This window comes from Diplotaxodon limnothrissa, linkage group LG23 (genome assembly GCF_057381915.1).
Source record: "Diplotaxodon limnothrissa isolate DT_005_m linkage group LG23, D_limnothrissa_male_GT1.1, whole genome shotgun sequence".
NCBI lineage: Eukaryota > Metazoa > Chordata > Actinopteri > Cichliformes > Cichlidae > Diplotaxodon > Diplotaxodon limnothrissa.
This window is the reverse complement of record NC_140617.1, coordinates 12,908,417-12,980,505: the sequence shown is the minus strand read 5'-3', so window position 1 is coordinate 12,980,505 and position 72,089 is coordinate 12,908,417. Positions and strand designations below refer to the sequence as shown.

The 72,089-nt window shown below is 41.2% G+C and overlaps 2 protein-coding genes across 5 annotated transcripts; one reads left to right on the top strand and one right to left on the bottom strand.

Moving 5' to 3' along the window:
- Positions 1–16,915: 16,915 nt before the first annotated feature.
- On the bottom strand, positions 16,916–66,202 carry gabrb3 (gamma-aminobutyric acid type A receptor subunit beta3). Of its 4 annotated transcripts, none has more exons than XM_085347890.1 (11): positions 66,102–66,202; positions 44,135–44,182; positions 41,142–41,233; positions 40,993–41,060; positions 26,962–27,182; positions 25,813–25,895; positions 25,074–25,211; positions 23,134–23,286; positions 19,438–19,682; positions 17,992–18,078; positions 16,916–17,263 (listed from the first exon to the last, which is right to left on the bottom strand). In XM_085347890.1, exons 1-11 carry the CDS (start codon positions 66,194–66,196, stop codon positions 16,916–16,918), a joined length of 1,578 nt encoding a protein of 525 aa, XP_085204016.1. In that variant the 5' UTR covers positions 66,197–66,202. The 4 variants fall into 4 exon arrangements, with proteins under 4 accessions (XP_085204016.1, XP_085204013.1, XP_085204017.1 ...); XM_085347887.1 differs by having other exon boundaries at positions 17,998–18,078; positions 66,102–66,196; XM_085347891.1 differs by lacking the exon at positions 17,992–18,078 and having other exon boundaries at positions 66,102–66,154.
- gabra5 (gamma-aminobutyric acid type A receptor subunit alpha5) lies at positions 47,609–69,886 on the top strand. The gene is made up of 9 exons (XM_085347892.1): positions 47,609–47,691; positions 47,884–48,002; positions 48,736–48,803; positions 49,521–49,741; positions 53,558–53,640; positions 64,895–65,038; positions 67,434–67,586; positions 67,843–68,054; positions 69,584–69,886. Exons 1-9 carry the CDS (start codon positions 47,609–47,611, stop codon positions 69,884–69,886), a joined length of 1,386 nt encoding a protein of 461 aa, XP_085204018.1.
- The last annotated feature ends 2,203 nt before the right edge of the window (positions 69,887–72,089 follow it).

Sequence of the window (72,089 nt, the reverse complement as noted above, 5' to 3'; positions counted from 1 at the left end):
AGAAGCAAAATTAAAAAAATTGTGTCATTGTCAAAAAATGTTTAAAAAAGGTAAAAAACACAAATAACTACACAAATCTTAAATAACCTACTGAAATTCATGTATCTGTACTTATTGTGAATTTAAATACAGAATTCACTCATTCTATCATGTTCATTTTGATAGATTTGTACTAATCAGATTAGTTTGTTAGACAGGATTAGCTGTATTGACAAGGTTCAGAGTGGCTTTTAGTTGTCACAAATATGTTTCAAAAGATTTAAAAGCTAGGATGCCTTAATTAAAAAAAAAAAAAAAAGTACTTATATATTGCAGACTGTAGACTTCAGGGCCCAGGTGTACTCTATTGATGAGCTGCCACTGTTAAGGACCCAAACTCAACACTCAACCATGCTGATAATGAACAAAAAACTATCCTTCTATCATGTGAAATTTCAAGTCCAAGAAAACAAGACTCCATGAAGGGTAAACAAGTGGAATAACCCCAAACTCTAAGAAGCTCACAGGGAAGGAGAGGAACTGAAGGAACAAAGGAAGACAGGACTATAAATGTGAATGGGACATAAGGGACATCGAAACAGGAGAGTGATGAGACACAGCTAAATGAATGAGGACAATGATTGAAGAAACAAGAAACAAGAGACAAGAACTAAGAAAATAAAAGAGAAAATTGATAACAACCTCAACTAAACTTGGCAGAAGGGAAAAACACAGAGGGCAGAGGGGAGTACATAAAGCTCCATAACCGCAAACTAGAACTAACATATAACCAGAACTCGAGACTCAAAAACTAAACAAGAAACAAAACTAAAAAAAACAAGAACTCAACCTCCAAAAGTCAAAATCCCGCGACCACGACATGCTTACAGGCACCATCTCTGGAAAGGTGTTAGCAAAGGTATGAATCACTATGAAGTCTACATAATGTCATAAGATGATAATAAAAGTTATTTTACAGGACATTTATTGGCAAAAAAAAGTTCATGTCTGATTTATGAACTAAAAGTCACATCCTGCATTCATCATCCTGCATTCATCAACTCCTCAGCTCACTTCTCAAGATAATTTCCGTAGGTGTGATGAGGGCGAACAGGAAAAGATGATATTTTATTGTTTGACATGCTTACAGAAAGTCTAACCCCAGGTTACTGATCGTTGTGATGTGTCAGCATGTAAACGTTGCTCGGCAAACCCTTCGTGTAAAGAGCCACAGAGCAAGTGATTCGGCAGAGTGAAGAGGTGCAAAATACTAAGAGTATCTCTATTTCCCATTAGAGAGCCATCTCAGAGCTCCTCACAAAGACACTCTCGCCCTGCTGTTTGTGCTGCGTCAGAGGAAGCGCTGTGCTACTGATGCAGTAACCTCTATATAAGGCTGGGATACACACTCAGCTTTACAGTAAGTAAGCACAGCAAGTTGGGATTTCATTGAGTTTCATGTTGCTGGAAGAAAGGTCCTTTTAGAGCTCCGTGATGTTCATATCCTGACGAAAATACTAGAGACCTGTGCAGTTATGGTAGCATCTACTTGATGTGACTTTACAGCAGTCATTTCATAAACCACAACGTAATTCTTCAGAATGGCATGTGCTCACATGGCACCTCTTAACAATACTTGATACTTTAACAGTATGGTGCTCTACAATATAACAGTATTGTGCAAGATGCGGCCTGTCAGCCTGGAATTCAGTGTCCTACTGACACTTTAACATGTGGAGGGGCTGCAGGATTGCACACCATAAAATCCATAAGCAATGGTGCAGCTATGAACTGCTTAGGAGCATATATACAGCTTCTCTAGGCCCTCACATTAACCTGATGATCAGTAATTATCTAGAAAGAGTGCTTTCATATGATTTGTACAGAAATAGTTTTTTTTTTAACACTACCCAAATTATCACAAGATATCCGAGATCTGGCAGCTTATCTCTTTTAGCGCTTTATAGAAATGTTTTAGTAGAATTAAATAAAAAAAATAAAAATGCTCACATTTATTTTGCAGATAGCCCATTTGTCGGGAAAGCCTTGGTGCTTTCCAGCTAAGAGCCTCCTTTAGGAAGACAGAGCAGAAGTGAAAGAGAAAAAGAAGAGATAAAATGATTATTTTGCTGGAAACATAAAAGTGTTGTTTTATGAGAACACAAATAATAGAATATAATAAAACTCACATTGGGGAACTCAAGTAGTTTGTTTTTTTTTCATATAAAGGTGTCTCTGTAGATCCAGGTAAATTATTCTGATTTATTTTAATGCCAATAATTAAAACATTTCTTCACGTTACATTATAAAGGGTATTTCTAAGTAACTCCAAACTTTAGAGTGGTACTGTGAGTCTTCATGGGGAGCTGAAAAGAAGTTCTGCTTGTTGCAGACCTGCTGGCTGTATAGTAAGTAAGAACAGCAATGTGGGATTTGCTCAAGAGCTTCTTTTGAGCTCTTTGATATTCACATCCTGACAAAACTCAGCTGGACCTGTGTTGTCATACGCCGACATCTTGATCTGAGGTTACTTACAGCAGCTGTTTTTAAGTAGCTGTGTTATTGTCAGTTTGCAGTTCTGGAGCCTTCAGCTGTGTTTTAACACAATGTCAAAAATCATCCCGGGATTGGACGTCCCACCAAATTCATCCCATCTCTCTCTCTCTGGCTGCATGATTGGTTCTTTTGGAACACTTGGCTGATCCCATTTATTTTACCATCTGCCAACAGCACACACGTCAGGGCACGCACACACGTGTCTGAGGAAAAGGTTTTGTTTAGGGACTTCCGATCAATTGTAAAGGAAACAATTGATCTGGTGCTGGATTGTTTTTGTAAGATTCTATCATTTTAATTTACAATCAAGCAGGAAAATGGTATTATATGTCAAAAATAATGTTATAGCTATATACGAAAACAGACATTTTCCTCTGATCTAAACTAAATGAATTTCTATAATGAATGAGCGTATTTCATGTTTCCTCTTCACTGAACTGTGTGTGAAATTCATTAAACATCTAGTATAGCTCCTGCGTTGGTTACTGACCTCGAACTAATAATGGTGAGATTTCTGGAGCGCACCAACTGCTTACCAAGCCCTTTCCTGCATGCCTGTAACTAATGGGAACTTGAAAGCCACTGATATTTTGTCTAAGTGCTCTGAGTGGTCTTAAACACCAACCCTGCAAAAACAAAAAAGAACAACAGAAACTTTGCTGCATTGCACATTTCCAGTTTAATTCCACACCATTTCATTTGAATTCTTCTGCTAACCTAAGGGTAAAAACACAAGTGCTCTAATGCTTCAAGTTAAACTTTGCTACAGTGTTTGAGTCAGTCTAATGCTGCAGTAGGCAAATACTGTAAGAGACTATAGAGAATGACCATGCAGAAGAATATCCCAGGTAAATGTAAAAGATATTATCGTTGATGAAAACCTAGTACAAGTACTGTGTAATATTTGAACCAGAGCTAATAACTGATGTGAGATGGTGCATTGGAATAAGGATAGCTACAGAGTTATTACAAAAACTCAGATTGTGCAAAGAAACGTAAAAGCGTCCACAGGCTGAGGTCTATAAGAGGTGGAGAGTGGGAAGGCAGCCAATCCAGAAGTGAATACTTGAAGTGGATGTGATGCTGGCTGACACATAAGGTGAAAGTCTAGGTCACAGAATATGCAATAAACAAAATGGAGAACTAAGAATACATTATAGAGCCGGAGTGATGCCACCAACAATAGTAAGGGAACAATGTGGCAAAGCATATATGGAAGAGCTAAGAGAAATAAGCAGACTGGACACAGGTGTGCCAGGAGCAGCAGGTAAATAGCCACGCCTCTGCAGAGACACAGAATCAGTCACACAGATATAAAAAAAGAAAAAGATGCTAAGATACTATGAAAAACCCAGTGACTCTCAGCATCGCAATGAAGTCACAGCTCTGACTCGCAGTAATTATTGCTTCAAAGGTTTTTAAACTTCTGGGTAATACATTTGAATGCAAATCAACTACAATCCAAATTCCAAATGTTAGGATGTTGTGTAAAATGTAAATGCAGATGTCATAACCTCATATTTTATTCACCACACAACATAGAAAACTAGGCAAATGTTCAAACTGAGTAATTTTTATTGGATTTACTAAAGAGTGACTGAAGAGCAGAGGCCCCATCCTGACAGCAGAGCTCAGTTCAGACTGCATCTCTGATGGTATGAAGGTGTGTTAGTGTCTTTGGAAAGGTGTATACAGAGCAACACATGCTCCCATCCTGCAATGTCTTTTTTAGGAAGGGACATTTCAGCAAAACAACAGCATCTATAACCACATTATGGCTCCATAGTTGAAAAGGCTGCACGCTGAACTGGCCTGCCTGCAGTCCAGACAACATTACTGTCCCACAAGTCCACCAGCCGATGTTTCCAGACAGTAGTTAAAAGTAGAGGGGAACTTAGAGCTTACTTTAAACATTTAATATGTTTTCTATTTTTTTTTATTGTGAATGAAATATAGGTTTATGAGATGTATAAGTCATTGTGTTGCTTTATTTTCATATACTTAAACCACAGTGGATGTATAAGCACATACGACTCAAGTATGTAAATGTGATTTGGAACATTTTCCATTATATGCATTAGAATAAAACATGTAATAGTTCAAAACTGAATTTAAAACATTTCAGCACTTATGTGAAACAACACTAAGACTACTTTATATGTATATGGGTGCAGCAGAACCATCTGGACACACTGCAGCCCAGCTGGTGAGCAGTACTTCACTAACAGCCAGCTGAGGTGTGCAAAGAAAAGTGATGATTCAGATGGACCAGCATGATGAAGCTGCTGTGCAGCTGCTGTAAATTCATCTGTGCAATTCTCTGTCTTGTCAGCTCCAGGATGTTCCTAGCGATAAAAGGGTAGAGTTACACATCTGTAAGGATGATTTGCATAGGGATGCAAGATTTCCGTTGCGATAATTTAAGTTTAGCCTCAAAGTAAAAGAAAAATTCAGTGAAGATCTTTGAAGAGTCTAGGACAATATGTGTCTGGGAAACGTGTGTCTGTCAACTGTAATAATTCAGGTAAAGTAGCTGAAGGCTAACGATGGATCCATTGCTAATAATAAAACATGTGAGGAAATTTACTGAAAAAAATATCCAAAGTAATCCTGCTGAAACCAAAATGATCTTGGCAATGACATTTTCTGCAGATGTGCAGTTTTTAGCCGTGTGTTTTTGCCTCTTGTTTGAGCACTTTTATCAAACATTTGCACACTTGCCCTCTGACGGATGCATTTTTTAAACAATCCACACTGGAGGAGCTAGAGATCAAACCACTTATCTTTGATTGGTCGATGTCTCAAAATACCTCCTGAGCCCTGGTGCAGCTTTAAACATGGATGAAAACAATGCGGGTGGGGCAGGCAGTCACAAGACAGGGAAGACACAAGCGGAGACAATCAGAGGAATGATGAAGACAGGAAGGGAAAGTACAGACGGACTTGTGAGCAACAGAGATTACCAGCATAAACCAGGAAGATGAAGGCAGAAATATTCACAAACACTGGACACACTACAAACACAAGAAGCAACAACAATTAAATCAAAACAAGAGCCAAAACTAAGAAAAACAGATCCCATATGAGGCTGCATACTTGTGTCACAGTTCCCTAGCAGCTCTAGCTGGTGTGATGAGCATTCTTTGGAGAGTTGGATGTCTGCAAAAAGTTCCCAAACACACACAGCCGTGCACAAAAAGAGCTGTCAAAGCTGCTCAGTTTGGCTGAACAGACTGTGCTTTTCAACCATTCTGAGATAACACAGAAAATCCCACACGCATTCAAATAAAAGTGTAAAGTACTTTTGCACTATTTAAAACTCATTACGGCTGTCTCCACAAACTCTTTTTTGCATAAATATTCTTTTTATATCAGTATCATCCACCTTCTTTGCCCAGAGTTTACTGGGCTCATCGCAAAGAAGCGACTGGAGGTGAAAAACCTTGGCTCCCAGCTCTCAGTCCGCCCGCTCTTACTGTGGAGGAGGTGGTGGTGGTGGGGGTTTACTCACACTGCAGCTGCTGTTGTTGCTCCCGCCTTCAGTTTTAATATCACTCCTTTAGATTCATTATCCCAGATGAATGTGCTGATATTCCAACTGTCTGTCTCATTACACACAGAAATACATTATTGCCTCAGTCTAATTATCTTCCTCACGGCCTTCCAAAGAAACCCAATCAAGTGATTGGTTTGTTTCCTTTATTGCTTCTACTGGAGACAGTTCCTGTGAGGTTCATTATCTGCAAATTTGAAGGCACTTTCTTTCGAACAATAATTTCCTTATTTCATAATCACTAGTATTAGATTCTGATCTCATGGTTAAAAATACCTTGTATACATTCATTTCAGTCATTACACCGCTCCGTATTCCTTTTAAGATTCCTAGCGGTGCACTTTTTCTCCTGCTAGCCTCCTACCAACTGATCCCTTATTTTCATGCCAAGTACTGAACAAATCTGTATATATATTTTTTTATAAGTGACACACTCTCACCCACCCATCTGACAGCTTCACTGTAAAAACCCTAATTATACAGTCAAATTCTCAAAGCAGCATTTTTCAGGGAGCGTTTACCGTCCAGGATCCTCAGGGATTTCATCACAAAGGAAGCCTTTTGTTTCTTGCTGTACGCCTGCTTTGAAGTGGCAACTTTATTGTAGTTTCATTGTCACTGTTCAGTAACGGGCTGATGTTTTTCAGTTTTGTGCTTTAAACAAAAAGCTTTAAAGGCTTTTTTTTTTTAAAGGGAGACACTAGTTGCGCCGCTCTCACGGCCAACAAACAGCACAGACATTATAGGGAACAGTGAATTTGTGCAGTCAGGATGCGTTTGTTAGTTTCTAAGAATAAACACATTTTCATACCTTTGCCTGTTTTGGCTTTGATGGCGAACAATTTGCATAAAATGTCCTGAAAAAAAACAAAACAAGTACATATACTTTAAAGAGGACATGGAATTAAAATAGATTACATGGCATTAGAGGTATGTGGACACCAGAATTTTAATACTCTAGATGAAATGTAATTCTCATGTGGATTAAACTGGGATTTGTTACATGCTTTGAGGTGGAGGTTGTGAAATGATGGATGCTGCTACTGCGCACTCTCACACTGGTTTGAGAAGTCCTGTTTTTTGTGCTGGGAAGTGAAAAATACTTAAACAGGAGCATGGAGGGATGCAGCTAAGGTTAGCAAGTTTGTTTAGTGAGGTGTGTGCATAAAAAATATTTCTACAATTTCTAAAACAAAAAAAACTATTTATAGATGTTAAATATTTGGACATGAACTAGAACCACACGTGCTCTCTACACTGACAACCCTGACAAAGCTGAAGAGAGTAAATCTTTTTTGTTTCCTTTGTTTTCATCCTGTGCTTCATTACATGTTGTGTTAGGAGAGTTCAGTGATTGGATGGCCTGTTCACGGGAACAGGAAAGGCACCTCAAGGACCAAACAAGTGACTTAGATGACTGATGAATTGTTTCTCTCACAGAAAACACTACATCCAAATGAACAGAAATGAATCAGCTTTCTGGGAAGGACCTCCACTAATAAAGAGGATTGGGCATAACATAATGGCCACTAACAGGTAAAATGAATAACACTGATTATGTCCTCATCATGGCACCTGTTAATGTGTGGGATATGTTAGGGAGCAAGTGAACATTTTGTCCTCAAAGTTGATGTGTTACAAGCAGGACACTTGGGTAAGTGCTAAGTATTTGTATATGTGTGCATGAGGGTGGGAATGCATGTTTGTGTCTGTGTGTACCTGTTTGTCTGTGTCTATATGTCAGGTTGGGTCTTACACTCCACCTCTCTGGGAACTCCTAGGCCCTCCAAAGGCCTATCTCCCCTCACCACATTCCCTGCCGGTAACTGATGCCCTCAGGGATTGGTGCACTGGTGTTTCTTGGTGTCCGGGGCTGGGCGCTCAGGTATGTACCAGCTCACTCCCGGTGACTACTTGGCGGGGCCTGGCACCTGTTGCTCGGTCAGGCCTCTTCCAGAGCAAAGGGGGCCCTTGGGCTTCCGGCCTATGGGCCTGCGGCTCGGTTCACTCTGGCACAGCTGGCTGTCGGCCCCTCTGGCTTCTGCTCCGTGGCTACTGGGTGACCCCTCATCTGGGGCTGTCCTCAGCTCTTCCCAGGAGGGTGGCACGGATGCCCCTCCGGTGGTCCTCCTTGGGCTCTCACACTCTGGGGCCTCTGGAGCCTGGATCTCCTCCATGCCTGCTTCATGCCCTGGGGGACGGGGCTATGGCTCTCTACACCCTCTAGCAGACCGTTACATGGGGAAACCTTTTGAATACAAGCGCGCTGATCCACACAGGTGTGCACACGGGTGTTCACTGTTCATAGACATAAACTACACCTTTATTGGCTGCTATTTCCAAGCACATTGTGTGCTGTCGGTCCTGCGTGCTGCACGACAACATTCAATATTTAGTATTTACTGCTGTTTACACTTAGCTAGATTAACGTGATGGTGTTGTGTTTAGTATGTTGCTCTGTTTTTTTTGCTTGTTTTCTCTTCTTTTTCTCTCAACAGGTGATCCAGGAGATTTTTTTTCTCTTCTTTCTCTTTTTAAGTGCCCTTTCTCACTGTCCCTCTTCCCTTCTGTTTTTCTTTTCCTCCATCTTTCTTTCTCCCTTTCCTATCCCTCAGTCATGTCTGTCCCATCTGTAACAACTGAAAATAAAATAAATAATAACAACAAAGGTCGATCAAATGGACCAATACGGCAAGGCCGTGATGATCCATTTGGAAAAGTAAAAAAAAAAAAAAAAAGAAAGAAAAAGGGAAAGACCATCTCTGAATCGAGGAGGGGGCCTAAGGGTACATCTTTCACCATCTTAAAATGCTGTGATTGCAGCCATTCCCCACCTCTCTGTGAATGGTACTCATGGCCACTGATCAATGGGCTGTGATCAGTGGTTGCTGATCAGTGGTCATGAGAATTTGCATAATTATGATGAAGTGGTGCTAGTTTCAGTCATTACGCAAGTGTACTGTTTATAAGATTGGGGAAACCTACAGTCAGCTGAGACTGAAGAAGTCACTTGGATGAGTGATGAACTGAAAACGCTACGTCCAGATGAACAGAATCAACTTTTATAACACATAAAAACAATAAAAAAAAAATATACATATAAATTAAATTTTATTTTAAAGTCACATTAAAATCAAGGCCAGCTCTGTTCTGGGATGCACCCTGGACCCAGTGCAGGTGGTGGGGGACAGAAGGACTCGGGCCAAAATAACATCTCTGATGGACAGTCTCCCACCCCATGCATGTAAATGTTGCTGAACTGCAGAGCTCCTTCAGTGACAGACTGCTGCATCCTAGATGCATGAAGGAGCGTTTCCACAGGTCCCTCCTCCCTGCAGCTGTCAGACTGTACAATAAAAACTGCTCCCAACAAACAGATGTTTACATCAGTGCTGTAACAACTTCTACTGTTATAACTGCACATTACTTTTCTCAGCTTATATATACACACACACTAACTTATTGGAAGTTACATGTCTTCTTTTTAATGCACAGGTACAATACACAATCTGCACTTTTCTAATTATTCAAAATTTTAACTATTTAAACATCTTTCAGTATCCTGCTCTGTTTGCACACTATCTGTACGCTAATTTTAACAACTGTACTGTACTCTGCTCTGGTAATGTCCATGATGTAAACATGTAAAAATTGTGTTTTTTGTTTTCTGTTCCATGTCCTGTTCTTTTTGTATATGTGTGTGTTTTGTTTTTTTGTTTTTTTTTTGCTGCTGATACAACCAAATTTCCCCTTGTGGGACAATTAAAGGATTATTCCATTCTATTTTATTCATTATATATGCTTGTGAAAACAACATGTTGTTGCTGACAAACAGGGCTTGACAAGCCAAATGGTGATTTAATGGTGACTATGTTCATCTTCTGAATAAATCTGTGGTCAGTGTTTGGCACAACCTAGTTTTAGACAGGCATCAATTATTCCCTTAAAAAGATTCTGAATAAAAATTACTTTGGAAAGGCTTAAACTGCTCCTCCACATTGAAATGGTTTGGGCACCTCTCACCCAGGGCGCCTCCTGGGTGAGAGGTGTTCTGGGCATGTCCCATCGGGAGGAGACCCCGGGACAGACCCGAGATTATCTCCTTTGGCTGGCCTGGGAACACCTTGGTGTTACCCCAGACAAGCTGGAGGAGGTGACCGGGGAGAGGTCTGGGATTCACTGCTTAAGCTGCTGCCCCGCGAACCGGCCCTAATGTGTCCATTTAATCAGAGAGCAGGGGACCTGAGATGGCATATTTCTGATTTCATGGCGATGTAAGAGGCAAATTTCAGCCCTCAAAACTCCTCATAATGTGCAGCTCACAGCCAAACGCACACCTGCTGTTCATTTATCTGAAATGCACCACTATCAATCAGCTGTAATTTGCAGATTGAATTATTGCATGTCTGGAATATCCCGCAGCTTAATTCTCCTATCCATTCATCCCACACAACACCAATCACAACACTGACACGAGCGGGGGAATGAGGAACAAACAGGCGCGGCGACAGAAACGAGATTAGAATGACGAACATTAGTGCAAACATAACGGAGCAGAGAAAGGACTAGGAGAGTAGATGATGAACGCCAATGACTAATGAATGATCGCGGGCATGCTTACTTTTGTTTTGCAGGTTATGATGATTATACGGCGCTGGCACTGATAATGCACACAGCAAACCAGGGATCTTATTTGTGTTATGGTCATTGCTATGGCTGTTTGTCTTATTTCTGCTGATGAGGTCCCACAGGAAAATGGCCTTTTCTAGCTTGGCTTATGAAATCCACAGCTGCTGAAGATCATTTATTGCACTGCAGCAGGAAATAAACAAACCACATGCTGCATATTGTTTGTGAATATGTTGTTATACATGAAAATATGTGCCCTTTATCTGATGGCAAATGCAGGATAGGAGCAATTCACAGGCAGACTCATAGGTGCATGTTTAAGTGCAAAACAGCTGCACCAATGTGTGATTCTGGTCAGTTTGGACAAGTTTACACTGACATATAAGGAAAGAAAGTAAACTTTATCATCATACTTGTTTTTTTGGACTGTGTGTGTGTGTGTGTTGGTTAGTACTGTCACAGAAAGAAGTCCGCCTGCTGGGGCTTTTCCGTGTGGTGTTTGTATTCCCCCCCCCCGGGGTTCTCTTCAGGTACTCCAACTTCCTCCCACAGTCCAGAGACATGCTTGCAAGTTTACATGACAAAATAAAAACTCTACGTACTTAATATTTAAAATATTGAGTAATTCTGAACGGTCTTTAATATTTTAAACAACTAATGGTAAATCGGTTGGTTCATATGCAGCGCTTTTCTACTCTGGGCACTCAAAGCACTCTACACAACTTGCCATTTTTTTGCTAACATCATTTTTAGATGATGTCCAAATGGAAGAAAAGGTTTGCCAGGTCATGTGATGGTTTAAAAACCATTTCAAGAGACTGTGCAGACTTAAATATAGTTACAGTCACATTTTAAGTCCAAGCATAAATTATTAATAGCCTAAACATGATGTAAAAAAAAACAAACAAAAAAAAAACCCATGACGTAGGTACTTGAGACCATCCATTAAAACAGTTGATGAAGCACAATACATTACCTGGTAAAATGCTCTCAATTTCAAACACTTTAAAAACACCAATTTCAGTTTTACAGTAGTTTGTAATATTTCACTTCTTTATACGCAGATGTTGTACTTCGGTCAATGCATCTACATCCAAATGTATACACAATAGTAAATACATAAGTAATATATAAGAGCAAATATGACGGTTAATTAGCCAGCCAACGTGGCTACAACGAGCTTCATTGTACGGTGGCCCAGAAAGAACATCAACCTATGAAAACACCAGCTAACAGAAAAATGCTGCTAGTTCACAAAACACAAAAGAAGTGGAAAAAAGAAACAAAAACAACATAAGCAGTTTGTCCATGTCCTCCTGGACAGACTCACCTTTCCCTTTTTCTCTTCCCTGTCTTTGTGAATGAGAGTGTGTGTGCACGCTTTTGTTGCAGTTTTTTCTAGGGATCTCCGCCCTGCTAATCACACACTTGGAAGACATTCCTTATTACGCAACTGCACACTGTTGAACTGATTGGGCCTCCACTATAAGACGCTGGTGTTTCCATCCAATCAATGCCAGAATGTTACGCCGCATGTGGTAAACATGTGTGGATCTCGCAGTAGGCACAGTCTGGTTTACTCACCATGGGCTCCTTTGTTCAGACACCTGCTGCCGTCAAGAGAAAACTCATTTAGGAGAATTTTGGAAGGGAAAAAGAAACCTGTGACAATCGCCTGTCTACAATCCCAAAAATTGACTCAAAGAAATACTTTAAATAAAACATCCTTTTTAACCCTTTTAACCCTACGTCTGTGTCCAGGCGTCGACACAGAGCTGAACAGGGAAACAATAATGTGACTGAACAGAAATGGAGGATTCATTGTTGCTGAGAGGGATTTAAAAAAAAAAAAAATCACTAGATTCATATAATTCTGTAGTTACATGTTTGCTTTAGTCACCTCTGGACTTTTCTACCACTGTGTTTGACCTCTCAGGCCACTGAGCGTTAACTTTGTATCAGAAATAATCAATTCTCTCATTATTTGCATGGACTTTACCTGCTGTAACACCTGCAGGACCAAACTGTAGTCACTACATCATCTTTAGCAAAACAGAAAACAGGTCTCAGATCTGTCCACCTTTCACTCTCAGATGGCACAAATATAAGGGTTACAGTGGTGAGGACAGCTAGGCTTTATGGCTAGAACGAGCCTCCACACATTCATCCAGAAAAGTTTTAACCATTAACAGTCTAATAACCGGCAGCTTTTACCCAAGTCATTAAATCATGTTGGCTGCACTGAGCAAGAAATGTAAACACACACATATTTGAAACTTACATTATACTTAGAGAAAATAATCTTGCCAAAAGGGGTTAAACTCCAAGCACACTGCTCTTTACTTGTACTGTTGCTAATGGTTCAAAATGCTGCTGCACGACAAAAGAGAGCACATAACTCCCATCCTGGCTTCACCACATTGGCTGCCTGTATATCTTAGAGGTCATTTTAAAATTCTTATGTTTGTTTTTTAAATGAATCCTTACTAACGCCCCCTGGTTTCTCAGGTCAGCTGACAAGCTGCTCCTGGAGGTACCGGGGTCCAAGAGGGAACTCAGAATAACCTGCCCCTGCACATTAGACAGCCCCCTCCCCGCCTTTTAAAATGTAATTTAATATGCTTATCATTTTTTATTTGTCAAGTGTACAGCACTTTGTTTCTGAAAGTGCTATATGAATAAATTGCTTGCTTGTTTGCTAATCTGAGAAAAGGGGACAGTTGATGCCGTGACTGAGTTAGTCTTCTTCTTCTCATATCTTGCTGATATGAATTCAAATTTTGTTCTAAAGCACAAGAATGCCTTCGTGTTCTCTTCTCCGTTCTTACGTATGTGTTCGATCTCCAGCGATACATAAAATGTGATCAAGTGGAACTGTGATGTCCACCTCGGCTACTGTATTCAAGATGGCAGGGCCATGTGACGACTTCCAGAAACCAGCTTCCGCTCGTATTTATGTTTAATGGATTAATTCTCAGTTTGTTAGAAGGCATCAATTTGTTGAAAGATGTAATTAAACACTAATCAGTGTATATTTATGAGCACAATATTCAATATAATATTTAAACTTAAATGTCTAAATGTGACCCAAAAACAATGAGTACATTGTTACTTTCATCACACATGTAACAGTAACTTATTAAAAAACAGTTAATGAAAACATATGTTCCTAATTTCCAAGAAAACGTCACTAATTTATTTAAGGTGGGAACGCTATTGCAATTCAGTTGTTAGCTAAGCTTGAGGAAAAACTATACGGCAGGCAAAGTCCACCACAGTGTACCATGATATTTGCATAAATATGCATGAATACAATTAAGTTTTCATTTTTTGGCACAGTGTCTTGTCAATAATGATCGCTGATGTGTATTTACTCTTACTTGGGCTCACATATTGGACACAAAGGTAAAATTTCAACAAGGTACCATATAGGGTACAATATAGAAGGATGGCTAAAAATACCTTCTGTTCATGGCACAGACAGACAGATATCCACACAGATGCTTTTATCCATCTCTCAAAGATGGAAAAAGACAAACACAAAAATCTACTTATATCTCTCCAAATGTGTATTGATCTTTCCATTCATAGTAGATGGATGGTTAAATAGGAATGGATATCCTTGAGAGAGATAAAAAGATATAAAATCTATATTATAATGTCTGTAATGTAATTGCACAGCAAGGGTTAATCCTGGCAGCGGATTGTGTTTGCGTAGCACGGATATTTATAGTGCTCGGACCAAAAATTATGAATTAAAATATTTTGATTTATTTAGCAAATGCCAAAAATATGTACCATTTCCTGCCCTGATCTTCCTGATCCATTAAGACTTTGAAGGTGGAGCACTTCATGGAAAAAGCTGCAGTGTCTGCAGAAACAGATCATCAAGCAAAGTGTTTAAAAAAAATGCGAAACCCATTGAGAAAGTGTTAGTTATGTGCGGTTCGTTCTTGATTTTGGGCTCCGTGAGGCCGGCGCGCATGGATGTCACCGAGCTGCGAGGATTACTGACAGGTGGTGTCACTCCTACGCGCTGCGAGTTGCTCAAGCAAGCAGTCAGATGGCATGTTGTAAGCTGTGTCTGGCAGGAATGGTTGTTTAGGAGACGCTACACACCTCCCATCAGTTCCTCCTTCACTTAACAGGACTTCACATGCTCTATCTTTAGGAAAAAATGGAAATGATAACGAACTGATATTGTGTTTTTATATTTACTGTCACAAAAAGGAAATGATAAGTTTGTGTAAAGACTAACAAAAACAGAACAGCGAGGCCAGAAATCACTGAGCAAAACACCGTTGACAACATAGCCATGTAATTACTGTGAGCTGAGAAAAAATGTGCACAGTTACAGTATGTACATCAAATCCCCAGAGGGTCGGGATCTGCAGCCACGACTCAGTCCTCAGTACAACATGCAGTCTGAAACAAACAAGGAAGTTATGGATTGTGCTGTATTATGTACGTGTTTCACAAAATCATCAGAAAGCAACGTGACAAAAATAGTGGGACGATGTAAACTGTTCTAATACATTCCTCGATAAAAAAAACCACTACAAAAGCCTGGAAACCTTTGTACTAAGGTCACACAATCTCTCCAGTTTTTGTCGGAAATATGGCATTTTGAAAATGTGTAAATGCACACGTTGATAAAATAGTTTGATATTTTGGGAAGTCCTTTTATTTTTGCATTTTCTTTAGAGGATTAGCCTAGCTTAGCGGTAAATTGCTAGCATTGCTTTGAACAAATATGAAAATAATCCATGTACTAGCCTCAAAAGCCCACAGAGTAACACAAAACATCACTCATGACCTAATTTGTTCACACAAAAATGTTAAAATGACAATTTTATTGCAGTGGTTGAAGTGGCGTGATGTGTTAGCATCAGAAATACGATTAGGGCTAGTTCTTCCAACCTTTTAAAAATCTTTCATTCATGGCACTAAATGAGAAAATAAAGTTATTTCTAAAATGCAGTACTGGTTCTATTCCTGTTATTTAAAATTGGGTTCTGAAAATTAAGCTAAGTTGATTGGATATTGGTATTTATACTCAACTTTCTGAGTCATCATCAATGACATGCGATAATTCTAACTCTACTTTTACAGAAATACTACATGTTGTGTCAGGAAGGTCATTATTGTTCCCGACTGCAAAGACATGGCTCTGTTTTGATATCATAGAGTAACGTGTTATAGTTACTTTCCATCATCAACAAGAACTTACAGGATAGAAATGAGCATAGCATTAAACTATTTGATTAGCAGAAATGCTAACAAAGATTTTGGTCAGTAGGATCAGCAAAAACTTACTGAACTTTTTAAGAAAGTAGTATTTCCATTAAATTTAAATACAATTTGAACTGAAACCAAATGATCTCAAGTCTAGGGAACATTTGAACAACGGCACAGGGACAACAACACACGGTCCAGCTCCTGTAACCTTGGTACAACTTCTAGATTGAGCTTGTTGACCACAGACTCTGTTTCTATCGTCTTGAAGCAACTGAAACTAAACACTTAACGAGCTTTGGCATTTTGGGAGAAACAAAAGTGCACAATTGTAAGGAAAAGGGGTATGGTGGATGTATATAATACGACAAACAAAGGGCATCATGAAAAATAACAAAACTGGATGCAGCCTTATTGTTTTAATGTCATTTTATCTCAACTAGGCTTTTGTAATATCACATTTCCCAAAATATCACAACTATTCCTTTATGGCTGATTTCATACCAAATAATTTCCCGCCTGGGCAAAGTCTGTTTAGTCTGGGTGCATGGGATCTTACAGGTCCGCCTTTGTCCATGTGCAGATATAAGGAAGGCTAGCGCTGTCATAATACTACAAACCTTTACGATTAAATTTAATAGTGTGGCCACATGTTATACTGAAATTATAGGGGAAGGTTTCAGCAGCTCATCGAATCCAACTTAAATCATCTTTTGGAGATGCAGTGCTGCAAAAGTGTGTTTCAGTTTGTGTGATAGAGTCGCAGGTGATCACAGGGCTGACTTCACATGCAAGTCTTTGTAAGATGCATGTTCTGCAGGTAAATCCTTGTGGCTGTGCATGATTCTTTCTGCATGTATCATGTTAAAAAAGCGTTCAGGACGTTACCGTGTCGGGTCGGCCACACAAGGCTTCTCTCAGTCATAAACCAGAATCACATGGGCTTAAAAAACCCACAATGCATTAATGAACATAATAAAGCCAGTAGATGAGGTTGAAGAGGGAGAAGGCAGAGGGGAATATAATCCGTGACCATCTGTCGATGGCATTCACATCAGTGAGGTCTGGGATTTTGATTTTGAGCTGCGAGGACCGTCTTCGTAGACGGGTTTTCTTAAGATGTGCGTTCCTGTCCAGGCTGTGGCGGCCCAACTCGCGTGACCCGCTTGGCTTTCTGCACTGGATAGCTGAGTTGTCGAAGACCATGGAGGACGAGTTGTGGGTCTCGCTCAGACTGGTTGTTATCTCGTTCCCTCCCACCTCGTTGTGGATCTCCAAGGTTGTCAGCAAAATGTTCCCCTGGGAGTCGACCTAGGACCGACAAACAGCAGCGATGTTTAAAACAGGCTACAGCGACTGACGACACATGTGCAGCATGCGTCGGTTCCCCGGGGTCGGTCTCCTCTCGCAGGCTGACAGCCTGGGAACCAGAGCGACCTTCAAAGGCAGGTTTTTCTGTCCCAAAATTAAACGTCTTCTCACAAATCAGCTCAAGGTTGGACTGGCCGGCTTTAATACTAATGTAGTGACAACTATTGCTTCCCACACAAAAACAGATATATCATTCAGACCAGTTTAGGCACAGGATGAACACAGATATAAAAAGGTGACCACAAGGCATGAGAGGAGGTGAAAAAGTGAATATTTGTCTTCTTATTTTTTTGGCTGTGGTTTCACAGATCAACCTCGAATCCTGTAAACTAATTTAAAATGTAACTCGTGATTCTTCATGTTTTCTATGCGCCGCCGAATTAGTGCAGTGTAAAGGTAATCGCCTAATGACATTAATGATGGTTGGAATGGTTTGATTGCACTTACTGGGTAGCATGTTAGCAACACAGACATATAAAGACATTAAAAAAGGGCAAAAATACGACAGTGGGAAAGGCGGGCTAAGCAGAATGTACTCGTACGGTGAGGTGTTTAGAGAAATGGCTGTGATGACGTGTTACTTTGTTAAATGAGGTCAAACTTTGCACTGCAGCAGCAAAGTTTCAGCCAGCGGTTTCACAGATGTAACACAACAGGCAGTGACAGACACTCACCCGTCGTGAGTGACGACGCCCTTGTACCTGATTGGACAGTTTAAGAGACGAAGACTTGCAATTGCCTCCTTCCAGAATGGACTAGCCAGGAAAAAGACAAACACAAACCCTTTTGTCTGAGATTCGGTCACCTAAGATGCTCACAGAACATCGGAGTCAGGAGTCAGAAAGTCACTCAGTGTGGACTGGTTAAAGCTGTGACTGATGATTAATTAAAAAAAACATCTGTAGGATGTATTGATCCAGTCACATTAAAAATCATTGTCTCCCACCTTATCCCTCAGAATCGGCTCATCTTTATCCTTGATTTGAAGATCATCCTGGCATCAAATGTAGGTAAAAAGGAGATCTTTCATAGTGTAAATTGTTCTGATCAGCCAGAAATTCCACAGGCTATTGAAAGCCATGGTGTTAAGCCAGAATGCAGTTTTTGAAGTTTTCTTCAGTGAGTTATCAACCCCAGTGCTTGTTTCTACTAAAGCTGAGGTCTTGGCTTTGTACTGTGACTCTTAGAGCTGATTTGGGTGAAAATGTCTGAATTAATGATATTATGAGGAAAATGGTGTAAAATCTCTGAGGAGATTAAAGTCTGAGTACATTGATAGTATGAGATATATGGCTTCATTAAATATGCTAAAGCTAAATGTGCACAAAAGACTCTCAGGGTTCAGGTGGGAATCTTTTCAGAGATGGGTTTTTATATAGAGTTACCCATATTTAAAGGGTATTCGAAGCACAATTTTTGCTGCCGTTAATAGACGGATAAACATGACGTCATCTACAGTACTGCTAGGGGTGGATCTGAACGCATGGCCACTGGTTTGTGACCAAGCAGTAACAAGGCAGACACATCCTAAAGCACACCCTGATTAATCCTCTACATGTTCCAGTTCAAATACGGAGTTTCAAGGAATACTTGACCTGAGAATTAAGACTGTAAAAATGTTTGCTGGAGTCAAAGATCAAGACAGAATTCGGATTCTTTTCACACAAACTGCTGTACGACTGGTCTTCTTATTGCAGTTAGCAGCTAGAGATACTCCCGCACAGTTAAATAGGTAACTTTCAGATAGTGATGATTTAAATACACCTATTTAAATAAATCCCTGCTTGAAATGGAATCCACAAAAAAAACAACCTGAATCACGATAGCGCTGCATCTCGGCACCGAAGAGCCAAAACACAGTGACTACAGATGAATTACTGCAATAATGTTCATTATCATTATTGTAACAATGCTGCATGGTGACATTTCCCAGCAGCAGTTTTAATGTAACGGCTAGTTCGTGTATATTTGTGTGATGTCCGAGGAGAATTGCTCCACATGGTTGATTTAACAGCTATAAGCACTAAAAGTTGTTAAATTCCAGCCTTGCTTGTTAAAAGAAACACCACAGTTGTTTTTTATGAACCTTCTTGGTGTTTGGAAATAATTCTCACCTTGGGCCTGTCAAATTTACTGCGGTCATTATTTGCCTTCTGCGCCCTTTCTGCCAGCTTTTTCTGCATCTGAGGACCTCGGCCAAAGAAGATGTAGTTGACAAAGGCATATTCCAGCAGAGCCAGGAAGACGAACACGAAGCAGCCCATCAGGTACATGTCTATGGCTTTGACGTAGGGGATTTTGGGCAACGTCTCCCTCAAATGGGTGTTGATGGTTGTCATGGTCAGCACAGTGGTGATCCCTGGAAGAAAAAAAAATCTGTTTCCACAGTACTAAAGGAGGGCTGAGAACCGATCTCTAAAATGACCATATCCAGATGAATACCATGAACCCGATTTTTTGTTTTCTGAGAAGCTAAAAGTCGTCTGTTTGGATGATGTTGAATATTCTGAACTTGGATGAATTACAACTCACATGACAAGCGAACAGACTCAACAAACACACTGTAAACTCTCTCAGTAGTTTGCGCCATCTACAGTAATGCTCTGTGTCTCCATGAAGGCTCACCGACCTGGACGGTGTGTCTATTTCTGTCGATTCAGGCTTACATAATTAAAACAAAAAATGTTGCACTGTATGGAGTGTGTGGGGGAGTCAAGAGCGCCAGTGGGTACATGGCATCGATTTCTGCATAACAAAGGGACGAGCAAGATTCTAAACACTCTGAGAGCTCAGAGGAGATGGTTACTCAACAAACCCCTTGAAATACTGCGCAGTGCTGTCCCTGAGAACACAGCAGGTAAAAGTAGATGGACAAAATAAGAAGTGATAATCATACAAGATGATAACACTTTCTGTACACTATTGTTCATGTCACAGGGGTAGGAAAGTATTGGTGGAAAAAAAATATTTACATCACTGGACTCCTCAAGATGGCATCTTCCCCTAATAAACTATTAAATGTGGCAAAACAGGAGTGTAATTTGAACAGATGATTTTAAAATCCTGTGTTTGCTCAGCTGAGCTCTAGTTCTGGTGTTAAATCCCAAAAAACTGGCTAATACAGACCCGATCAAAAGTTTAAGATCCCTTGAAAAATGGCAAAAAATCATATTTTGCATGTTTGGATCTTAACAAGGTTCCAAGTAGAGCTTCAACATGCAACAAGAAGAAATGGGAGTGAGACATAACATTTTTTTGAGCATGCAATTTATTGAAAACAACGCTTCAACTGCAACATGCTGTTTTACAGCTGATCAAAAGTTTAGCACCACATGCCTTTAAAAAGCCAAATCTGTGCAAAAATGTGGATTCATTGTCATTTTCTGACATGTAGTAACACTGTCATGATGATCTGTTCACAAAGGCAAAAAAATGTTTCCTTTTTTGAACATGGTTGGGTTGTTGAACTGCATAAGTAGGGTCTCTGGCAGTGCGGCATCGCTGCTGAGGTAGGACACAGTAAGACAGTCATTTGGAATTGCTTAAATGATCCTGAGGGTGATGGAACAAAAAGTCAAAATTTCATCAGCACTGAGCCAGAGGATCTAATTGGCTGTCCGTTAAGCACTGGACAATCCTCAACCCAAATTAAGGCCGTTTCTGGTGTCGACTGCAGCCCCATAACCATCAAACAGCATCTGAGACTGAAGGGCTTCAAAAACAAAATACGTCTTCAAAGGCCTCATCTCCTTAAACGCCACAGAACTGACCATTTGGACTTTGCAAGAGAGCATCAAACATGGGACATTGAAAGGTGGAAGAAAGTTTTATTGTCTGATGAGAAAAAACGTAACCTTGATGGTCCTGATGGTTTCCAACGTAACTGGTATGAAAGGGAGATCCCACCTGAGATGTTTTTTACGTGCCACAGTGGAGGGGGCGCCATAATGGTGTGGGGTGCTTTTTTTTTTTCAGTGGAGCTTCAGGAGGTGCAGGGGCGTCAAACGGCCACTGGCTATGTCCAGATGTTGAAGAGAGCATCCCTCATGAGTGAGGGCCATCGTCTGTGTGGTAACGCCTGGGTTTTTCAACAGGACAATGCCACAGTACACAACGCCCACAGATCTAAATCCCATTAAAAACCTTTAGGGATGGATGGCAAGAGAAGTTTACAAAAATGGACAATGGAGTTCCAGATAGTAGATGTCCTTCGTGCGGCCGTCTTCACCGCTTCCAGAAATGTTCCCGCTTACTTTGTGGAAACACTCACATCAAGCATGCCGCAACAGATTTTTGAAGTGATCAACAGTAACGGTGGAGCTACTCATTACTGAGATCCTGTTTGGAACTTTGATTTCTGTTTTGGGGGGTTTACAGGGTATTTTTTTCAGAGGTGTGGTTCTAAACATTTAATCAGCTGTAAAACAGCCTGTTTCAGTTTAAGCGTTGTTTTCAATAAATTGCATGCTCAATTTTTTTTTGTTTCACTCCCATTTCCTCTTGTTGCATGTTGAAGCTCTACTTGGAACCTTGTTAAGATCCAACCATGCAAAATATGATTTTTTTTTTTACCATTTTTCAAATGGTCTGGACTGTTTGAAAAAATCTTTTTAAAAAATGTGTATATCCTTCTGGGATGTGCATATCTTTTTGCATTAAAAGTATATATATTTTACTACACCTTTCTGAATGACTCGTAAAACTCCATACGCTTCAGACATGTTTTTCCGCTCCTCATGTATGAAGCCTGTTAAGTAGCCCAGCTAATTTGGTTTTGCTCAGGATATTCACACCACCCACCAAAGAGAATGGAGACCTGTAATGAATCACCGTTGATTGATTTTGTAAAGCACAGGAGTAGGGATGCGTTCTAACTTGCATTGATCTGACAGCATCCCAGACAGCAGTCTTCTCAACGATGGAGGCGTTACGGCGGAGTGAGCCGACTCGTGCGTTAAATGACGAGGTCTGAGCCAGCACAGGGGCTTCCAAATCCAGCTTCCCACCAGACTTCCTAAGATGTACTACATTCATCTAATCACAGCGTATGCTCAAGTGAGATTTTATTATTGGTACGTTAATGTGCTCTTCTTTACGCAGACTTGACTGAGAGTGCACCAAAGCTGATTGAGGATTTCCATTAAGGCAAATATTCTAGCAGCGATCAATGCAGTTAGGGAGGTATGGTGTTATACAACGGTGAACTTTTTCAGCCCTAGAAGCCAGTGGAAAGTGTGAGTCTTGAGATCCAGTTGAGTCTCCTATTACACCACAATGCAGAGGCTTCAAACAGAGTGAAGGAAACGCACAGCTGTGATTATTTGTTCTTCTTGAATCTGTTGTTTATCTGTTCAAATGTGGCACGTGGGAGGAACTCACCAGTTTAGTTTTGAATGCATAATGCCTCACCAGGACTATTCTTCTTTGTTAGTGCTACTACATAATCTTTGTGAATGCTTTCTTTTACATAAATATTCTTTAAACAAACCAATTTTTCATTCCCACACAAGCCAATTCTTTCAATATTTTCGCTGTCAAGATTCATCTGGTCCTACATTTGACACATTTATAAGTCAGACGGATGGATACTGAATGCATAATGTTGATGTAAAATAACTGTAAGTAACCAGTCACAAATCCATCCTCTAATTACAGAATCGCCACTTTGATAATGTCACAGTTTAGTGTTACTTTCTGGTTTCCAGCTTTGGCACAGAGCCGGTCACTGTTCACAAGTCTTAGAAAACACAGAGTGCGTGTAGATTAAACTACAGTCCAGAGGTCAACTCACTGCATTGGAAAAATCATACCTAATGCAACTCTGGCAGCTGAGGCGTCATAATTTATCCAGAACGACACCCAGGACAAGATGGTGATGAGGATGGAGGGCATGTACGTCTGCAGGATGAAGTATCCGATGTTTCGCTTCAGTTTGAAGCTCAGAGACAGTCGAGGGTAGGCACCTGCAGGACAACACATCAGGTAAAAATCAGGGCTCTATAATTCAGGAGAAACATGGGGATGCCTTCCACTTTGATTTGGTTTCTGTGGTGATGAGCTCATCAACTGTATTTACACGAGAACTGCAGGCAAAAACGAGACACTGTCCACATTCTCACATGATGCAAACAAACAAAACTTTGGGGAAAAGGGTGGGTATTTAAAAATCCTACATTGCCACGTTCTCAAGTTATTGCATTTACAAACCTACTGGTCCATGTCCCCCACCCGCCCACCAGTCATAGAGTGACAACAATACCCCATGAGCCTTTTACGGCTGAGGGGTAAAAGTTATGTGCCAATATGTGTGCACATTCTTAAAAGGTTATATGTATATTAATTTTTAAATATCTCAAAACCTAGACAGAGATTTCTACATAAAAGTATTTGTACACAAACACACAGTGTATATGTACAGATAATGATAATTTAAAACACACACGCGCGCGCGCACACACACAATAAGAGGATGTTGAGAAGAAGTTAAAAGCATCTGCAGACACTCCATTTATTAGAGTTTATTGTATCAGAATGTGACAGTGATCCTAATGAGCTCTAATAGGTTTCTCTACATTATCTGTATAGAAACGCTCGGACAGTAGCCATCCTACATGTCATTAATTCAGCAGTGAGGATAATCACTGTTGTGGTGCCTCTGAGTTGTTGCTGTATTATAGGAGAATAATTCATGCTGCCAGCACTCTGCCTCATGAATGCATTATTTTGCTGTATGCAACAGTCCCCATTCTTTATCAACAGCATCAATCAGTGCATCTCTTAATTTCAAGCAATGGGAATATAAAGTTTAACAGATCTGGTCATTGCATGAAGGACAGTTTATCATCCTGACTCGGCTCAGATACATAAAAAGAAAAGTGAGTCAACACCACAAAAAGCAGGTTATTTTCTACTTTTTTAGGGCCATTAGTAGCACTAAGACCCTTCACCCGCTGTACCTTTACAGGCATGTTTGAACTAAATAGACTCAGTCCAGGTTCTTGTCTAAGTGTAATCGAATGCATCATGGGAGACTGCAGACATTCTCATGTCAGACTTAATTTAGTTCCAAATTCTCAACCTGCACTCTGTGTGTCTTCAGCCAGAGTTACAAACTGGAGGATCATTTTAAACAGGTATGTGTTTAGTAGGCAGCAGAACTTTTAGTACAAGAGACGTCCAGAACCTGCAAACACCCACTTCCACCTATGGGAGGAAGCAAGCAGTCCTTCTGCAGCAGCGTGCAGCTCCATCTAGTTTTAAAGCAGCAGTTTTATAGAATGCACCGAAAAAAAAACAGCCAGTCATGAATTAATATACTGGGACGTCTCAAGATTGACGACAGGTAACAGAACACAACCTCGGCAGAGTCTTACATCTCTGCAGTTCAGGTGACAGATTCATCTGTGACGCAGCACATGTTTTAAAGTCTTATTCTTCTGTTTTAATCTGGGATCACTGATTATTGGATGAAGTGCAAGAATGCATCTGAATGCATCTTGATGGAGGCGTGTGAGACGTGCTGCTTTTACATTGTTTGCTGAGCACACGTTGTGCCAAACTCTTAATACAAGGTAAGGTGCTTTTATCTCAGTTATAAGCTATTTTCACTGAGGTTATTTAACACTGTAATCAGGGACAACAGATCTGAACTGATTTCTGGTGATGTCAACTGAACGCGAGCATGCACCTTCTAAAATGTTCTTTCATGGATTCAAGAAGAAACATTAAAAATGTGAGTGCCATAACTTGCCTGTGGAGAAGACTACATTCCTGGAAACCAGTTTGTAGTCCACTATGGAGAACTGAGGGAGCTCAATGCGTTTTACCCCGGTCACAGCAGTTTCTCCTCCTTTCCAGTAAAACTCTATATCATCTGTTGTGTAACCATCTGCAAGAAAACAAGTCACATGATGTGTCCTTAACAGTGGAAAAGCTCTGAAAAGTGAATCTGTCTCATTTCACTGGATGTATTTTTATATCCTTAAGAGAAATCAGGACGCCCGGTAGCTGTAACTGATTTAGAGTAAGTCTCATGAATCACACAGATCCTGTAAGTGCTGATTGCATGAGATGTGAATCTTCATGGGGATGTGTGTCAGTGCAGACAGACAGGCTGATACCAAATGCATGAGATCCATGACCGCCAAGAGTTTTATGGCAGCACGGACAGCCGAACACGTCATCTAGACTGATGAAGCTGGACTAATCATTACGGTGCTCCACTACGGAAATCACTGTCTGCTCAGCTCAGAACCTCTCCATGCAGACGAAGTCGTTTAACTGGAGAGGGTGCAGCGAGCAATCTCACTGGGATATGACAGATTAATAAATCCAGAGCAATTCAGCAGCCTGTGCAGTTTTTGTCTCCACCCGATGACTGAACATTTTTTATGAGAATTACAGCGCTGTTCATATTTTTAAGTGATGAAAAAAGTCGGGCTGTCTGCTGTATTTCTTTACAAAGCACAAGATGCAGGGCTTAAACTTACAACTCTCAATTTCCAGAGTGCAATTCTGCTCGTCCAGCGGGTATCGCCTCAGATCCATCATGCAGGCGGCCGTCGTCGTGATTCTGAGTCAAAAGAGGAACAAAAGAGAGGTGACCTCGTTTTAGATTCAGGACAGCTGTTAGAGCAGAGGATGGTTAGGAGAAATGCGTTCCATCTGAGGAAGATGCAAATGGCATCCATTTTTATTATTAATTGATTAAAGGAAGAAAAACAAACTTCCTGCCAATTACTTCCACTCTCATTTCCAGACTCTTCAGACTTGCACATTTACACTGAGGATCCAATTCTGAGTTAGTCCAAACAAACGTATGACAGCAGTTATGAGATGCGACTTCCTGCATTAGCATTAAATTGTGTTGAACTGCAGCTTAAATTGCTTCAACAAAACAAATAAAGCTTTTTGCCACTTCATGAATCTTGGGCAGTTTGGAGAGCTATGCGATGGTGTAAAAGCCAGATGCAGCCAATAAGCACCGGAGATGGATTGGTAATTAATTGCAGAGAGTATTATGTATATTATGAGAGGAAGCCTATCATGTATGAATATTAACAAGAAAAATGACCTCTAAGTCTTTGTCCACAGCCAATATGTTACTAATGTGAAATAACTGACAAATTCTTATATTATTAGAAACATGACAGAATCAGCATGAAGAAATTGATCCCAGCATATGAGCTGATTTCAGTGGTTCAGCCACTGAAATCCTACAAATCCAATCTCTTATACGGTGCATGTGCAAGCCACTGCACAACCCACCCCAGCTGCTTCTTTTCATGCTGTTTCTGACTTAACGTCATATCTGCTGTCACTGATGCAGCTCTGCTCAGTGCTGGAGTCATACTGCTACTCTCCAAAGAGCTGAGAACAGAACTTGAACGCGGTTAAAACAACAGTTTTCCTTTTTCAACAGTGGCTGAAATAAAGGCCGGTTGCAAATAAAACTTGGTTAAAAACACCCAGAATCTGGTGGAATTACTGCACTTGAAAATCCAGTCTCTCCTCAATTGAGGAGCCCCACTTTACAGGGATATTTTTTTCAAGACGGGAAGAAAACTGAAGCTCGTACAAACTGATGAATAAAGAATACAAGCCTACCCTGAAAGGTCAAGCTAAACTGCAGTTCTTACCTGAGGCCGTAGAGAACAGTGCCATCCGGGTGAAGTCGAATCATCCGGTTCTTTACTGTGACACCATGCACAAAGGACTTCTTGTCATTGAGAAAGTAGGTGTCTGGGACCCAGAGCTGGTCTGCTACTCTGTTGTCTAGTGTCAGGTTGAGAGGGATCCCTGCATAAGCCAGCCTCTTATCTCTCCAATACTGCTGGAAGTACATAGTCAGCGTGTAGTCCTGTGAAATGTAAAAGAGCACGGTCATGTAGCTATGCTAAGTCAGAGAAGTGCATAGCATACATAACAGGAGGCAAACACCATCCAAACTGTAGCCAGGATTTCTAAAAAGGATTTCAAGTTTAGCGCTTGATTTGTGCACCCCGCAGGTCTGGACGATATTTATAGGACTGTCAGTCTGCTCTGGGTGCTCGTATTTCAGGACCTGCCTTAAAAAGAAACTCTTCTCAGCTGTTCTCTCTGCACAAGACTGACACAAGCCCTCAAACTATAGATTTCCATTACTACAAGCCGTGTCAACACCGTGTTTCAGTTTAGTACTGACCACTTTTTTTTTAGATAGCATTGCATATTACCAGCTATACATACAAAGGCATCCATAATTTATTGAGCATTCATTTGCAGCTAGCTCCACGAGTTAATCCATCAAACACAAAAGCTTTTTCAGCCCTTTAATGGAGCTCTTTACTATCTCTCTTTGCTGTGTTCTGCTGACTTATGTTCTCGTGAATAAATAAAACAGGAAATAAACAAAAAGTTGTCCACGCTCAAAATGCCTATCCTCCGGTGCAACAACATATTCACAATAAAGTGTTCAAAAATGCGTCGGTGGTATTTTCTATCTCTACGCTGAACTAATTGTTGCTTAGGATGGTCTTTGTGGTGTCACGTTATAAACTGCTGATCTGATCGCAACAGATGAAAGAACTGCGTTTTTTTTTTACTTTGTATACAAAGTGCAAAGAGACACCTGGGTTTTGGAGGACTGACAAATAATAAGCTTGTTTTGTGTATGTGATTTGACAGTATATTATAATGCAGCATGGATTCCAATGAATAATTCAGCGTGTGTGTATAATCAGAATAGATATTCATTTCAAAGAGCTGCACAGTCGTTACTGTGACTGTGTGAGGCTTTTTCATTTGTTTGCCGTACAGGAAACATTTTTAACTCGTCAGGTTCTGGGTGTAGGTTCTGTAGTGAACTGTGGTGAGTTAGATTTCAGAAAATCCCTGGCTTGCGAATTGACTGTTTTATTTTCTGAGATGCCTTCACCCTCCCAATTCTCTTTCACCCCCCTGCAAACAGAAGATGCCCTCATTATGCTTCCTCCCACAAGCAGCAGAGCTGTGGGATGGGTGAATCAGCTTTACACAACAGCTCTTCTACTACAGCGATGGTGCCCATCTACCAACACGCTCCCTCCATGTCTGGACCACAGCTATTTTAGTCTCTTTGAGATCTTCAGATCTCACAGCTATCCTTGACTACTTTAAACAAGCAGCTCAGAAACAAATTTATACCACATCACTCTCGCTGTACATGCTGTACTGTACGCCCTCGAGCTCCCAGCACCCTGTGTAACCTGCAGGCTCCCTCAGGGATCTATTCTAGGCCTCGGCTAATTCCCCACAGAGGCTCTTCAGTTTGTGTACAGTCAGACAGCCACAGTGGAGGGCAGCGTAGTCAACTCTTGTCCAATGAAAACTCAAGAAAGAGACTCAGATGCCAGATCATGTCACAATTCATTTGTTTGGAGCAAAAAGACTTTGTACACTGTTACAGGCTGGTAGGCCTTCCAAATGTGAAACATCACCAGTGTTTAACTAGTTGTACTTTGTCTCTTTTAAAGATTATCATCAACGGTTATGTTTACATATTACATATACAATATTTAACTAATGAAAAAGATATCAATGTGCCACAATACATGCAACAACTAGTTAAATTCAAGGTTAGAAATCTGATTGTAATTGGATTAATCAATGCATGAGGACTGTGCTTTCTGGCTGCACGGCATGTGGTCGCAATGTAATGGTACATGATTATGTACCATTTACGTATTTCCTTTATGCTGGCAATGTTTTCATTGCAGCATAAGTTTTGATTTTTTTTATTAAACATGTGACCCTTGTCTTCCTTCATCGGTGTCAGTCAGGCCCTCTGGAGAGAAATGTTTCCCACCCTTTGTACAAAGTAGCGACTGTTTAAGCTCTTAAAATCCAGGCTCAGATTTGCCTGTGGAAGCCATCCAAACAGGATGTGACACAGAGCTCCTCGTTAATTAGACCTCCCTTAAAAACAGAATCAAACACTGCAAGCAGTTTAAGACTTTACACGTCTGAGGAACGAAATAGTTTCAGTAGATAATTTCTTTTTGGACGATCACGTTCCAGATACCAAAGAAATTTTATCTTTATCTTCCACTTGGTAAAAACTTTGCTGGCCATTCTTTTGTTGCTAAAAATGAGCATATACAGTGGGGCAAAAAAGTATTTAGTCAGCCACCGATTGTGCAAGTTCCCCCACCTAAAATGATGACAGAGGTCAGTAATTTGCACCAGAGGTACACTTCAACTGTGAGAGACAGAATGTGAAAAAAAAATCCATGAATCCACATGGTAGGATTTGTAAAGAATTTATTCGTAAATCAGGGTGGAAAATAAGTATTTGGTCAATAACAAAAATACAACTCAATACTTTGTAACATAACCTTTGTTGGCAATAACAGAGGTCAAACGTTTACTATAGGTCTTTACCAGGTTTGCACACACAGTAGCTGGTATTTTGGCCCATTCCTCCATGCAGATCTTCTCGAGAGCAGTGATGTTTTGGGGCTGTCGCCGAGCAACACGGACTTTCAACTCCCGCCACAGATTTTCTATGGGGTTGAGGTCTGGAGACTGGCTAGGCCACTCCAGGACTTTCAAATGCTTCTTACGGAGCCACTCCTTTGTTGCCCGGGCGGTGTGTTTTGGATCATTGTCATGTTGGAAGACCCAGCCTCGTTTCATCTTCAAAGTTCTCACTGATGGAAGGAGGTTTTGTCTCAAAATCTCACGATACATGGCCCCATTCATTCTGTCCTTAACACGGATCAGTCGTCCTGTCCCCTTGGCAGAAAAACAGCCCCATAGCATGATGTTTCCACCCCCATGCTTCACAGTAGGTATGGTGTTCTTGGGATGCAACTCAGTATTCTTCTTCCTCCAAACACGACGAGTTGAGTTTATACCAAAAAGTTCTACTTTGGTTTCATCTGACCACATGACATTCTCCCAATCCTCTGCTGTATCATCCATGTGCTCTGTGGCAAACTTCAGACGGGCCTGGACATGCACTGGCTTCAGCAGCGGAACACGTCTGGCACTGCGGGATTTGATTCCCTGCCGTTGTAGTGTGTTACTGATGGTGACCTTTGTTACTTTGGTCCCAGCTCTCTGCAGGTCATTCACCAGGTCCCCCCGTGTGGTTCTGGGATCTTTGCTCACCGTTCTCATGATCATTTTGACCCCACGGGATGAGATCTTGCGTGGAGCCCCAGATCGAGGGAGATTATCAGTGGTCTTGTATGTCTTCCATTTTCTGATGATTGCTCCCACAGTTGATTTTTTCACACCAAGCTGCTTGCCTATTGTAGATTCACTCTTCCCAGTCTGGTGCAGGTCTACAATACTTTTCCTGGTGTCCTTCGAAAGCTCTTTGGTCTTGGCCATGGCGGAGTTTGGAGTCTGACTGTTTGAGGCTGTGGACAGGTGTCTTTTATACAGATGATGAGTTCAAACAGGTGCCATTCATACAGGTAACGAGTGGGGGACAGAAAAGCTTCTTACAGAAGACGTTACAGGTCTGTGAGAGCCAGAGATTTTCCTTGTTTGGGGTGACCAAATACTTATTTTCCACCCTGATTTACGAATAAATTCTTTACAAATCCTACCATGTGGATTCATGGATTTTTTTTTCACATTCTGTCTCTCACAGTTGAAGTGTACCTCTGGTGCAAATTACTGACCTCTGTCATAATTTTAAGTGGGGGAACTTGCACAATCGGTGGCTGACTAAATACTTTTTTGCCCCACTGTAATTAAAGTTGAACAAGTCATAACATAATTTATATTTTAATCTGAAGACTCACTAGTATAAGATCAATATTGTGAAATGGTTTCAAAATTAAATTGTTAAATTCTAATGCAACTTTACTTATATTTATCTTTATCAAACAAAAAGAACTTTGATAAATACATTTCCCAGTTCTATCAGAGGCACTTATGTCCACTAATAACAGATCGTTAGGAAGTTATTTTTTAAGGATGAGTCCCAGCTTTTAGAGGCGAATAGAGATCAAACAGCAACATATATTTGAGGAGGTTGTGGGGGAGTGGAGGGAGCTTCGGCAGTTGTCATCAGATAGTAAAAAAAATGGCCACGCTGTACATGAGTAATATGGCTATATGAATGAGTGGTTGTGCAGCAGGAAAAAGCTAATCAGCTATTGGAAGTGCAGAATCTTATCAGAGTTAAGATAAAAGCAGTTAAAGTAAGCCTGTTTGGTCAGAGGGCCCGGTGGCGCCTGTGTCCGGCAGCCTCGCCTATGTCAGTGCACCCCAGGGCAGCTGTGGCTACAATGTAGCTTGCCATCACTAGTGTGTGAATGTGTGTGTGAATGGGTGAATGAATGAATGTAGTGTAAAGCGCTTTGGGGTCCTTAAGGACTCGAAAGGCGCTTTACAAATGCAGGCCATTTACCATCTGGCCATCTGTTATGCTTTTCCTGGTGGATGCTCATACTAAGCAAGTGAATGTGAAATTAATCTCCGTGAGTTCAGACCTCAAACTGCTCTGAAGAGATCCACCTGTCTACTCATCGTTCCATTATGGTGGGCAGTCCACTGGCAGCTTGGACTGCCGTCCACTGCAGAGAGAATCTATTGTCAGATAGGGGCAGTGTCAAAAATTTGTGGTACAACCGGTCTCCATAGGCTACTCCTGCTTTTGCTGTTGGGCCACCAAGCATCTATGGAAAAAGTTCTAACATACAAAGACAGTTAAAGGCACTGAAAAGTGTCCACCACAGCTAATGTTGCTACTTTCATTGCTGTTATTTTATTTTTTTTAAAAAATCTTTTTTGTGCTTCTCCCTTTCCAGGTGAATTCACTTCCTGGTCAACTAATCAACCAATCAGCATTCAAATGATGCCCAACATCATCCACATAAGTCACTGTGCAGCTGGGATTTTGCACAACTGCACAGATCACGTGTCCAGTGGTTGAAAATCTCACAGGTGGGCTCCCTGTAAGCAAATGCCTCTGGGAATGGACACAAATGCTGTACTTTAAGGTTATGGCTACAAACACATAAGCCCCACCCACCTGCTATTCAAACCTTCTATTTGCAAGAAACAGTCAATCATAAGCTACTTTACTAAATCATAAGAATCAATCAGCTTAAAGGACAATACAGAATTACGACTCAGCAATACTGCAGCACTACCTTACTCTACACCACTGAGGTCATAATATGCCAAACACTTTTTCACTGACAGAATCTACCAGCAAAAGTTCTCAAAAAGTTCTCAAAGATCATTCCACGGAGGTTTTCAAAATGTTGCCGTCATACGATGACTCAACTCATGATAAAATTCTTAAAATACCTGCAATGCTTGTCACGTTGGTTTGGGTTTGAAGGGTGCTGTTGTTTGCTGTCAGATATCACGTAGACCACAAGAGACATAAAGGCGCTTATTCTCAGCACCAGTGAGTAAATGAGGCCCGGTGGGAGGTTGAGACTGTTGTGTCACTTTTGGCTCGGAGCGATCGCAGTCTCAAACTCAGACACGGTTAATGTGTGCCAGTCAAACATCGTCTACGTCATCCTAACATCAGGATGTCTGCTGGGAGTGCAGGAATGGCACTCTGAGAATCTCGCCCTGTGCAATCGGGGGGCTTTTCATCACTCCATGAGACAGTTAGATGTTCCCAGTAGGTTTCCAAAGTGTGCTAGATGTGTTTTACAAACTATCCATTTAATAGTTTCATCCTCTGTATCCTCCCACGCTGTAGCAAACAAGCCGTTCATTAAATGATTTATTCGTTGTGCTGTCAAAAATCTTGTACTATTACATTATGAAAGAAAAGCTGTTAAATAGCTGCTTTTGTGGAGGGGAGATATAACCATGCTTTAAGTCATTTAAGTGTCTTTGGTGAACGTGTAAGGCCTAAAAACATAATGGATCATCCCAACATACATCTCCAATACATCAATAATAGACAATTAAAGGCAACAAGCACAACAAAGAGCCAGACATGTATTAAATCACACAATGTGTTTTATGTACGTTGTGTAAATAAAACACAACAGAGCACAACAACATCGACATATTATGAAAGTGATCTGAGCATACAGCAGAAATGGGGTATTAGTGACTTCCCACCAGATTTAGCTTTAAGTTTAACTGCCTTTTGATGCTGGCCAGGCAGCATAAAATGATTTTTTCACAGTAATGTGCAGTTGCAGCTGAAAACAAACGGTGAAGGCAGAAAACAAAGTTTTATACATGTGATCTCTTCATCGTCCTGGGATCACAAATGAAAAATAAAAATATGTAGGAATTTATAAAAGCAGGAAGTAAAATCCAGGCAGGAATCATGAGAAAAGGATCTATCGAAATAAAACGGGAAGCAAAATAAGACATAAACAAGAAGAGAGCGAAACACAAGGGATCACAGAAGCATACAGCACATAGACAGGACGGAGGGAAGCAAAGGCAGGGAAACAACAATGACAACACAAAGACCATGACCACAGTGCATGAAGCTACGTCTCAACCCACTCACACGTTTTCATAAAACCACTGGTGCAGCATTCATTTGCCTCGAATGGTAATGCCCAGCAATGGAGGCAACATGCTGGCATCGCTGACTGGCAGACAAGCTTCCAAAAATGCACTGCACACACTCAGGTCCCAAACAATAAAACCGCCAAGTCTGAAGTGGATCTGATGAATGGTTTTTGGAAGAACAGACAGACACACAGACAGAGATTCATGCTCTATTAGCAAGATTAAAAAAGATGAATTACACAGTGTCTTCTGTTGGTTCTGCGGTTAACTATGAGCCATTTCTAATGAAAAGGAATTTAAAGAGCTCTTCACACACCGTGAAACTCAGTAATTAAAACATTTATGAGACCTTAAAGTAAAAAAACAAAACAAAAAACCCCAAACTTGGGTGATCTTGGTCTTTTCAATGCTTCAAACTGACTGAAAGAGTCAAAAAGTTCCTCTCATTTAGTTTAACCTAGAATTACGCTCCCAAAAAGCCCTTGAAGTTCTATTTTTATTCAAAGCGTCGAGTTAGAGTGGCAAACACGGCCTTTATATTCCACTGAATGCAGCACAGTGTGAAACGCTGCTTGCTCCATAAAGAGAACTACCTTAGTATTTGCTGCTGAGTTCTTCTTACCTTCTGAGTGACCTGAGGTTTTTAATGATGTTTTATAGCAGACTTATTAACTAAGCCCTTCAATATAAATCTGGGAGAACATCTGTTTTGTAAGGGTAACACTTCCTTCAGGCAGAAGGTGGATAATGTTAAAGTGTCAAAAAGAATGGGAGTTTTAGGACATGATGAATTCATTTTCCAGCTGACTCATGCGGAGGATACCGAACTAATGTGTGACTGCACTGGTCAGAGGACCCGCTGTGCACTCGCAGGTGCTTTTCTGCAAAGTGTAAGAGCTCTTCACATGAAGGAGTGATAGCTCTAAAGGTTGTTCCTGGAGTGCACTTGTGTGCAGTGTGACGCCGTGGGGAGGAGGCTATATTAAAAATAACGACAGAACTGAAGTGGACACAGAGTAATCTTAATTTTCCTCTAAAAATAGAGGAAAGTCAGAAAAATATTAATAATCTCATCTCCTAGACAACAAGCTCTGCAGCTCGCCCACACAGTCTATAACGGGCCAAAGCCTCGTGTGACTCTGGCTGTTTGAAAGCTGCCAGCACCTTTCTGCTCTCCACTCCTTCTCAGAGGGAAAGACGGCAAGTTCTCCTTTTGTCTTTGTAGGTCACCAAATTCTTTTATCATGATTTTTAAATCAGAATTTGACACATTAAAAATGCCTACCATTTTCCACATATAAAAAACAGGGAACAAAAACTACAAAAAAAGAAAAAAGAAAAATTAAGAACAAAGCAGATGTTATGACTGACACAGCTGTACCTGTTTAGCTGATCTCCATCCCATAATTACAGATTACAGGTGGCTAGCTCATTCATTGCTGGGAAATAAACCCTCCATCTCTCTTTCTCATGTCACCCAGTGTGGTTTGAGGAATGCACCATTCACACCTCCGCTGTTCCATCTGTGCCACAGAATTAGCATTATAACGGGTGGATGAGCTTACATTAATCGACTCCGTAAGCATCCAGCTATTCCTAAAAGTTAAGACAGAAAAGAGCTTGAGCCAGCCGTGTGTCTACAACCTGCCTGTGTCAGAGTATAAGACACTGCGGCAGGAGAAACTAATTGCTAGCCATTGTTTTAGGTCCTCTGAGCATCGCTTATTGGTCTATGCACTCTTTTTTTATAATCCTAGTTAAAGTGGAACTATATTGCCCATTTCCAGCTCTGTTTTTCTATTCTTGGACTCTACTAGAGTAGTTTTGTATGCCTTTTTTTCTTATACTGTGCCTCAGTGCAGCCCCTCAGTTCATCATCTGTCTGAAACAAGCTTAAAGTCTGAGCTTTTGCCTCACAAATATTAATTGTACAATCATCACACCACGTACCATTTTCAGAAATGATATTGGAGGCATAATATTTGCCTGAGTCTCCAGACTCTTTCATGCTGACACATGTGCTCAATTTGAATGTGCTCTTATCTGCGAAGACAACAAGTACTGGTGGTGGACCTGCGAGTTCTGGAGTTCTCTGGTTAATGCCAATTGACCTGCACTGTGCTGGTCTGTGAGCACATGTCCCACTAAAGAACTCTGGGGTCTCATGCCACCCTCACGGAGTCTGCTTCTGATAGTTTGGTAGGAAAGATGCACATGAGTAGCTGGCTGGAGGTCATTCTGAAGTGATCTCTTGTTCCTCTCATAAAGAAGCAGATACTGGGCCTGCTGCTGGGTTGATGCCCTTCTACGACCTGTTTAGCTCTCCTTATATTTCTCCTGGTATCTCCTTCATACTCTTTAGAATGCTGGGAGACACAGCAAACCTTCTTGTGTTGGCACATATGGATGTCCTCCTGAAAAAGCTGGGAAACTTATGCAACTTGAATAGGGTCCAGGTACCATTTCATCATATTAGCAAAGAACAATAACCAAAAAGATAAACTAGAGAAAATCAGTCAGTAAAGATAAGCAGAGAGGGTTTTGTTTTTCAAGTGGGGTGGCCTTGTTGTCACTTCTCCAGTACACCTATTGTCACTATGGTTTGGACCAAAACAGATTAAATGGACTCACAAAACGTTGTTTTCTAACTGGACAGATTCATATCCCTGAACTTTCATGGACTTTGTGTTATGCTGCAATGAGTGTTCCCTAAATTTTTCAGCAGTATTGTTTCTAATGCTTAGACGGATGACATGCGCGATCACCAAAAGCAATCACCTGTTCCTTGATCATTTTCTTTCCAAAACGGCAGCAATCCAACTGTGCTGGCTTTGCCCAAAAGGCATTGATCTGTTGATTATCACAGCAGGGTGCGATAGGTGCTACTAGACTGCGGATAATTCACAGAGAGACGAGTTTCCGGTTTCTCGGTACAATTTATAGGGAAAGAGAGCCCTGCCATTAACAGCACCTTGGTGAAACACATGAAGACAGACGTGCACTGCATTGCAGGTTTAATCTCTCGGTTTTCACACTCTTCTTCTCTTAGAGTACGATTCTAAGCGCAGTACTGCCGAGGGTCTCTGATTTACTAAATGCAGTCTCTGATCCTGTAAGCAGATTAAGAGCTGCTCCAAATAACACAGCAAACACACCTTTAAAGTAACCAATTAGCAACACTGGCAGTCACATAAATAGCCTAAAGTAAAAGCTTCTTTCATTGTGGTTTGGTAATGCTCAGTAGGGATTCACACAGGGTGTTCCTTCAGCAAAGCGGTATAATAGATGACTGACAGTTTTCCTCTTCACTCAGAAAAAAATAGAAGCCCTTCATGATCTGAGCAGACTCTGGACACGCCACTCGCCGGGCTGCCATTAGTTTTTGCTTCATGTTTCAAGCTGGAGTGACACGGCAGCTGTTATGGAAATGTCAAATTTCCATCACCAACCACTCATGATAATAATGCCTTTCAGGCAGTGAGGCATTTAGCTGAAGCATTAGTTGACAAGCTTCAAGGATTTTGAATGCTTTTGAGTCACTTCATCATCTTAACAGGTTCCCCTATATTACTGATTGGTCGGAAATGCATTGTTTGGGCTCAGCTGACACTAAGAAGATATTTTTCAGCCTTGTATCACTTGTAAAATATAGCATGGGCTTTGTGTGGCTATATTTAACACCTAAGTTTATTAAATTGCTCAGAGAACATTTCAAAAGGCTTTAGAAATGAGGTTAGAGCTGTTTAGAGGCTGACAGAGACGCAAAAGAGGCAACAGAAGACAAGAAGCGAGTAAAACTAAAGCTGCTACAGGTGCAGGAAAACAGTGGAAATCAGGCTGTACGTTTGAACATGATGTCCTGCTCATCAATTTATACGATAATGATTCCAAAAGTTTGTTATACTTTAAATTTACCCTGTAATAACTGCATGTAACATTAAATTGCCTCTCAGTCTGTTTACAACCTGTCTATGTCAGGCTATAGGACACTGCAGCAGGAGAAACCTACTGCTGCTCAATGTATCTGCTCCTCTAAGTGTTGCTTAATTGTATATGGCACTTTTTTTGTAATATTTATTAAGAAGGAATTTTTTTGCTCATTTCCAGTTTCACATTTTTATTCTTAGCCTGCACCAGAGTAGCTTTGCATGATTTACATTTCAAAATCATCCTTCTTTTTACTATACTAGAGTACTACTATGCATAACTGATTACCTTTAAAAGTTTTTAATGAAGGCCTTTTCACTGCATTGATGTATGTTTTTCTCTGCATAAATGCTTAACTTGGCCTTGAGTTTGTTAATGGTCATGCAATGGCAGTATTTCTTCTTCACGTGGAAGGGCAAAAATTCAATTGTACGTTTTTTAAAAATAGCAGCTGACTGATATTGAGCACTGCAAGCCCCCATCCCAAAAATTCCTTAACCTTTAGAAAGTGCTGCCGTGATTCCTTTTTAAAAGGAGCTTTGTGGTCTTTTTACGTTTCTGATTTTATTTTTTTATTTTCTGGGCATTTTGTGTCTCTTTGCAATTGTTTGATATTACTTTAATCCCTTTGCAATCTTTTAGGCAGGTTCTCTGACCCATTGGGCTGCTGGTCCATCCATCCATCCATCCATCTTCCTAACAAGTTATCAGGTGGTGGAACCAGAGTCTATCTCAGCTTACATTGGGTGAGAAGCTGGATATACTCTGGACATTGTGTCAGTCGATCACAGGGCTAACGCAGACACAACGATGATCATTTACACTCACATCCATATTTTTGGCCATATAAACTCTACCAAAAAAGGTCCCAACTGATGATCAGGTTCAAACTTGGCTGCTTCTTCAGCAATCCATTCTTTGCTATTAAACATGATGACTGGCAGCGAATAAGACCAATCAAATTGTGTCAAAAAACACAGCAAGAAGAGCTTCAGTTCACGTCTAGATTTCCAAATTTCCAGCAACTAACATGCTGTATATTTGAATCCAGCAGTGTGATGAACTGCAATGCTGTGTCTATATTTCAAGGGCATCAGTGATTCACTCTATCCAATCACAAGAGTCAAGAAGTGAAGTGTGAACCCTGTACAAGTCTCACCCTTAATGGCTGCCATCTAGCAATGTAGCATAAAACGAGGGAGCGACAAAAAGCAGGAGAAGAATGCATCTTCGGTAACCAGAATTATGCCAGTGCTAACTAGGTAAACAGCCAGTAGTGGCACATAACTTGTGTCATAGTGTTGATTGGTGTTTTTGCATGCATGGTGAGGGCTACGGCATGTTGCAAACAGTCACACAATGCAGATGATAGCACAACAGCTGCAGTCAAATGTTTCAAATGTCATTGAATGAATGACATGTGCTTGATTTAGGACCGTGTTCCTGTGGGTTCAATGATGCACGTTCCTTTGAGAATTTGCAGATATTTTTGTCTGTCTCACAACTCAAAGAAGTGAGTGTTTCTTTAATGCCTCGTGGAGACAGTGTCCCATCATTTTTTTATCACAAGCAGAACATTTTTATCACGAGTGCCACTGGGACTGTTTCTTTTCTAGAGGTTTCCAGTTCCTCCAGCCTGAGGAGGAGATAACTCTGAACCCATCTGCATGCCTACAGCTACTAACACAGACAGTCTGATATGAAGAAGCTAAATGCTTTCATGCAGGATGGTCCGGGCAGACATAAACTCTCAAGTTAAAAGCAGGCGTGGTCTCTAATGCGGATATTATGTTTGGCCCATTAAGTGCTAAAATTCAGTTAACAGATCATAGATTTTCAGAGCTAATGACACTGAAAAATGATGTGTTTGTCTCTTTTTCTGTGCAACCAAAGGCTTACATCTAAGCAGCCAAACGCTGTGCTTATGTCCACAATAACTGGTGCATACATTATTAGGCTGGTGTATTATTCATCTGCAGTATAGAACACTGACACTGCTTAACAATTGCAGTATTTCTCCTGTGTATAAAACTGATTATTATATTTGAGGAGTTTTCAAAACAGATAAATTTAAGCTAACTACTAGTACACCATTAAAAATATGTTGCAGGAGCCATTAGCAGCTCCTGCTTGCAGTTTTTTCCCGCTGGTATACAGGCAGCCATGACTGGATTATAATGGAGTCTGAGAAACAGGATGATTCTCAGGCAAGTTGCAGCTTCGTGGACATTTATTTAAAGTGAACAATGATGATAGGGATTTAGAGATTGCATTGCATAAGAAGTGTCTGCACTGTGTCTGTCTTCGCCACTCTTGATTTTCAATGAAAATCCAAATCCAACACTAAGAAAGTCCAAGTTTTATCCCTGGTAAAAATCTAACAATGCACTGTGTGTGAGTGTAAAACAGCCTCGCTCTGCATTTTCTTGATGAAACCACTCTATTTAACGCAACAAACTGAAACTAACTCACTTCCACAATAAAAATGTCTCAGCGAGCCACACTCTGCTGCTGTGTGGAGATGCATTAAAATGCACCACGGATACATTTCATCACACAGACTTGTCAGGACAGCATGTCAGGGGCTTTTTCCTCTCTGTAGCATGTGATCAGACATCGAGCCCTGTCAGCAGTTTAGAGCCCTGATAGATGGCGTAAAGGTGATAAACTGTACTCAACACATGCACACAGACACGGGCGCACACTTGCAACAAAGTAGCTTCACTATATTTGCATCATTGTTTAAAAGGAGAAGACACAGTAACAGAACTTACTGACCTTACTCTAACAGGACCACTAAGGCATCACTGCTACACGCACACAGCCAGTGACCCAGGGTGTGCAACCACACAGCACAACTAGCTATAATCTAATTCAGCAGATGAACTGCACAGTCTATGCAATACAGTTGCAACAACAGGCAACACGTTTTTGCTTTATAAAGGGCTGGTAATTAGCTGCTTTGATAATGCAATACTGGAGAGAGACATCTAGCATGGTGGGGATGGTGGAGAGAAAGAAATTCATATTAACAGGAAGGCAACCATATATACAAGCAGAGAAGGACATTTTTATGGGACAAATTAAACCACCTTCACATAAACTTATATGTGATCTATATTTGTAAACCTATATGCAATAAAAAGCAAAAACAAACAAACAAACAAAACAAATCTGAGCTACTTTTCATTGGTTAAGAAAAGGAAGTCAAACACAGCCACAAATGGCTCAGATCTGAAGGAGGATTTGTGTGCTATACTTACCATGTTGACTTCTGACACCATGTCTATACTTGCCACGTCTATACTCATGCCAACAGCAACCGGTGGACCTTAAAACAGAGCAAAATAAAGTTAACTACGGATGAGCAATTCAGTCACATAAAACAGCAAAGAAACAGTGATAGTTATACCTCCAAAGTCTGGCCGAAGACGGATATCATATCCTTTGAGCAGTTTATCCACTGTCTCTTTGACGAAAGACATGTTCCCCGGTTCGTTGACGCTGAAAAAAGAGAATAACCCCCCCGGTGAGTCTTCCTGAAAGCGGACGCCAGGACTTTTAACCCCGCAGACACACTCACCTCTGGGCGCAGCACATCACGGCCACGACCAGCGGCACAGAGAGGGCGTCCAACAGACCTGTTCCCTGGCTGCCCCACATCCCTCGGGTGCTGTCTGGGTGCACAGCTGCAGTCAAGCGACCGACAAATGACTAAATGAAGAGTGAGCCGCGGTGCTCACACACACCCCCTAAACCAGGTGAGACGCCCTCCACATTGTCAGCCTGTGCGGCTTCAGGAGGCGCAGGCTTCACTGCCAGATGTGCTGCTCGCTGGCTGTGACACAGCAGCGGAGCCGGAAAGCCTCGCACAGCCTGCTGCTGCTGCCCAGCATCCCCATCCTCTAGCCTTTCACCAGTTAGCACAAACTACAAAGTGCCCAATACTATAGAAATGTATAGAAATACCGCAGAAATCCACAGGTCCGCATTGTTAAAGCACACTGCATGCTTCAGCCTGGCAGAGCTGCTTGGAAAATGACTCTTCATGTCAGTACGCGCGAGTGTCATGGGGATGATTTCAGGGCACGTGACTGTCTGTTTTAACAGTAGCAGCTTGTTTGAGTGGTTCTATTGACAGAGGAGACTGGGGCGGCCCAGCTACGCTCAGACGCAGTGGCGTGCTGAAGGGTGTGCTGAGGTCGGGGGACCCCTGCCCATTTCTTTAACTGAATAATCTCACAGTCCCCCCCCCCCCCCCCCCCCCCCCCCCCTTTGAATGCGGGGTTGTTGGGGGTTTTTTCTCCCTCTTTTTTAGACTAGTCTGTTAGTCAGATTGCTCTCTCCTTTTTAATCAAAGTATTAATGAATGCCAGAAATAACTATGACGCTGCCCTAGTGGAATGCAGTGTCATAGCATGGTGAGACATTCATAACCAGGTAAAAGATAAGCATATGTTTGTTGATGCTAAATGTTACTTATCAACACAGCAGATAGCTACGCATGTTTTATGCTTTTCCTGACACAACCGAAAAGGAGCCTTGAATGTCTGGCTGGACTTGAACTAGAAACCTTTCACTTCTCAAACAAATCCATAAATCACCACACAACAGAGCAACTGCTTGCTAGCACCTTATGTTGATTTATTGGTCCAATTCTAGGTGTGATAATTCTCAACATGGGTGTTGCTTTCCAAGCTGCTTCCTTTGTCTGGGTAGCAACAGTTCAGTTCAGCACCACAAGTACTTTTCACCCTAACATAGGCTACGTCCACACTAGCCTGGATAGATTTGAAAACGGCGTTTTTGTCTGAAAACGCTCCGCGACCACACTATCATTTTCAGTCGTTTTCACAGAGTTGTGCGTTCACACTGAAAACGCTTATGTTCCAGTACTGCGCATGCATGAAACGCAAGACGGTTTGACCTGCCTCATTTCTGTCTGCCATTTGTTTACTGTCCGGCTCTTTGAAACGTTGCAACAAAATGTCGAGGAAAAGCACCGAGTTTTTTAAATGGACTAACGATGAGGTGGAGTTGTTGCTGCGAGTAACACAAAAGTACAAAGTTGCAAAAGCGAGTGAGAATTAAAGAATTTGAAGAAAAGCTATCTGGAGCATGTACAAACTGATATTAATCTTTAATAGGGCTGTCAAAATTGAGAGCAAACAAAACCACTGCTGTGTACTGCCCTCCGCTATCGTAGTTTAATTGGTTACTTGACTGCATCACATGACTAAAATGTGTCATCATTTTCAAAAAGTCTCAGTTTTTGCTGTCCACACTGCGATGCAAAAGCACCGTTTTCAAATGTATGTGTTTTCGAGAGCGTTTTAAAAACGCGGCATTTTCCTTGAGTGAAAACGCCGTCTCAGTATGGACGGGAGGCTAAAACGGAGAGAAAACAATGCGTTTTCGTTTGAAAACACATTAGTGTGGACGTAGCCATAGGATCCCGTGTCATCTGCTTGCTACTGTTTATGGAGTTTTCTTCACCAAGATCGATGCACATGCTACAGTTTCACTTGCTAACCTGGAAAATTGTAGCTAATAACTATCTGATTAGCAGAAGGTGCATTTCCATTTTTATGCAAATTTTTAACAACACAGTTTCATTTTCTTTTTGAATAGAAATGTGAAAAAAATTGTACTTGGTGAAGATTATGAAGGTTTGAAAAGGTTGAAGAGTTTGGATTGAAATAATTCAAGTCATCATTACTGGTGCGGCCTCATCTTCTGCAATGGTTTAAAAGCACCTGAGTGGAGAATGACCACCAGCTGCTTACAACAATAAACTGATAATACTCAGTCCCTCAGTATTTTGTGCTTCACCTGCTTTGATAAGCTTGCTTTTTTTACTGCAGCTACTACATGCTAATGCTAATGCTAATGTTGTACTGTGCATTAGCACTTACTGATACTCCAAAACGACCACTTTTGAACACAGTGCTTGTTGCTAAGTTTAAGTAGTGGAGTGTGCAGGTCTAATTGTCTTAGGTTTTCCAGATTTGGTTACAGGGTAAAAGCAGGTTGGAGATCTAAAAGCTCAATGCTAATTTTAGAAGATCTGACTCAGCCTTACTTGTTAATGAAAACAATGTTCGCACCCCCACGAGTGCCAATCAGTTTAAGTTGTTCTAGCGAAGATTTCATGAAAATGCTCACTGAGCTCTTTTTTTCCCCTCTCTGCTCCAGTGTTTGCCGTAGAGGAAGAAGTTCAATACTGCTGCAGGGAATGAGATTGTGCTTTAGTTGGACGCCTACCAAAAGATTTCTCCTATTTATTCAAGAGAGCCGCTCTGGTTTTCTGCCACTTTTCAGAATGAACACTCTGCAACTTTTTCTAATAAAGTTTCCCTTTTGTTGCAGCCCTCAAGAAAGCAGTGTTTAGGGATTGATTCTTACCTTGTATCATAGATGGCATACAGCTTTTTGTTTCCATCAACAGCATTCCTGCAAACACAGAAAAGAAAAGATTACTTTCCGTGTGAGCACGGTGACTTTTACAGACTCGTTCCATGTCCCTACAGGAGATTTGTTCCCGATCCAGTTTTATTGCACATTGTTAGAAACACGCAAGTACCAGTTGTTGCTGCAGTATCACAAGCCAATCTTTCTACTTGTACTTGTGTTGTGGAATTTAAAATAACCCAGTCATTTGGAAGTAAGTCGACCGTAACCCTTTGAAATAAATGCAGATTCCTGTCGTAGAGGGTTCTCTGTGCCTCCTTGAGAAGCACAGAGTGACATGTTGTCTCTTCAAGTAGTCTGGACCACTAACCACCAAACCGGGACCCAGTTTTTAAAATGTCCCACTTAGGTCAGGACCACAATAATCTCAGAGAAATGGAGAAAGCATCAGTCCAAACTAAATGGCTTATTTTTAACCACTGCCTCCTCCATGTAAGTAAGCACACTGAAAAGCAATAAAGCACATGAATCGAGCCATTAATACAAAACACTAGTGAGAGGCACAACCGACTAAAGCATAAATACACAAAATCCCACATTAAAGAAATGACTTCTGAATCAGTAAGCAGTACCAGAACGTACCATTCAAATGGTTTTCAGTCAGTGTAATGCTTCTGAATCTCATAACACAAGGCTGAGGCCAACACCATCGTTTTCCAGGTTTCTCTACACTCAGGGTATCTACAGCTGTTGGAAATTCATGCAAACCATTCTCAAGCAATATTGTTTGACAAGACAAATCAAAAACAATTGTTCAGTTCATAATTCACAGTCTCGTATCATCCCGTATTATCCTGTATTATCCCGTACAGTGATAAACTGTATATAAAAGATGGATGCAGCCCCTGTGACGCCACCCCTTGGTTAGTAAGGTCCTTTTATGAAGCCTTCAGGTGAGCATGTTGACTGTCACCATGATGTGATGACTGTGAAACTGTGCCATACTGCATGGATTTCAATCCATTTGTACTAGTTTTTATATTAGATTATCTCTACTTTCTGTTTCACTCATTTGCGTCTTTAACTTGTTTCATTTTATTTATTTGAATCTGATTTTTAGTATGTGGGGCACAGAAACTGACACTAAATGTATATTTTAGCTTCTGTGCATACAAAATAAACTAGACTTCTTAATGAGGCTATTTAACTGAGTTTTAATTTTTTTAAGTTGACAACTTATCTAAAAGGGTCCTCCCTAAAGGAGAGTTAGCTTGATTGCTCTTTTTCATTCTAACTGGGGCCATAATTTACAAAGTGGAAATCTTATTGTAATTAATAAAATATGGAAATGGTGACTGAGAACATAAACTCATCGGGAAAGTCTTTACTTGGGTCAGATTTTGATAGCAGTAGGCTCTTTTTTCACAAAGACGTCTATAGACGAACCAAAAAGAGTCGCCCTCTGCTGTCCTTTTGAAACATGGGGCTTCAGCTTTACTGTTCAGACTCGGAAAAAAACACACTATAAAAACAGAGAAAAGGTTTATCTTACACTGCGAATTTTTGATAGTTTTATATTATATTGATGATATATTACGGTTTTATGTAACTAAATGTTGTAACATAGTATAAATGTATTATATATAATGAGGGACAAGGGTTGGAAATGAGCAATAGCTATAAACTGTGATGTGCAGCATTGCAGAGTTTCGTGCTCTATATTGGAACTATGTTGAACTGCATTGTCCCTTTTAAATAAATAAATTGGAAGTAGACGCATCCTTCTTTTTACTACAGTCTAGATACAGTGGGTACGGTGGATGTCACTGGATGTTGATAAAATACAAATAATTTGTAGTTTGCAAATACACTAGAGCACTGGAGGGGAGCAGTAGATCAGTGCAGTATACCATGAGTGCAGCTGCCTGTTAAAACAATAGAACAGCGTTGAAATGAAAATAAGCCACTTCTGTTTGTGTAGCTTTAACCTCACATTAAATAAGTAAAGCTTTTACGGCTAATATTGCTGATGGCTCTCATGCTGTGGATTATTACTACGGACACTTTGATTTTTGCCTCTTTTTTTTTGCCTCCCTCTGCCACCTCCCCCTCCCTCCCCTCTCCGTCTCTCCTCCCTCTACAGCATCTCTCCTCCGCTCACTGGCCACACATCCTCCCGCTTCTCTGCACGCTCGCCTGCTCATTTCGCACCAAACTCTACATTTGCACTCAGCTTTTCCTTTGGATACACTATTGGATTTTTTGCTAAGCTGGCTTTGTGCTCGCGGCTCCTCGGAGACCAAACTAAAGGATGGTCAGTCAGCACAAGTGTTGGGAAGCCTTTATTTTTTCGCTGCCAACCTTTTAATCGCTCTGGGGAGAAATAAAGCTCGCTGACAGTGAAGTCAGTCCACATCTTCTTCCTCTCTCTTTCCAACATACAGTTATTGTGCGCGGATGGAGGTGTCGGCCTTAGGAATTGATGCCAAATTGTGAACAGTGCAGTCTGCGTGTGTGTGAGAGACCTGCGGAGAAGTTTGACTGCGCATCGTCTTGTGTGGTAAGCTTTGGTAACTGCGTCTCGGCTCCTGTGCAGCACCGCGTTATTTTAGGCCACTACAGTATGAGATGTAGTAGCACGGATTAGTGAACAGGCTAGAAAAGAAAAGAGTATCCCCGAGGTCTGCTGCTGCTGCTGCTGCTGCTGCTGCTGCTGCTGCTGCTGCTGATTACGAAGGACCCGCAGACACCGTCCTCCTCACGGGAGTTTAATCAGCTTGTAGAGATCTGTGTCGGACTTCAGATGATTCAGTGAAGAGTACCTTCAGTCACAGCAACACAGACGCGGGTTAAAAGAGTCCAGCTGTGGTGCAGAAAGGAATCTTGTAGATGCAGCACAGGTGGAGGCATTTCACCTGGATATACACGCAGCAGAGCTCACACAGCGCCAGTCCTTTGAACAGAGGCTTTTGCAGTGAGATGGGTGGGTATAGAGGGGCTCCAACAAAGAAGGAACTCACTGTTTGCATGTCTGAGCCGTGAAAGCTGCACTGTATCTTGGATTTTTATCAGCTTTTCATTTTTTCTTGTCACACCTCCGCTGAAGGTCTGAACATCTGCATGTCTTACAGATGTTGGCCTAGTGTTTAGGAAGGCTGATGGCCACTGCGCTGCGAGATGCTGAATTGATTCTGTCACACATTTCCTGTAGTGGAGCTGTTAAAGATTTATTGAACCCATAGGCTTGGAGTGAGTGCAGAGTTTCTGGGGGACAGTGTGCAGATCATCTAATATTTGACTTAGTTTCCTCTGCCAAAAAAGGCAACATGATGTGCCAACAAGGTCACATCTCAAAAGCTCTCAAACGGAACTAAGTTCTGATTATTTTGAACTAAGAGTTAGCCCTGGCAGTAATAATAAAAAAAGGTATTCAAGTTTTAAACTACTGCGTGTGTGTCTTTTTCAGGAATGGGCGATGGAATGTGCTGCAGCTTTGCAATGAGGCGTCTGTGGTTCTGTGTCTTGCTTGCGAGCATCACCTGCCGTCTGAGGTAAGGAACTGACTCTTAATGTTAGCACACTGTAATGGCACATTTTTCACAGCTCATTGCTTAATAAATAGGAATTGATTGTTCAATATTTTTAAATAATTTTACAGAAAGTTAAAGGTGTTTATATGACATCCTTTTTTTTCTAATCCACCCGTGTCCAGGATCAGCTTTCTGTTTCTGTGTTTCCTCCAGCTTCTCCCAGGAGATAACTCCAAAAGAGGCAGAATTAAATGACAATATTACCATCTTCACGCGCATCCTGGACGGACTTCTGGATGGTTACGACAACAGACTCCGGCCCGGATTGGGAGGTAAGCCCAGCGAATGTTTAAACCTCGACACAAATTTTCTCCCCTCAGAGAAAAAATGCTCCGCACCGCAACATCTGCCTTCTGCTCGGCCCAGAAAATTAGTCTGTATTCACGAGACACATGACGAGCTGTTATGACCTCAGCTAAGTATGATTTAATGGCACTGTGAAGTATGCAGCGTGCTACTGTGACCTTGAGAGAACCACTTCATCTCTGGTTGGACGGTGGGTCCTTTGTTCTGCAGCGACTGTAAAGTTAAGTTCCCATAAATTATATTTATCAAACTGAAAAAAAAAATCTGGTTTGATGTGTAAACACATAAACATTAAAATATAGAGAATGCCCACTGGCCCAGCTTCAAAGGTGTCATGCATTAATTACTGAACAATATGCAGGCATAAAAATCTTACCGTGGCTTAAACAGTATTAAACATAGCAGAGATGAAGTGACTTTTCAAAAGATGGACTGCAGTCACCCCATCAAATAATCCACGATATGCCATTTTTAATTTTATTTTTATTTATTTATTTTTTGTGGAAGAACCTAAATTTTACAAACCCAAATGTCACACTGGATTAGTTTTTCAGATAAAATGAAATTAGAGATTTGGCCTGTTAAACTTTAATCTCTGCCCAAAGAAGCAAGAACCTAGTCCCTCATATTTAGACCAGATGATGTTGTGGATGCTGATGTCTGCTCTGGAGGCTCACTGTGTTCTGTGTTTTCTTACAGAGAAGGTGACGGAGATCAAAACCAACATCTTTGTCACCAGCTTTGGTCCGGTCTCTGACACCGAAATGGTAATAATCACACTGCAAATATACTAAATGCATACATATTTTAAGTTAAAAACCTGGCCTTATCAGAACTTTAATTACAGAAATTACAAGTCTACTTTTTTACCGTCCTGTTCCACAGGTTTGAAGAAAGTGATCCAAATTGTGCCAGAATTGAACAGATTTAAATGTTTCCATTTTTCACCTCTTAACCACGATTCAGGAAATATGGCTTGATTTTTGCATAATGTTGTTGAACACACCAATAAAAGGCAACGATCACACATTCAGCTTGGTGAAGGGATCACACCTGAACCTAAGCTGCATGATGTTAGATTTCGCTAATCACTCTGCTGCTCCTTCTTAACCCTCAAATGAGCCCGAGTGCGATCACACGTAACTCTGTTATATTTTACAAAGGATGACTTTTTATTGGCTTTGTTTGTGTTTCTCATGCCAAATACTGTTTCCTTTATCTGAAGCAAATATTCCATAATCTTCTAATCACAGTTTTTAGTCATTTTTATGCAAAAAGGAGTGAAAAAAACCTCACAAAATATATGAACAAAATGTACCAATTCCTGTAAGAACTGTGAACTATTGTTGAACTATTGTAGGAGAAACAGACAATTTCATGACTGAGCACTAGTTAATCATCATAAACTTTCTTTATTCCATCAATTTGTTTAGATGCATACGTGACTTCTCTCATATTCATGGGTCTGAGCTGTTTTCCTGCAGGAATACACCATCGACGTATTCTTCCGCCAAAGCTGGAAGGATGAGCGACTTTGCTTCAAAGGCCCGATGGAAATGCTTGCCCTGAATAATCTTCTAGCCAGCAACATCTGGACCCCTGACACCTTCTTCCTCAACGGGAAAAAGTCCATTGCACATAATATGACTACACCTAACAAGCTGCTGCGGCTGAAGGATGATGGGACTCTTCTCTACACCATGAGGTAAGCAAACGTTTTATCCAGCTTGAACTGAAAGCATTTCTTTTCCAGCCAGTCTTACATTACAAACCTTGACTCATAAGAGCTGGCTAGCCATGTTTAAAGATATTGTATAATCCAATTAAACCTGGAGCGATGACTGAAACCTCTATCAGTCTGCGATATTCCTTTGGTAATGGTTTTTAAGACCCCCGCTGCTCTAATACAGCCCACACATTTATACTCTGTGTCTCAGTGGTGCATTGATGCGTCATCATGTTGTCCTCACACTGTAAACTGGAGGTCAGGGGAACTGGAAATGTTTGCTTTGACCCAGTGCTCTGTTCTCTCCTCTACTATTAACTAACTCTGTCACCACGTCACAGAAAGCTTTACTTTGAAAACAGCACGAGCTGTTCGCAGCCCAGATTTCACATGCTCTGGCTCTTTCAAAGGATGCATACAGTTCAAGAATGCGTCTTGTTCTCAGTTTGTGCCGCCTTAACAACTGGAAAGAGATTTTTTCCTTGCATAAAGCATACTAATCCACTCATTATTAGTTCAGAGAATGGCTTGTGGATGCATAATACATTAGACTCTGTGCTGTGGAAAGAAATGTATTCTAGATAGAACCATCTCATTTACATCCACTTTCATTTCAGTGCTGCGTCATCATCTTATCAGGTCAATAAATCCTGCAAATCAAATATTAACAAAGGAAGTTTGAGGAAATGGACATGGCTGCGTGTCAAAAATCATTATCGATCCTCTTACTTTGAAATTGCTACAAATCTACAGCACATTTTCCAACGCTACGAGCCATTAGAAACGAGTTCAAGGCAGCCCATTAATGCATTTGTGTTCTGGGAACGAGGTTATTAGCAGAACATTTTAGCCATGTCTTACTCTCCTCTCCTGCGTTCGTCGTTCTGCAGTGTGCAGTGCCCCAGCTGCTGTAGGATGAAAAGATCCCTTAGAGAAACATGAAGGTTTCTTCCAGACAGTGCAATGCCACATTATGCACAATATGGCCCAAAACACGCAATAACTTCCTAATAATCCAATAACATGGACCTCGGTGAAATAACATAGTGAAAGCATCAGTCATCCTTTTAATCATCTGGTAATTTACCTGCACTCTTTTTATTGGTCAGTATGATTTATTAACATCTGTATGTGTTTGACTAACTAAATGATCTGATGATGTAGAAGTCTCAAAACAAAACGCTGTGTGTCAAACATGATTCACTTAGGAGTAATTAATCTAAAACAGGACAGAATTAAACACCTGCTGTTGTACCGATACTGTAAGTGCTGACATGGCAATCAGCAGAAACAATACCAGGATAATATTAGTGATGCTTTTACCTTACGTTTAATTTATTTAAACTGTTTTATCAATAATCTTTCTCAAGTTTTCCATCTATTTAATGCCATGAAAAGTGATAGTTAATGCATGTCTGTGAAGGTTCTCAGTCAGCGAGCTGACTCTGTGAGCGACCATCTTTGAACAGAGGCGGGGGTTTACGACACCAACTCTCTTCCATCTATAATCCAGTTTTGAGATCCCTTCCCAGACGCCTTAACGCCCACTCACATCCTGGGCCATCTGACCTCAGGAATTCGCATGATAAGGTGGGGCCAGGTTTCACAATGAACACACCCGAAACTCTGGCTGATTGGGACCCACGCCCAGTTTCCCACCTTGGCTCAGGCGACTAGAGGATCATCAGGGGGTCCTTTTGTCCCTCTGTGGGGGGTCACTCCCACTAGGTTTATATCTGGGACTCTCCACCATTTGACCTTAGAACTGAAGAAGCTTCTCGGATGAGAGGTGAAACGTCTTCAAGCAACTTAAAGAAGTCCAGACGCTTTTCTTTGCAAGCTCCTTTGACTACGATAGTTAATGCATGTTTTTGCTTTCAGAGCTGTCATTTAGACAGATTGGTTTATAAATCCATAAAGATGTTATTCTCTGTTCAAGAAAGGAGTGAAGCAAAAAACTGAAAAGAAGGACAACTATATTTTCCAGCATATGTCGCATGTTTCAATAACAACAAAACCTAAATTCAACTCCTCCAGTCAGATAATTGGCTGTAACAATATAACACAATCACCACTAGGGGGTCCTATTCAGACACAGCGAGCAGTGACAATTTTTTAGAAAGTATATTTTGCTCTGTGATGTATTCAGTGAATCCCAAGCTTATCTGTATTCATCTTTGATTCTCTCTCTCACATCGAGGCTCGTGCTCTGTGCCGTGTGGATTTTATTCACACGAAACAGCCGAGACAGCAGATGTGGTTCAAAATGAAGAAATCCTTCTGCTGTGCAGGATTATGACAGTCAACTAAAACTCAAAACTAACGTTTGCTGCAAAAAAATTGGTGGCAAAACTAAAAACTTTGAGGAAAAAATAAAATGAACTTTAATTTGATATTGTACTGCATATAAAGTAACTGCAGTAACTTCAAAATATTGCAGAAATATCTTCTTTAGTTTTGTCTGCCGTCAGTTTGCTCAGCACAACAAGACCGAGCAGGTGTCGTTGCACATTTGAATCGAGACTTTGCATTGCGTTACAATGTTTAATGCGCAAGTGTCAAAGTATTAAAAGTGAAATAAAAGTAATATAGTATAACAATATAAGAATATGTTATTTTAATGTGATTAATAAGCACATGTTTTAAATAATATCAGCACTGTTATAAAAATATATGGACATCCACATCTGTAGATTTCAGTGTGTTGTTGGAGTCTTGAGTCTTGTGTTTTTTTAGATATATAATTCCTTAGATTTGTGGAGGTTTGACACCTCACAAGATCAACTATGAGCGATAAATTGCACATGTACTCGCAGCAGACTGATCATCTGTTTCATAAAAGAGGGGTTCATTAAATGCGAGTGAACTCACACATTTTTACTCAAGAAAGGGAAAATTAGATATTTGAAATGGTTGCACAGATCAACTGGACTGAATGTGATTCATACACTTAACGGAGGTTGACGGCCCTGTTTGTGAGGTATTCTTGGTGGAAAACATACTATGATCCATTATTTAAATCAATGTGAGAGTCACAACCACACCTGGAATTGTAATGATCACCAAGTAAGACAAAAATACACCAGAGAGAGCAAATCCAACGTTTGGGTCATACAGATGAAGGCAAGCAGATCAGGAGCAGCCGTGGGGCAAAGTTTAGTAAACTTTCCTAAATGGTCACAACTAGACTACAACCAAGAAACGTCAAACAACGCCCCCAAATACAAAAGTAGAAACAAGGTGAATGTACACAAGAAATCAAGTTAATCAAGTGATCACAGGATTTGTATACTGAAATAGAAAATATGTCAAATATAGCACGTCCTGTTACCATGGTGCATTCATTTGAATAGTAGCAGCTCTCATTGTTCTCCATGTGACCAGCAGATGGCAGTGTTATATAAGACCTGGTGGTCCATTGGCTGCCTGTGTGGCTGAGCTGTGTTCACACTTTAGATCCAACATGAGCTCATTTGTTTCCCCGTTTTTATTTCCACTGAAGCTTCATTTGTGCATTGTTGTATTCCCACAGACAGGTGGCATCCTTTCTCCACAGACCAAAGCTCATCACGGGTCCCTCTGCTGGTTCAGATGCTTTTTGCTCTACACTGGGAAAATTGCTTTTCGCTCTACCGTTAATTATTTGAGACACTAATGAAGACAAAGGGAGATTTCTGTTTATAAATGGCTGTTTACAACATTAAACACAATTTATAATAAGGGGTTGTGTTTAATTGTGAACGAGGTGATCATGATAATGATGTAGTCAGTTCATTTTCTGCCTTTTTCTTTCAGGCTTACCATCTCTGCTGAATGTCCCATGCAGCTGGAGGACTTTCCAATGGATGCTCATGCTTGTCCCCTTAAATTTGGAAGCTGTAAGTAAATGCACCTTCAAGCAAATGCCCACTGCACATAATGAGTCTTTAATAATACAGGAAAAGGTGTGATGTAAATGTTTTATGTCAGCATCCGGAACTAGAGTGATGTTAAAATAGTTAGCAAACTTTTCGAAAAAGGGGGTACACCAGAAAGAAAAGCAGCATGTAGTTTTGACATGGCATCGGTTTCAGTGTCTTTCTCCATGCAGAGGGCATAGGGACGGATGAACGTTAGTGCGTTTGACAGGCCGTGTCCCTCAGGTGTAAAGCTATTGTTGCGGTGGTGCAGGAGAGCCATGTAGACACTGACACACTCCTCCTGATGAAGCCATTAATCAACATGTCAGGGCTGCTCCTCTGCACCCTTCACTGGCTCGGCTACATTTAATGGTGAAATTTCTGAAACAGCTACCCTACATGCACACACACTGGAAGCAGCTAGAGACATAAACACACACACCAAATCTAAATTTACCACCAAGGTAACCTTAGAAATCTGGACATACTTTTGCACATGAACCGCCAAACCGCCACCTTCCATGTGACTTCTATGTTAGTCAGCTTGTCTCACACGGTCCAAAAATATCTGGGGAGCTCCTGTTCTGTAAGCTTCAGATTAGCATTTGAGGCTTTCCCTGCCACTGACATGACGTAGTGATCGCAGTCCTCATGAGTGCGCTTGCCGCATGCTGACACTTAGCTGCTCCCACAGCTACTTTGGTCACCTTACCGGCAGGTGAAACCAAGTGCAGGGATAATCGCAGCAGCTAATTAAGAGAACAACTGCTGTGAAGTTGATGAACTCTACTTGAAGTCCATCAGGGATCCCTGACAATCGAAACCTCCTCACAGAGGAGCTGTTCTTCTCATTTTTAGCTCCATATTTTTAATATTGTATGATTCACAGATCAAGGTTTTCTTCCTCATATCAAGGTGGACCTTAGTGCTACCCCTCCTCTCCATTCTAAGGCAAGCGAGCTTTGCTCTGATTGGCTGTCAGTCATAAACAGAAGGTTAAAACCGAAAGTAAGGGGAATGGCCATGTATCTACTCTCACTGACATCACACAGATCCAACAGTATAACACCCACGATGAAATGAGTGAACTGAGATCAGTTGGCAGGCGGAGCTTTGGGCTCACAGGGGGTTTGTGTGTAAATACTGAGCCTTTTTATAATGCCAGTGTCCACTGGAACAGAAGATTTATGACAGGAAATAAGGAAATGCATAAAAGCGCCACTTTAAATTAATTATGTAAGTTTAAATACAGCACTAGTTGCTTGGTTTCTTGCAGATTTAGTGTAACAGACAAAGTCTATTGCATACAGCAGCTCATTGCAAATACACAAAGAAAAAACACTGACAATAAAAGTTGTAACAAAAAAGCAACAGAATCTCTTTAATTTTGTGAAGATTCTTTTAAAATTTGATATCCTTGAATGGAAAAATGTGAAAACCCATCAAAGGCTGAAAGCTATGTTAACCATCAGTATTAACTACAAAAATAAAATAAGTGGAAATCGTTCCAAACTGTCCAAATAACACAAATAATTAAGCTCAACAAAAGCAGTGATGGAAGTGTGGCTGCAGTATGTATTATTGTAGCTTTGCTAAGTTGTGATCTATCGTGATGAAGGTGAAAGGCTGTGAGCTGTAAAAGTTAACGTGCGATACATCCTGTTTTCTCCAACTCCATTAACCCAAGCTAATCCTCTGACCTAATGGACAGCACTCACCCGTGAGCTCAAAGCTTTCAAAGCTACAGTAGACCTTTCCTTTGCTGTTGTGTTAATCACCTTTCATGGACTGAACTGTACAACCACCAGTGTCTGTGTGCCTGCTGTCGCTCATCGCTGTGACACAATTTAAAGGAAGTGTGTGATGCACAGAAAGCCTTTACCTGATGTAAATACACCAGAGCAACACGCAGGTCTTGTTTTGTGGTCACACTGGTGGCCACGTGACCATGCGTATATATCTTAATTTGTTTTAGTCACATTACACCTGTAGTCTCTTTGATTCTCTTAGTGTACCTCCTTACATACGACTTCCAAAATTCCAAACCAACTTTTGAAAAAGAGCCGACAATTCTGGTGAAGTTTTCGTCTACAGCAGTCGATTCACAATCTCAGTGTGTGTGCCAACTGTCGTACAGCCTTAATTACAATTCACTCGCCATAACAGATGGTTTCTTTTTGCCTGAATTTACAAAGATTTATTTGTACCTCAGTAAAAACGCCGTTAAAAAACATCATAATACAAGAAAAAGTCTAACATGGCACGCTAGCATGCTGGACTCTTGCGACACTATTCTGTCCTCATGTTTGAGTGTTAGCATGGGAAAATGCTAATCTGGAGTCGTGTTCTTGCCGGCGTCTCAATTTTTCACAGCTGAAGTAATTGCTCAGATCATTCATGCACCTGTAAATGAACCGAAATGCAAATACAAAACAAAGTAAGACGAACGTTCTTACTCAGTCTGAAAGGCTGTTTTTTCTAATTTTAGATTACACTCTGGGTGATAAATAGAAGTGCTCCATGTTCAGATATATGCACACAAACCACATTTATCAGGATGATTTCTTACTTTCATTTGTCTCTTTTTTGCACTTAATGATGGGCAGAAAACACTATCAGGACCGAAACAGGGAACAGAGTCACAGTTAAACTGAAAATATGACATAAACCTTTGAAAAGGATGTTTTTAATTTGGTTACTAATAAATGTATTTATATGTCCACGTGTATCTGTATAGGTTTTAGACAGACGTAGGCCTGATTCTATTACTGTGATATACAGCTCCCGTTAACACTGCAGTTTATGCAGAAGCGTCTCAATGTTTGGGTCTTTTAATAAAGAAATCTCCTATGCTTAAAATATACTTAAGACATCCGGTTCAGCCTCACACGAGACTAGTGGCCTCGCCACCACCCGTCTGAGTGGTAATGAGTGTTTTCAACCCTTTGGGTCTCTCTGATTTTCTCAGGCATGTCTGAAGTACACTGGCTGCTTTATGGGCCACATGTACAGTGACTTCCTGTATGTAAAGATGTTTTACAGATGAAGTTTCTGAGTGTTTGAGCTTGTTCGCCGACTGTGATGAGCAGTAAGGTTTGTGGTTTTGTTGCAACAGCTGTAATGCAATAACATTTTTTTAAACTTTATAGCTGATATTTGTAATAAATGTTTGAATTTCTCTCATAGTTACCATAAAATAAAAATGTTTTTTACTATGTGGAATGAGCTGGTGAACCAAATCAGGTCCAAATCTTCCTACATATACAAGAGCTGTAGTTTTTTTCTCGTGTGTTTTTTTTTTCTTATTTTTATTTTCATACGTTGCACGCCGGTTGCCTAGGCTGGGGTGTAACATATGGGGACTCGTCCGGGATTGCCTTCGCTGGAGGGTCCGTGGGACCGCTCCAGCCTTCATCTGCCTTCGCTGGAGAGTCCGAGGGACCGCTCCGGCCTTCGTCTGCTGGAGGGTCAGTGGGACCGCTCCAGCCTTCGTCAGCCTTCGTTTGTCTTCGCTGGAGGGTCTGAGGGACCGCTCCAGCCTTCATCCGCCTTCGCTGGAGGGTCCGAGGGACCGCTCCAGCCTTCGTCGTCTGCTGGAGGGTCCGTGGGACCGCTCCAGCCTCCACCAGCCTTCATCCGCTTTTGATCAAACATTTCACTTGGGGTTACATGTTTGATTTTTGGGTGGGGGGAAATGTTACGTTTCGGTGTTGTCAGTGTGTTGTTTTTGGCGTGACTGTTATGTGTTTCCTGTTTTACTTTGAAGGTCTGTTGTTATCTTAGTGTGTTCAGTTTACGTTTCCTTGTCTCGTCAGGCCTAGTAAAAGGCTACACTTGGAGCATAATTGCTCAATCGTGTCATTTAGTCAGTGTGAGAGGTCAACTAACCCTGAGCTGCTGCTGGTTGACAATGTCCCCGTTCCTCAACATGACCTGCAGGTGGACAGATCATGTATAACACCACCACTCAGACCTGCACCCCTGACTAACAAACATGCCTGTACCCGTGACCTGAGCAATCGTCTGAAAACTGTTGCAGTAAGGTCTTCTGACTGCCTGCTGTGTTCTCCACATGTGATGGCTCAAAAAAGCCCTAGCCACCACATGAGACATTGTTTTGAGGGTCTGCGGCCACCCTCAGTCAGTATTTTGAACCCGTTGAGATGGGGTTGGCAGCTTCCGCAGGCAATGCCTAACCGTTGCTATGGGGTTTGGTAGGTGGAAAGCCTGCAATTTGTTGATGCGATGGTTACGGACTTGATTAGTTGTTTTGGTTATCATAATCATTTGACAAACCACGGGTTTGTATTTAAGGGAGGAGGTGTTACGTCCCTCTGCAGCTTTTAATCGTCTCAGTGTTTTCAGCTGGTGCTAATTGGCCACACCTAGTCAGGTGTGGATGAAAGCATACCTGAGGCAAGCTTTCCGGCAGTGCACTAGTCTTTGCCTTGGTGGCACCAGCCATTTTAGCCAACCTGGTTTTCCATTTTAGGATGAAACCTCTTCTCACCCACACTCTGTTATTCATCTCCTTTTTTTTTATGTTGCGGCTTTTGAGCCGGGTTGTAACATAAGTGGGGGCTCATCTGGGATATTTGAACATTTTAATGGAGACTGAATGTCAGTTTGTTTTGCTTTTAAGTGGGTGAGTGATGGTGTTCACTGTAATTGAGCAAACTCCCTTTAGTTAGTGTGTTTCAGCTGGGTGGCTGTGCTGCCCTTCCATCGAAGCACTTGTTTGTTGTTTTGCTTTATTGTTTTAGTTTATTGTGTTTGGTGGCTATCCTGGGTGGGGGTACGCTTCAGGGTTTGGTGGGACACTGTACCCCGGTCTGCTGCCTATCCTTGAGTTTGCGTTTAAAGGTGCCTCGAGCCCGGTACACCACTGAAGACTAGACAGGTAAAGTTTTGTTTTTTAGCATTTTAGGATGGGAGTTGCACATAGTAAATCAGTGGCACCAAACTTGGTAGGAGGTTTGAGACCATTCTTGATTATGGTCTGTAGCTGAGGCAGGTAGGCTGTTTTTAAGTTGGCATTGTGTGCACACCCTGTGTGTGCATATGTCAGTGTGGATGGATGCTAATGAGATCCTTGTGAGGTGAGTGTTTTGTGCTGTGACCTTTAGTGTTGTGGGGAATATGGCTATTTTGTTGGATCACTTGTGAGTGTTGTTGGCCAGGTGATGGCAATAACACTGTGGGGTGCTGAGCCACCCTTGATGTGATCATTGTGTGGCCATAGCTCTCCATTTTGTGGTTGGTCACTAGTATGCTTGATTTACTGAACTTTTTGGATTAAAGTAACTTGTTGTGGTATAGGGCCACTTGTATGCAACTGTTTGTGTGGTGGAGACAACAGATCACTTAGTTGTGATTATTTGTTGCTACTTTTGGTTGTGTGTTGTAGCAGATCAGGTAATCATTTTGGGTTTGACTGTTGTGCTCCTTTGTGTTGGTCACATGTTACTTTTTGTCTGTTCAGTGTGGCAACTTCAAATCCTCATGCCCATCCATGCTTAGAGATGCCAACTATAACGTGAACACTGCTTCTGTTAGCTTTAACTTTTATTCCAGGTTTGTGGGTCAAGGAACTGAAGGCTTCAGAGGGGCTTTTAATAAATTTAAGGGTCCTAGAGGAACCCTTTTAAGGGAGGAGGTGTTACGTCCCTCTGCAGCTTTTAATCGTCTCAGTGTTTTCAGCTGGTGCTAATTGGCCACACCTAGTCAGGTGTGGATAAAAGCATACCTGAGGCAAGCTTTCCGGCAGTGCACTAGTCTTTGCCTTGGTGGCACCAGCCATTTTAGCCAACCTGGTTTTCCATTTTAGGATGAAACCTCTTCTCACCCACACTCTGTTATTCATCTCCTTTTTTTTATGTTGCGGCTTTTGAGCCGGGTTGTAACACATATCTGTAAATCAATAACATAAAAACAATATATATTTTTTGCATTATTTTAAGAGAAATGAGTGGCCAAGAAAATTTTCATATTTAACCTTTTTAAAGTACTATTTGCTGTCTTGTGTGTTTGTTGTGTTATGTAGAAGTGGCTACAGAGAATAAAGTGTATTCACTGTGAGCATACATTGTCATTAAGAACTGTAGTGTATCAGGGTTGACACAACGGAAGTGTTTCACCTGTTTTTAGGTTTGTTCACACTGACCTTTAAGGTACGCTGTTGTAAACAACCAACACCCCCTGGGGCTTAAAAAAAAAAAAAAGAAAGCTAAAATCTGCAGTTCCTTGAACGCCCACTTGAGGCTCCGACAGTGAGTAAGTTCTAGTAAATAGCAGATACAAACAAAGAAACTGGAACTCAATCATAAAGATTTATGGAAAAAGAAAAGGGTGAGTTTTCATTACGAAAGCCAATACAGTGGGGCAAAAAAGTATTTAGTCAGCCACCGATTGTGCAAGTTCCCCCACTTAAAATGATGACAGAGGTCAGTAATTTGCACCAGAGGTACACTTCAACTGTGAGAGACAGAATGTGAAAAAAAAATCCATGAATTCACATGGTAGGATTTGTAAAGAATTTATTCGTAAATTAGGGTGGAAAATAAGTATTTGGTCACCTCAAACAAGGAAAATCTCTGGCTCTCACAGACCTGTAACGTCTTCTGTAAGAAGCTTTTCTGTCCCCCACTCGTTACCTGTATGAATGGCACCTGTTTGAACTCATCATCTGTATAAAAGACACCTGTCCACAGCCTCAAACAGTCAGACTCCAAACTCCGCCATGGCCAAGACCAAAGAGCTTTCGAAGGACACCAGGAAAAGTATTGTAGACCTGCACCAGACTGGGAAGAGTGAATCTACAATAGGCAAGCAGCTTGGTGTGAAAAAATCAACTGTGGGAGCAATCATCAGAAAATGGAAGACATACAAGACCACTGATAATCTCCCTCGATCTGGGGCTCCACGCAAGATCTCATCCCGTGGGGTCAAAATGATCATGAGAACGGTGAGCAAAGATCCCAGAACCACACGGGGGGACCTGGTGAATGACCTGCAGAGAGCTGGGACCAAAGTAACAAAGGTCACCATCAGTAACACACTACAACGGCAGGGAATCAAATCCCGCAGTGCCAGACGTGTTCCGCTGCTGAAGCCAGTGCATGTCCAGGCCCGTCTGAAGTTTGCCACAGAGCACATGGATGATACAGCAGAGGATTGGGAGAATGTCATGTGGTCAGATGAAACCAAAGTAGAACTTTTTGGTATAAACTCAACTCGTCGTGTTTGGAGGAAGAAGAATACTGAGTTGCATCCCAAGAACACCATACCTACTGTGAAGCATGGGGGTGGAAACATCATGCTATGGGGCTGTTTTTCTGCCAAGGGGACAGGACGACTGATCCGTGTTAAGGACAGAATGAATGGGGCCATGTATCGTGAGATTTTGAGCCAAAACCTCCTTCCATCAGTGAGAACTTTGAAGATGAAACGAGGCTGGGTCTTCCAACATGACAATGATCCAAAACACACCGCCCGGGCAACAAAGGAGTGGCTCCGTAAGAAGCATTTGAAAGTCCTGGAGTGGCCTAGCCAGTCTCCAGACCTCAACCCCATAGAAAATCTGTGGCGGGAGTTGAAAGTCCGTGTTGCTCGGCGACAGCCCCAAAACATCACTGCTCTCGAGAAGATCTGCATGGAGGAATGGGCCAAAATACCAGCTACTGTGTGTGCAAACCTGGTAAAGACCTATAGTAAACGTTTGACCTCTGTTATTGCCAACAAAGGTTATGTTACAAAGTATTGAGTTGTATTTTTGTTATTGACCAAATACTTATTTTCCACCCTGATTTACGAATAAATTCTTTACAAATCCTACCATGTGGATTCATGGATTTTTTTTTTTCACATTCTGTCTCTCACAGTTGTAGTGTACCTCTGGTGCAAATTACTGACCTCTGTCATCATTTTAGGTGGGGGAACTTGCACAATCGGTGGATGACTAAATACTTTTTTGCCCCACTGTATGCAAAAAGTGCTACTTAGAGTTTCCAGACTGCAGTGTAGTTTGATTTGGGGAATTACCATTAGCTTGAAGACTGGAAAGAGTGTAAAAGATGACAGTTTGTGGCTTAACTTTATTTTCAAGAATACTTTTAGTCTAAAGCAGCGACCTCTTTCAGACTCATAACCAGTGTGATCTACGGTATCTTGGGCTTTCTCTCCACTTTAATGATAACTCTGAGGTCAGTCTTTAGAACGAGGTGACAGTCCTCCAACCTGCAGGATGGAAAACAGCGACGTTGTGGCTGTTGTTTCTGAATCGTTTTTATATTTTAAGAAACTCTCTAAAAAAGCACAGACTCCTTTTCAGCCTGTGCAGAAAGCGGTTTTGAGAAAAGTGCCATATATAACCCTCAGTCTGTGATGACACTGGCTTAAAGTTCATTTTTTCTATTTTAGAGCAATGAATGGCTTAGTCATTATATAAAGGTCTTTTGTCTCCCAACAAGTGTATAAGCCTCGATCTACAGACAAAGCTCTCTGAACTGTTTAAGTGTGGGTGAAGTGTTACAGTAGGTGCAGCGCGTAATGTATTCTGTGACCCGGATGTACAAAGATTCGTTCGAGGCAACGCGGAGCCTCTTTAAGACGATAATCCACAGCCTGGTTGACTGGGGTCAATCTAAATTACAGTGAAGTCTTCTAACACCACAGTTGCTGGATTAGTGCAACACTGTTAGATTGGATTCTGCACTGCAGTACAACTGAGAGAGAAAGACACACAGATGCATCTACTGTACAGTACGTGTGGAGTTTGTACTTGGGATCGTGCGTGGGATCGCCGCCTTTGCGTTTTGCAGAGTTCACTTGTTTCTAAAACGAAGCTATGAATGAAAGATTGAGCTTGAAATGCACGAGGATGAAGAGGTAGTGGCAGCAAAAGGAAGAGTCTGACGTGTCACAGCAATCCCCCTCACTGTGCCACATATAACATCAGGGCGATTATGTTAGAGCCACACACGAGCTCTTGACAGCGACTTCAACTTAATCTCTGTGTAATGAAGTCACACTGGTGACTTTTCTTTCAAAGAGCTCTGGTATTATCACTATTTTAGCTAAGTAACTGACTTTCATCATGAGGACACTTTCGTGATAAATTAAGAAAAATGTTTTGCAAGTGTAGCTTTTGACACAATGAATAGAAAACAAAAATGAAGGATTTTCAGACAGAAGCTAAACAAATGGAGGTGCAACTATAAGGAAGACAAACAGACACTCTGACTCAGACTGAAGCTGTACATACACCAGAGGTAAAAAAAAAAAAAGACGCAGCTGAAATAAGTTAAGAAAATAAAAACGAAGCAAATTTGGACATAAGATACAAAAGAGCGAGGAGAAAGAGAGAGGAAGCTAACTAAAAACAAACTCCACAAAATCATCGGTAGATAAACCTGACAAGGAGTAAAGTAAACATATAAAAACACAAAGAGATCAACTTAAAGCAAAGAAGAATGAAGAATTCATAAAGAGTCCATAAATCACATAAATCATTCTCGAGAAGAAAGAAACTATGAACTCAAAATCCAGGGACTGGGGCCCTTTTAGTGCATCTGCATGAACACTGCTGGATATTTGCGGCACATTTTGGATTTCTGGATCATACTCAGTAAGTTAGCATTTGTCAGTCATTTGGAACTTTTTTTTGCTTTTCCTGTTAAACAGCACCTGTATCTGAACATTGACGTGACTAAAAATGCAGCTCTTACATAATTTCATTCACGTAACATGTCATTTATCAAACTCATCTTTGCTTAACAGGAAGTAAAAGCTCACAGGGGACACAAAATAATATTGTGAACATGCACCGTGGGTGGACGGCTCGTGTGGCATTAGGACTTTTGTTCTTTTTTTTGTTTGTTGTTGTTGTTTTTTTGGGGGGGGGGGGGCTTATGTGTGCGAGTGTGTTGTTTAATCCATGACATGACATTCATTCAGCAGACCGTTTATTTCTGTTCTAATAATATATTCGAATCCTTTCTGAAAGCGTCAGAAGCAGTCAGTCACTTCAGCGTTTTTCACTTTGACGGACAGGAAGGACGAAGCAAACTAAAGTTAATGACAGACCCACTGAAACAGCTGTGCTACTCTCACGCTTGCATGCTTCAGAGTTCCTTTTATTCATGAAATTAAAGAAATATAAATGATGTTGGCAACATAAAGGTAGTTTCTGTAATGAGGTTTGGAGTTTAGTCATCTCAAACCTCTTTGAGTCTTTGATGGACTCTGTGCAGATGTCTCACCTCAGCGATATCACTGATGGTAGTTTTATTGTTTATTACAGATATTCAGAGTGCCGTGTTTAAAACAAGCTAAGTAGCAAAGCCAGCTAAAATAGTCGACACGAGTAAGCGTTATTACAGGCTGCTACAAAGACATGCATCGCTGCTGTAGTGTTTAATGCACGTCCAAAAAGTCTCCAGTTTTGGTGACTGAATTCTAGGATTTTACTTAATTATTTACTTACTACTGAGAATTAATTAGCAGGCATTCATGTCTGTGTGGCGCTCCTATAAACTCTGTACCCAACCTTGGCCACTTTCTGCTGCCGAAAGAACACCACGGCCAACATATTAGCACCGAGGCTTCAGAATGTAGAGCTCCAAAACCAGTGAGCAACATCACGATGTCTTTTATCGAGTCTCCACAAAGCTGCAGAGAATGAACACACTCTTCACCTGCAGTTAATGAGTTCAGCCATGTGTCCACATTTTAAACAAATCGTGTTTTTGATCACAACTCAAGAATTCATTCAGCAGTTATTATAAAACTGGAAGACTCGGGGAGTTTATGTAGAAGGTTAAAGGTCAAATCTGGACATAGACATTATCGATGTTTATGTTATTTTAAAGAATTGTTCCTGAAGCAAAGAGTGATATTAGTTATTGGACTGTTTCTCATAAATGGGAGATTCAAGAATATTTTTGCGATGTAATTAAAACTGAGTCCAGGCGAATATCAGATAAGTTCTTTTTTCTCTGATGAACAGTAAGTATTGCGTTCAACGCCTAATCTGAAATGCGTAGGTGTTGAAAAGTCCTTTAAATGGTGTTTTAAAAGTTTGTAGTGTTTTTTTCTGTCCTTTTTTGTTTGCGCTGAAACCAACTGTGAACATGGCGGTTAATGAAACTGGATAAAATTACTTCCTGATATAAATCCAAATAAAATTGAAACAAAGTCTTAAAAGACTGCACATCTTTGTGTTTTGTTTTCTTAGATGCTTATCCGGTCTCGGAGGTGGTTTACAGGTGGACCGAGAAAGCGGCTGACTCGGTGGTGGTTGCGGAGGAAGGGTCCCGGCTCAACCAGTATCACCTGATTGGTCAGGACGCGGGCACAGAGGACATCTACACCAGCCGAGGTAAAGCGAAGAGTAAATGGACTCAGATTACAGATGAACCATCCCACAGCATCACACACACGACCTCTTACGTCTTAGCTCTCGCCGTTATTTCCCTTCTTACTGCAGCGGTCATACCCCAGCTTCAGGCTGTGTTAAGCCCTCACTTCCACCCTATTATCCGTGTTATTATAGTGTTCCAAAGATATTGTGTGAAGAAACTGTTTTCAAATCAAGCAGGATAGAGACAATGAATGAATCACAAGGATTTGAGGATGCCTCCCACACATAGCCAGCTGTCTCTGCAAAGAGAAGAGATAGGATGGTGCTGGGAAGGGGAGGGGGGGTGAAAAAAAATCACTTATCCGTGGTCTGAGCCATTGGGTCTGTAGGGTTAATCCATTTGCAGGCCCATCAGTTGTGCTTTTACTAAGTGACGTCACAGCGCAGGGATTGGCTGCTGGAGTGGAGGCATGTGGGGTGGGGGGCAAATGGCATCTGCTTAATTCTGTTATGTAAAGAAGTACAATAATACAATTCTGCTGCTTGTTGGTGGAGAGTCTGTCACAGAGGAGGAGTTCCTATAGTGTGATGTATACAGAAATAGCTATCTTGATCCAGTATCTGCCGGTGCAAGCCGGTGTTTACACTGGCTGGTGTATGAAAAGTGAACACTTGTCGAGAGGCACGTCACATGCTTCTTACATGGTAAAAAGAATAAGCCAGCTATGCTTACACAGGAGGAAGACCGAGACTCAGTAACCGATGAGATTCTGCCATAGACAGCAATTCTGTCTTTACACACCCCTGCAGCTCAGACTGGTTAAAGAGGGCAGACACACAAAGCCATCGTGTCCTTAATTAGTATCACTAATCTGGGGTGCAAGCCCTCTTTAACAAGCCGAGAATAGCTCAGCAAGGTGCTCACAGTGAAATGACCTTTGACCTCACAAGCTAAGCTGAGGATGATGTGAGAAGAGGAGCAGGAGCTGAGCTGAGAATACTTGTGATTTCACTTGGTTAAAGACACCGGGTTACAATTAAAAGCGGCAAAGCTCAACAGATGGTTTCGAAATGTACTCACCAGTTGACCAACATAGCTGCGTTGTTCTCTGCTATGAATGGCAGTTCTCCACAGACACTCCAAAAACCAAACAGTAAAATCCACCACAACTGCATTTTTTCACGCCTCGGAGATTTCCATCCACTTCCAATCCCAGCAGGCGGTCAGATCAGAGCGGGGTTCGCCCGGCCGTGCCACCACGGAGCAGGGCTGCTCACTGCTAGTCCTCGGAGCGAAGGCAGCACAGGTGCCCTTTTCATTAAGAACATGATGCTCGTTGTTGCATCTCACAAAACTTTCCTGCGGTCCCTCTCAGCCCCCCTCTGCTTCAGTCATCTGTGCACCTGCTTGTAATCACCGCTGATCCAGGTCTGTTTTAGTGTTCTCGCTCAGCAAAGGCAAGGATGTACGTCCCCAATCAAAGGCCTGGCCTGACAGAATGGGATGGACTGTCTTTCACACACAGAGACACACACACACACACACACACACGCATGCATGCACATAGAAAGAGAGAGAGAGGGGGAGGAAGCGAGAGAGAGATATACAGGATGCAGATTGTGACAAGGGATTAGTGAGACAGAAAAATCGGATTTTGCCAGGAGAAAGCAGCAGTCATCTGTGGATTTTCTATAGTTTATCAGACTCCATGGCTCAACAGGATTTTTGGAAAAAAAAAAAAAAAATCCTTCAAATGAAATCTTCAGTTGGTTAACGAGATATGATGAGTTCCCCACAAACCTTTTTTCTTTAAATAATCGAATTCACACATTTGGATGATGGCCAGGGCATTGTCGGGTGGTTTGATGTAGAGCACAGAGTGCAGAGTGACGATGTAGCAACTGCTCACAGGCCACATGTTTCAGGAAAGGTAAAAGGTCTCAGAGATTAAGGGGTCAGACGTGATACCCGACGCAATTAACTCCTAACATACATGTGAGAAAAATGTATATATAAACTATGTGTTAGGAACCTCTGGCCTGCAGTGGTTCAGCTGTGGTAGGCAGAACCAAAGTTAGTGGAGACCAGAACAAAAGCTAAAAGAAGACGGGAGGTTGGACCAGCATTCTCAGGTGGCTAATAACATGACTTCAAATAGAAGGTTAATGCAACTGTTTATCCTAAAAGTGTTGCACTGACAGGTTACAGTGCCCCCAAGTGGCCAAAAGTTTTTTTTGGTTAATTCGTTTTTTTGTTTTGTGTTTCCAAATAAAAGAGCATTTTAAATATAAATGCCACTTTTCTTTGTGTTGTTTAGAAGTTTTTGCTCAGTTTTACTCCATGTTATTTTCTTTAAAATACGGAATTGAGTAACTAAAATAACTAATTGCTAATTTCTGCTGTTTTCCACAGGTCAATACACCGTGATGATGGCTCACTTTTACCTAAAGAGGAAGATCGGCTACTTTGTCATTCAGACCTACATGCCTTGCTTCATGACTGTAATCCTGTCACAGGTTTCCTTTTGGCTAAACCGCGAATCGGTGCCAGCACGGACCGTGTTTGGTACGTTTGAAAAAAGGAGAGAAATCAAATGAATTCAGATATTTTACATAATGTTAGCAAATTTCATGTGCTGTGGGAATATAAAGCTGGGAAATGAGTGCAGTGAATATTCCTAAATGTCTTTTTCTGTGACTCGGCTTCACAATCTGCCTTTAATACTTTGATACGTGCCCTGTTTTTATGACTTAATCTGCTGGAATAGAAACTGAAGAGCAAGTGTGGTGAGTAAAACTGACCCAGTTTTCTGCACCACCAGGTGTGACCACAGTGCTCACCATGACCACTCTCAGCATCAGCGCTCGAAACTCGCTGCCTAAAGTGGCTTACGCGACTGCCATGGACTGGTTCATCGCGGTGTGCTATGCCTTTGTCTTCTCTGCCCTCATTGAATTTGCCACAGTTAATTATTTCACCAAAAGGAGCTGGGCGTGGGATGGGAAAAAAGCAATGGAGGCCCAGATGCCAAAGGTACGTGCTGTGCTCCAACCTGCCCTCGACTCACATTCTTGTTGATTAACTACAGTGGAATTCTTGGAACAGGAAAACTGAAAATACATTTTCAGATCTTGATGTAGTTTTTAAAGTCAATATTGAAGGCTGGAAAATTGATTTTTTTCCTCACATAAAGTTGGCCTGTATTCTCAGTGTTACAGCTGGTTGTTACAGCTCAATATATTTGATAGAGCCAAGCTCACTTTATTTAAAAATAAAGGTCCTGTAAAACAGCGGTCCCCAACTCCCAGGTCATGGACCGGTACGGGTCTGTGAATCGTTTGGTACCGGGCCGCGAGAGTTGAGGCTCGGGTGTGAAATTTATGGTTTTCAAGGTTTTTATCATTAACTCGGTTTCTCTGGGTCTTTTCCCTTGTGTTATGAATTGTTTTTGTCTTAGTCGTATCATTTTCATTTGTTGTATTTATCTGCGACATCTTAAAGGCTGGTTCTTGAAAATATTGTCTTACATTAAACCGGTCTGTGGCGCAAAAAAGGTTGGGGACCGCTGCTGTACAACATGCCTCTGTTAGGGGATCCCTTGATATGTTTGAATGAAAAACTAACTAGTTAAGACATAATGCGTTGTGTGTAAATTTACTGCATGTTTGTGTGTAGCCCATAAACTGTATATAAAAGACTGTGATGGTTTGGGTTGGTCTATGAGGTCCTGGCGTGAAGCCTTAACTTGATTTTGACCATCATCTTGGTTTTCCGCATTAGTGACAGGTTGGTAGGGGCTGATGTGACAGAGAAACTGAAGACACTGATTTGTTGTACATATTGACTCTAATAAAGACCATGATTTACATTATCCACTTATGCTGTGTTAGATTTGACGTGAAACTAGCGCCCGACACCATAAACGCATCAGAAAACATTTACTGAGGTCATATGTCAAATAAAATGTTCTGTCATTTTCCCAAAGAAAATTATCGCCCCCTGCTGATCATTAGAAGAATTTCAGCTTCAGCTTGTCCATCTTTTATATACAGATAATGGTTCAGGCAGTACATTTGGCTCGATTAGGAGGAGCAATTACACAGCTTTCTTCTTTAGTCAATTATGTTTAAATAAGTTATTATCAGTGCTGCCTCAGTGGAATAAAATTGGAGAAACGCTGAAGTTTGTTCACGGTATGCCAAACCGTGCTTTCATCTGCTGTGGGGAGAGAGAAGAAAAAGGGGGCGCAGTGAAAATTTTTATTTCCCAAATAATAATAAAGTAAGAGATGAATTGGGCGATGCGTAGAAGTTGAAAAAGCCGGATCAATATCTCCTCTGCTCAGTGTGCCGGTGCTGTGGCACAGTGCCAGTTCATTACTGCCCAAGGACGTTGATCCCTGCCTTCAGATCTCACCAGCCATCTTTTATTGTTCACCTTCAGCTCTTGTGTATGTGTGTGAGTGCCTGTGATATTATCCACCTGTTTTATTATGTTCAATGATGAATGTGCCACTTTTTCTTATGCATATTGAATCAATGTTTTATTTTGCTTCTCTACAGAAGAAAGACCCTTTAACTCTGTCTAAGAAGCCAAACAACAATTGTTCAGCTGGTGTGAATTACACAACCAACCTAACGAAGGACGCGTCCATCTCAACTATTTCAAACAGCACGGCTGTCCAGCTCAAACTGCCTGAAACCAAGGCGCCAGACCCCAAAAAGACTTACAACAGTGTCAGCAAGATTGATAAGATGGCCAGGATAGTGTTCCCCGTGCTGTTTGGGACCTTCAACCTGGTGTACTGGGCTACGTATCTCAATAGGGAGCCAGTGATCAGCAGAGATCAGCAGAGAAGTCCTTAGTCCTTGAGTCATTGACATGTTTTTTAGCTAGTTCGATAACATTGCATGTGCGTTGCTTCAAGAACATTTTGCCATGTTTGCTTAGAGTTTGTACATGATTAAAAAAAGCTTAATTTGTCACACTTTACCACTCAGTTATTGATTCGTTTCTGCCACATTGTGATCTTTTAAATTTTTTGGCATTTGGCATTTATATTTTCTCTTTGAGTCTACATTCGATGATGGCTCAGCAAAAGCCAAATGCTATGCAAAAGATGCACCTGTGTTATTACTCGAACTCGGCTTTTTTCTCCTTTGTAACTCGAACTTTGTACAAATGGGCCGGAGGTCCGGGATTGCGAAGCTGGGCCCGGGCACATGGAAATTTGCTTCCTTGTTAAAAGCAGATGAATAGCCATGCTTAATATGTTGCCTTCAGAGTGTGATAACTCATTATGAATGCACTGAAATCCTCTGCTATTACATTTATCAGAAGCCAGTTTTTCAGCTTTTACTTGAACGTTTCTGCTTCTTGTTTGCTTTCGCTGACTTTCTCCATTTCGTACGGCGAGTTCTCATTTACTGTTTTGTTCCTGTTTCCGTTGGTCCTATAAAACGGGGGACGATTTAAAGCTAACGTGATAGTGGCAGCTTCTGTTACCAAGTCCTCGTGTAGAGAATCCTGTATGTATGCAAGTGTGGTAGTAGTTTGGGAAAAATGTATATACGCTCAGCTTTTAGAAAGGCACCACTAAGCCAGTAAGGTTCATCTATGTAAAGCATATACAGCACCAGTATTACTCTAGTCTAGCGCTTTATTGACTGGATTAGGAAATGATCCAAGTAGCTTAAGCTTTAGAGATGTTGACATTTTTTTAGGTTACTTTGTTGTTTCTAAGCTTTGATAATAACTTGCAAATATTATTAACCAATATCTGGTTGCTTTGAGCAGAGTCACTCTTTGTCATGTAATTAAAAGACTGATTTGAACTAATCAGGTTATCATGAGAGACGAGGGTCTCAGTGACAAGGGTCTCATCACATTACATTAAATAAAATTCCGATGAGCTAAATGAATAATTTTATATTCTGGCAATATTTTATTTGCTTTCTTGTTGAGAGTGTAATGAGAAGATTAACGCTGCTCTCTCTGTGCAGTAAGTAGTGACGCTCTCCAGTGTTCAGACCTTATCTTAGCATAAAGACTAGAGCTGGGAATGATGTTTATTTCATTCTGATTGGCTACATTGGGGAAGTCTGCTGAAGGGCAGCACCTGGAGCTTGTAAGCTGTGCACATTTCTTTACAGATTACCATGTAAAGAAATGTGTGATGAGCTGATGTCGGCTTTTGGAGTTTCATCATAGTGGTTTGTGTTTTCTATACAGTCTATGTTTCACGGGCAGGAAAACGAACTTTGAGGAAACTTTAAGTTTTCCAAGAAAATGAAACAAACAAGCCGAGCCAATCTGGCTGTTTCCTTCTACTTTAAGTCTTTATGCTAAGCTAAGATGACCGACCCCTTTCTTTATATTTGTTTCATATGAAATACATTTCACATTTCTCATCAACCCTTTGCAAGAAAGCCATTTCCCGTTTTTAAAAGGTACTATTGTTTAAATAGAATATAATGTGATGCCCTCCACAGCAGCTGCATGCTCTACACTCACTTCAGCAGAGTTAGTTCTGCAGACTGAACAGAATCATGTGACTTTATGCCTGCGTGGCCTGCCACTACTTCATTTGTTGGATTCATTTGAGATTTTAGATACATACTGTACTGTTGTTTAAATGCAATGATCTGAAGCAATAAATAATGCTCATGAATAATGACCTCTGCTTATTGTAGTGTGTTACCATCCATCCATTCTCTTCCACTTATCCTTTTCAGGGTCCCAGGGGGTCTGGAGCCTATCCCAACTATCTTAGGGCTAGAGGCAGGGTATACCCTGGACAGGTAACACATAGACACAGACAACCAGTCGCACTCACACCTATGGGCAATTTTGAGTTTCTAATTAACCTATCCCCACTAACTGCATGTCTTTGGACTGTGGGAGGAAGCCAGAGTACCCAGAGAGAACCCATGCAAACTCCACACAGAAAGACCCCACCATCAGACTCGGCCTGATGGTGGAATTAAACTCAGGACCTTCTTGCTAACCACCGTACCACCATGCTGTTCTTATTACCATTTGATTCTCATTTCATTCAGATTTTCTTCA

Excerpts from the sequence above, each read along its gene's own strand:
- gabra5 (XM_085347892.1), top strand. The coding sequence starts at position 47,609 with ATGGGCGATGGAATGTGCTGCAGCTTTGCAATGAGGCGTCTGTGGTTC. Across the intron at positions 53,641-64,894 it reads TCCCCTTAAATTTGGAAGCT|ATGCTTATCCGGTCTCGGAG; the intron begins GTAAGTAAATGC and ends TTGTTTTCTTAG. Across the intron at positions 68,055-69,583 it reads TGGAGGCCCAGATGCCAAAG|AAGAAAGACCCTTTAACTCT; the intron begins GTACGTGCTGTG and ends GCTTCTCTACAG.
- gabrb3 (XM_085347890.1), bottom strand. The coding sequence starts at position 66,196 with ATGCAGTTGTGGTGGATTTTACTGTTTGGTTTTTGGAGTGTCTGTGGA. Across the intron at positions 27,183-40,992 it reads TGGTGTCAGAAGTCAACATG|GACTACACGCTGACTATGTA; the intron begins GTAAGTATAGCA and ends TACATTTCACAG. Across the intron at positions 19,683-23,133 it reads AGCTGCCAGAGTTGCATTAG|GGATCACCACTGTGCTGACC; the intron begins GTATGATTTTTC and ends TTTTTCTTCCAG.